Source organism: Aquila chrysaetos, chromosome Z, assembly GCF_900496995.4.
Source record: "Aquila chrysaetos chrysaetos chromosome Z, bAquChr1.4, whole genome shotgun sequence".
NCBI lineage: Eukaryota > Metazoa > Chordata > Aves > Accipitriformes > Accipitridae > Aquila > Aquila chrysaetos.
Window position 1 is genome coordinate 47683203 of NC_044030.1, and position 72089 is coordinate 47755291.

Sequence of the window (72089 nt, forward strand, 5' to 3'; positions counted from 1 at the left end):
AGCTTTTTTTTTCCTCCCTGTAGTCTAAAATAACAACAACAACAAAATTCCTAAAAAGACCTAGATTATTATTTAAGAATAAATGAAGGAGGAAGATTACATTTTTAGATTCATAGCAATATAGAAAGTAAAGGGGACTTCATGCAGTGCATAAGACACTCTCTTAAAGTAGGATGAATTATCAAGTATAAGCAGAATTATAACCAGTACTGGTAATAGCTAGGTTTTTCTTTTACTTCTCATAGAAGCATGTGTGCTTCTTAGCCGGTCTGTGTGTGCCATGACACACATGTGTTGAGCACTTCATTTCAGAATCTATCATATACAGAAATATTCACAGTATTGCTGTGCAGTTATGAGATGACAGGGCTGCTTGTATTTGCAGGTGTGTTTGTTGCTATGAAGTGGAAGAAGACAGGTAAGAAAAGGATGAAGAGACCTCGGGGTCCAACCCCTTGGCCGATTACTGGAAACTTGCTCCCAACTTGGAAAAGATTCTCATGTAATACTAACAAAATCAAGAGAGAAATATGGACACATGTTTCAAACAAAGCTGGGATCCATGACAGTGGTAGTTCTGTGTGGCATTGACACATTAAAGCAGGCTTTAGAAATACAAGGAGAAAGCTCTGTTGGCAGATCAGGTCTTTATAGCTTTTCTCTGACTGAAAGTGAGGGATGTATGACTTTCAATATGAAATATAGAGAAGGATGGAATGTTCACAAGGAGATTGCAAAAAATCCCCTGAGAAAGCTCTCATCGATAGCAGATAAAAACCTTACATGCTCTTGTCTGCTACAAGAACAGATACACTTTGAAGTTTCAGAGATTGTGAGAGCATTTAGGGACCTCTCAGACACAGCGGGTAGCTTTGATCTTGCTAGCTTCCTCACCAGATGTTTAGCAAGTGTCATCTGTAACCTGTGCTTTGGAAAAAAGTACAACCAAAATGACAGGGAGTTCCTCATAGTTCTTCAAGTCAGGGATAAGGTCATGCATATCTTCAGCTCCAGCAATGCTGCAGATCTTTTCATCATCTTCCTGACAATAAACTGAGATGTGTCTTCACTTGTGTTCAAAACAAGGAAAGGTTTCATGAACAAAATTATTCAGGAATGCTATATCTCCTATGATCAGGTGAAAAGGCATGTTCTTAATTCTTCAAGAACCCGTTGATTTCAAATAAAAAACTTTACAATTTGTCACGTTTTTTTTGTCCTTCAGCTTTATCAAAGAGTTGTAGGATTAGGGTACTGAAAAATTTATCGTCTCCTGTTTAGAGTGCGCTGTTTGTATGTCCTTCCTATGTTAAATTCTGAAGAATAAAGAAATAATTCAAGTATTGTTTTGTAGAACTGCATTTGAGATATTGCTGATACTCTGATTGTACTGCATGAAGGCCAAAAAAAATCAAAGTGGTGAAGCTATGTTGACAAATTAGCAGGTTGTTTCCACTGTCAATGACATATTTGGGGCAGGTATGCTTATATTTCAGAAAGGTATGGTTTTCTTTACTGTTTTGTCCGTTATTTGGGTCTTCAATTTCTTCCCCTGTTCTTCCTGCTTTCATTATTAGAAAGCATGAGAAAGCACAGTGGGAACACTTTAATGTTTTAGCATGTTCCAGTGTCCTTAAATAGTGAATAAATATTAAACTGTAAAAAGGACAAGAAGTTGTGATAATATATCCTAGTCAGAACTATTTTTTTACAGTTAGCACTGATGACAATTAGTTCTTTTAAATACTTCTTTACGTTTAAAAATAAGTCAAAATTAATTTTAAGCATCTAGGTAGAAAAGGCAGACAAAACAGCAAATGGATTCAGGGAATACCAACCTTGTGACTATGGAGAGATCGCAAAACAGAAAAAGGTTTCAGGTCAAGAGAAGCTGTCCTTCTAAGGACATTGGTATTTTTATTGTCAACATTTAAAAGTCTGCTTAATCAGCAGCTTTCTTTTCCAAAACTCAAATATATTCTAATTTTATCTTTTTGTTAAGTCTGTGTACTTACTGAAGTATCTCCAAAGCTACAAGTAGTTAGCTTTTCAACACATGGAATTCATCTTTTCTCTTGTTAAGAAAGCAATATTCACCTTAAGCACATTCAGAGGAATATACAATATCAAATATGAAATTTTCCCTTCTTTGTCTACTAGTTTGTGCAACATGCAGTATAATAGCCACACTGGCAATAATTAACATGTTTTATCTCCAAGTTGGAAGAAGCGTGTAGTTCTAAATATTTGGGTCTGATTATACAGCTCAGAAAAGATGTTTAGATTTGGGCTAAACAGAGCTTTCACCTATTAACCCTGCTGACACAAAACAAGGTGACAGTAACATAGATTCTGTTCCTGGATTCTGTAGACATAAAGTAGTACTTACCAATTTAAAAAAGCTCAATTTTTCATTATTACTGTGCAAGGAGGGAAAACAAAAGGCACACTGTGAAATTGGGGATATCTGGAACCACAGAGCTGGATGGTCCTGAGCTAAAAGAAATACCACCAGAGAAAAAAAGAATATGTTTCATAAAAAATGGATCTGGATTCTTTTTTTTTTTAACTACTCCACATTAGTTTATCTCATTTCAGATCTCAGCAGGTACAAATTTTATGAAAGTATGCATTAGGATCCAAACCCAATTCTTTCTTGAAGTTCAAAGTCTATAGGGTCAGTATTAGGTCTAGACCCATTTATATTACACACAGAACATAGGTAAAAAAGCCCTGGATAGTATGCCTGAAGGCGCTAACCTAATTAGAGTCCTACTAATGACATATGCTTGCAGCTGCCACTCACAGCTATGAGAATTTCAGCTGAATTTTAGAACAGAACACATGCAATCTGAAAATTACATATAACTGGAAAGCTTTTAAAAGGCTGACAGAAGGGTTGATTGGGTCCCTGCATCCCTATTATCCTGTTAGATCTCGTAACTCCTGAGTTTACTATCCAATAACTGTCACATTCAATCAAAATTAAATGCATTCTAGGAGACATTAATTCACTATTTGGTTGACATGGGGAAAGGGAAATTTTCAAGCACCACTTAGGAGGTCTGGATCCTTCTTGCATTGATATCAATGGCATAAATCCCATCTACACTAGTAAGAGTGCAATTGCTTATGCTAATGATTGTTTCTGTGAGATTTTCTCTTAATTTGCAGCTCAAGAAAGTTCAGGTAGGACAGAGAGGAGTGTGAATTTCCATTAAGTTAACCATTAAAGATTTAACCTTGCACTGTTCTGCATCTGATTTTTACCTATCTCCATTCAAAAAAGAATTATCTTCAATGGAAATTGTGAATTTAAAGACTTATAATCTGTTGTGTGTTTCAACTTTTGAAAGATATGATAAAGTAGAAGGCAATTAAATTACGGCCATCCACACAAAATGCCTGGCAAAATTTGCCATGAAAATGGACTGCCGTGTTACTGCGTTTTATTATTAGCAACTGCTCTTTTAAAGATTGTGTGCAGTTTGACTCTTTAGTAAGTTAGTAATATTATGTGTCATGGTATTGATAGCTTAGGATGTAAAGAAATGGTAAATAAAAATGTCGAGCCCATTTTAGTGCTAGTTGATGGAAACTGCAGAAGTCTATTGTAATAGCAGTATAATTCATTACCGAACTTCTGATGTAAGTTTTGTTTTAAGCTTTTCTTGACTTTTCAATATATTTCTCATTACTAATTAATGAAATTATGATTACAAAATGTAAAGAATGCATTACAGTCCCTTTTAGTATTATACAGAAAGATAAATTTGAATAATTTAATAAATTTATTTACTATAGTCTTACCATCATAGTTTTTAAAATATAAGCTGCCAGTTTTTCTTATAATATCAAGGTCTATTTTTAAACAAAAGAACTCATGCAATCGCAATCCTCTAAGATCAAGTACAATTCTACATCACAAGTAATATTAAAAATATAATCTTAATTAATTTATATTATCATAGATAAAACAATTACTTTCAGTTGGTCTCTCTGTACTATAAAAGATGTTTAAAAAATAAACTTCCCTCTTAACATATATCCTATTGCACTGTTTCTATGTACTCCGGTACATTATTTATTATAGCCATTAAAATAACATTTCAAAGCAAAAAAAAAAGTTGAAACTACTGTTTAAGAATTAATTCCATAACTTGTTTTCAATAGAGATAGTTTGCTGTCTTTCACTGAAAGATGATTTTTAATGCCATTTTAATTAATCATGAAAATCATAAATATGCTTATATCTGGTATGTCATATAAAGTGCTTATATAAGAGTTCTGTCTTTCTGCATCATGATGAATTCAGTGAAATTATTTACACGTAAAACATACAAAGATGTTTTGCATGCAAGTTATTTCTTAATTTTTCTTTTGACTTTTTTTAAATGCCACCAACTGCGCAACTATGTTGTTAATCATTAGAATTGCAAGTGTAATTTTAATGCAGGTGCAAAATAGGAATCCATATCAAAGCCTCAGTGTACGTGGTACTTTTCAGGTATGTAGAACACTGTATCCCCTATCAAGACCATGCTTTCAATCTAAAAATCTGTTTACAGGTTAAATATCAAAGTTACTTATTTTAGTTATACCAACAAATTCAAATTTGGAGTAGTAAAGTTAGCACATAAAGTCATTTAAAAGGAGAAATTTCTCCTCTTCCTCTTCCTCTTCCTCTTCCTCTTCCTCTTCCTCCATACTTGCATTGCACAGCTAATATAAATGTCTATAAAATTTTAAATATTTTTATTTTTCTCTATATGTGTTGGTCCTTGTTTACACTCATGAAACTGATTTCTGTCTCATTAGGCCAAAGGGAGACACTATGGCAATTAAATCTTTTTTACAGAATAATTGTAATGACACATCTAAGGTAAAATATAATGCTTAATTTTACAGGTTTTGGTACAACTACAACTGGATTGTCCTGGTGTTTAATCTAATTTTCTTTACCAAAACCAGAAAACTATACAGCAGGAAATTAGTAAATGGTCTGAAAATTTGTCTCTATAAACACATAGATGAGATATGATCTGTTTAATTTGACAGCTTCGCTTGGATCTAAGATTTAATTATGCAGCAAAACAGTCCTTCCGAAACATAGCCTTGTTTGTCTTATAGTCAATGGAAAAAAGTTGGCAGTTTTAAAAGACTCCAGAGGATCTCACCTACAGTTACAAAAATCTGATTCCCTTTTTTTGTATTTTTTCTGTAGATTTAAAAAGAATAGTCAACATGAGTTGAAGGATATCGGTTGACTTTTGGCATAATTCTGTGTAAAATTCTGGTGGTCCCATTCGTTTAACATGTATGGTATTCTAGAAAGTTGATTTTGAAGCTGTTATACTTAGAAAAAGAACTGGGTGTTGTAGATCAAACTTAGATTCATGTAAAAGTAACAGATGTATGTATACAGATGCATTATTTGATATCTTCCAAACAGAAGCTTATGATAATTTATTTTAAATATCCATGCTACTTTGCATGGAAATTGTATTTGCAGTATACTGTCATAGGAGCTATCTCATGAAACTTTTTTGCCAAAAAGTAGATTATAAATATGAAAAATAAATAAATAAATAAATAAATAAATTCATTATAAATATAGATTATAAATGAGTTGACCAGAGTTAGACTCTGATCCAGTATTCCAGCTGGACCAGAATAAAGAATCCAGTCCATTCCCACACCCATCTGCAATTTCCTTCTCCTCTGGCCACAGACAAATTAGAATTGTAAAGTGGAACATATATTTAGTCTTATTTCCATGTAGTTTAAATGAAACTGTACATTTTAAAATTGGACACTCTGTGCCAAAGGTAGAAACCATTATAGTACAGACTTTGTATGCAAAGAAATATTCAGATTTTTGTGGTGCTTTATCAACTCTGAGTTTTAGACAGGGAAAGATTACATTTCTTGAGGCAGCTTCTGTGCTACAATTCTGCACTAGTTGTGCCAGAAGTTTTCTAGCTGCAGCGCATATGTTGTATGAACACATTTATGTCTCTTTCATCAGCTTTATTCTTTACTTCTGCACATCCAGATGAAAACATCAAGCAGAGGTTGCTACCCAGATTTGAAGACAGGTCTTAAACGGAAACTCTCATTTATTAAGTGCTTGGGCATTCTTCACATGTGACTTTCATGGTTCTTTATTCGCAAGTGATTAGCCAAAGTTTTTCAAATCTTAATATAAAGAAAATGGGGATTCTTGAAGATATAACACATTCAGATTTAATAAGGGCCTGGTTTTAGAAGCTGAAAACTTAGGCTGTCCTACATTCCTGGTTATGAGTTAATTTCAGTAGTGTAGAAATCTGTCTCATTACTCATTTTTTTTTGTGCCTGTATCCTACATATTTCCTATAGTTGCAACTATGCTTTATAAAGTAGATTTTTATATTATTTAAGAAGGCACAATAATAATAGTCTATATTCCAAATGAGCTTAAGGAAAAGAAAATAATTCTTGAGTTTTCATTTTGACTCTTTGTAAGCAAACTACACTGTACAATTTGACATACCATTTACTTTAGAATACTGAATATGCTTTAGCATGAAGAGGAAGAGAAGAAATTTAAAAAAAAAAAAAAAGAGTTCTATTGAAAATTATTTTTATTTATTTTGAAATTAAACTTCTATAATTTAAGAAATGGAATGAATCCAACTAAATTTCCATTGGAAATCTCATTTGTCAATAACAACACTTTGCCTACCAAGGACACGTATGAATGGTAGATCGAGGTGAACACGAATGCCTCATTCTGTTGTTTCTGTTTTTTCTCAGTGCTACCAAAGACACTATACTAGATGGCTATTTTATTCCCAGAGATACCTGTGTTTTCATCAATGAGTCAACAATGGATGAAAGTTGGATTTTACTAGATGTTGTATTTAGTCATTACAGGCTTTGGGTATTACCAGTATTGAATATTCAGAACCTCTGCTCTTCCATTTTAGTGGTATTGTTCATTTTAATCAAAAGTGAATAAATAATAGCTCTATTACTGTAGGCTATTACTATATTCTATGAATATAATTTGCAGCTAATCTAAACCAAAATCATAGTGATGTACCCTTAAAAATTATCAGACTGGCAAATCATATCCAGTTGGCACTTCTGCTCAAAATCTCAGTATGATATGCCACAGTTATCTTTGCCTACCTGTCTGTGCTGGGTTATATGGAAGTTTTCCTATGTTAAAAGAATGAAACTAGAAAAATTTCACTTTCTGCTTCTTAGAAAAATATTTCTATTAACATAAAAGCAAGTGCCTCATCACCTAGATTCACCCATCATTCACAGCTCCCATTTTAGTTGTTAAGCCTGAATTTTCTTAGAAACCACATTGAAGGAAAAAATTATTCAGGCATTAATTTTAGGCTTCACTATGGTATACATATGTTCTAAAGGTGTAAATACTTTCTAGAGAGTAGACCATTTTTTTTTCCTGACCTCGCAGACTGATATCAGATCCTATCATAGGATTAGAAAACACCCAGCCTTACTATGTTTATTTGTAGAACATTATGGACAAACACAGGTCTATTCAACCCTGGAAGATTTGTCCATGACAACTGTCCAATAAACAATGACCTAACTGCAAAAGTAATGAACTTTGGACTTGGCAAAAGAAGATGCTTGGGATATAGCTTCTCTCATATTGAAATCTTCACCTTAACAATGTTGCTACATTGACTGAATATCAACAGTGGACAAGGCCAGAATTTAGCTTTCTCCTCAGATTTTGGACTAGCAATGAAACCTAGTCAGTTTAAATTTCAGTCTCACTGAGAACATAAATTTCAGTATATTTTGGCCCAATTTTTTACACAGACACATGTATCTTTGCAAATCTCTGACTCTGTGAGAAACAAGGGGCTTTTAACCTTTATATCAAATGACCTTTTTTTTGCTGAGCAAAACTGTTTTAGTTGTACTTCTAGTTTGGTTTTATAATTTAAGGACAATTTCATAAAAATAACATCACAGAGAATGCTGTATTTTGTCCTGACATTTTTCCGGTTTACTTTTACACAGTGCATAGGAGCTCACTTTCTGCAGCATAAATTGTAGTTCATAAACAGGAAAGTAAAAATAATCTGAATTCTAAACTTAGTTTTTACATGATCACACAAAAGGTTGTCAAGCTTTCATTTTAGAACTGGCTTATGGCATGTCCATGGCCATTGGTAAAATAAGATCATGTAAACAGAAGAAAAATGGGGAACAAAATACATATCCTGCGTATGATGCTATGGATGTGGTCAATAGTTATGCATTAGTATATCAGTATGTAAGTACCAAAGGATACAGTGAAAAAAGAGCTTCATTTGATGAAGCTTTGTATCTAGGAGAGGCAATCAATGATACTTAAAAGGACAGAGAGATACTACAGGTCAACAATAATGCAACTGTCACAGCAAGAGGCCCCTAATTTCTCTGGCATTGCCGGCACATTACAGCACCAAGGTATGCTATCTCTTGAAGTACCCAAGCAAGTAGTTTCACAAAGAATGCTCTGTTTGTCACATGGGGGACTTGTTTGCCTTGCAGACCATGCCTTTAATGTCCTCACATGCTTATGGGACCAGAGAATGGGTTTAATTGCCGACTGCCTCTAGACAACTTCAAATTACCGGGTTAAGTTTTGTGTGTTTCAATGAATTGAAGATGATTCTTGTCCCAAAGCTGTAGATGTGGCTTTTGCCAATGGATACTGAAATGGAGGAACAAAGGAATAAGATGGCTGGTGGAAATGAAATGGAGTCAACAGCAGGAATTTGGTGAGTAAGGAGAAGGCAAAGCGCTGAGACACTGAAATAATGAGATTGAGACAGAAGAGGTAGAGGTGGGAGCAGAGTGCTCCAATGGGCTCCGTTTGCACTTATTGCACAGGTGAAGGCTGGGAGGATGCAACTCTGGTATTGCCCTTGAACATACCAAAAAGATTACCACAAGCACAAGCATATAGTAATCTCCTGGGAAGCAGTAATGCTGCCTGCACTGAAGCCACAGAGATCTCTGAGTCTGCCTCCTTGACTAGACACTGTGTTTGCTTAAGGATTGAGGTCATACTACAGTCTAAGCCCATGGCCACACTGTCTACACCTCTGTCACACTTTGCCACCAGTGGAGTGGGAGCTGGCACAGGCAAACTTGAGCTCTGCCCCAAATGCAGTAGGGATGCAACCAGCTGCTCTGTTAGTTAAGCCTGAGGCCAGGGACCCTGTAGAAATATCTGGAGTTTGCATCATCAGGACTATCATGGCTTGTAGGCACAAAGTCAGGCAAAAATTCCCACTTACTTCAGGATTATATTTGTAATAAAGAAAATATAATGCATGAAGCATTTGAACAAAATAATCTGTCTGATAATGATTTTCAGTTATGCTCCTGCATCTACAGCTACCATTAAAAGTGTAGTTAAAGAAATAGTAGTGCAGGTATATAGTGTTATATGACACTACTGAGAAACATAGCTTGTGAAATGATTCTCTTTACTATGACTTGGATTTGATGGAAGGCAATAGATTTGGCTGTGCTGAGTGAAACAAGGGGCTCTGGTTTCTCATTTAATAGCAATTTGGGGTTTCAATATTTATTTCATATAACAACTGAGTAACAATGTAATAATTTATCTCTTTTTCTACCTTAAAAATATGTATTTACTAATGTATTAGCTTAAAACATCTCACAAGGAGCAGGAAAGGTCTATTACAGGAAAAAAATGTTTTCATGTGAGCAGATGTAAAGCAGACTAGGACTAGGCTATGTAGAGGATATATTGGTAAGAACAACTAGTACTGTTATCATTATTTCTTTTGATGTGGAATTTGTGTCGTATGACTATATGAAAGAAAATACATGTAAATAATTTTGAAATATTTGTCTTAACCTGATCAGTTAATTGTAAGAAAAAAAACCCTACCAAATTAACAAGTTCACTAAAAGAAAAGAAAAAAAAATTGAAAAATCAATTACCAGAATAGTATTGTTCATTACTGATAGAAGGATATAAATATATAAAATATATTAAAGGAAATATTTCTTAAAATTAACCAATGAAGTAAAAATCATCATTACTAGACACAAATTAAAAAAAAATTATTGACATTTGAAAAAAGAAAAGTGGAGAAATGAAAAAAGAGAAAAAAAAGGCAAAGTAAAATGAGGAAAAGGAGCAAAAAAAGTAGGTGCTGCAAAGCGGAGAAATATTTTCTGTCAGGCTCTGAGTATAAAATTCCCCCAGGGATGCCAGTTTCAGTAGCAGTTGAAACTTCTTTACTTTAACTCAAATTTACTTAAGTGCAGGAAAGATGAATGGTTTCCAGTTTCCTCTAAGGAGTTAAATTTTAGAATGAATACACTGAGAGCTTTCTTTGTCATTGACATTTCCATCCAGAGCTGATCTATGGCATTTCCAAGAGGTGGAATTTGGCATTTCCAAAGTTGCACTTTGCTGTGCAAACAGGGGAGACAGTGTCACTTGTCTGTTCACGACTTCATTTCTTCTGATTATTAATAGGTCAAAAGAGCAGTCCTGCCAATTCACACTCTTTGGAGAGGTGGGGGGGACAACACAGCACTTCTGCTCCACCACCACGTAGATATGCAGTCCTAGGTCCCCTGAGAGATTAAATCTAAAGCAGATTTCAAACCTATTTATTCCTGTTCACAATAAAATATTTTGCAGTCCATTGGAGAAGAGAAATTTAAAACCTGACTTCTATTTTAACAGGATGAAAAAAGTCTTATTTATTAAAAATAGGCAACTCCATAGGTCAATGTTAACTTTTTACAATGACCAAGAAATCAGTATATTCATTTTTGATCACCTAGCAAACAACATGAGGGACATGTGTCAAGCCTTAACTGAGGAACTGAAAAGCAAGGACCACTTTATTGTAAATTACTGGGGAAATGGAACTGAATAAAAATTGAGCCCAGGCAATTTGTTAAAAACATACATTTATGGTAATTAAAATATTTAAGTAGATAATGAGAAAACCAAGCTCATAACCAGACAAATTAGACTGTGTGGTAATTTTCTGTGCTTTTAAATAAGTCTTTAGCCAGCAACAACAAAAAGAAAAGTATGTCTCTGCAATTGGCTTTATCCGATTTCTGTTCATTAAAGTGGGACCAAACAAATAAACAAGTGGGGGGCAGCTATCAACAAAGTCCATGCTACCAGAGGTTATCACTGGATAGCTAATTGCCTGCATTTGATAGGAAAAGATCACTCTTACCAGCAGTCTTGAATTCCACTGGGAATGTAAGAGAAAATGTGCTCCAGAGCCCATCTGCAGTTTCCTCGGACAGTGATCAGCACTTCTGAGGGCACATTCATTCGACAGGGAGTGGGGAGCAGAGAGCTGTTCCTGTGCAGCCAGGCACACCTCCAGCCTTACTCTAGACTGTCAACATCAAGAGAATCACGGAATCACAGAACAGCCCAGGTTGGAAGGGACCTTGAAAGATCACGTGGTCCAAAATTTCATGAGAAAGGGAGCCTAGATGTGATTATCGAACACCCTGTCCTGTTGGATCTTGAAAACCTCCATGGGACTCCACCATGTCACTGGGGAGGTTGTTCCAGTGAATCATTGCTGTCATTGTAAAATATTCTTTCTTATGTCAAGAAGAAAGTTCTCCCGGTGCAACTTGTACGTGTTGCCCCTTGTCTTCTCCATGGCTCCTTGTGAAGAGAGAGCCTCCATCCTCTTTGTAGCTGCCCTTTAAGTACTGGAATACTGTGATGAGACCTGCCTGAGCCTTCTCTTCTCCAGGGAGAAAAGACCTAATTCCTTCAGTTTTTCCTCACAGGGCAGGTTCTCCAGCCCTTTGATCATCTTCATGGCCCTCCTTTGACTTTCTCCAGTCTTTCTTGAATAGTGGGGACAAGAACTGGACCCAGTACTCCAGGTGCAGCCTGACAAGTGCTGAGTAGAGTGGGGTGATCACGTCTCTGTCTCTGCTAGTAATGCCCCTGAGGATGCAGCCCAGGATTTGATTTGCCTTGCCTGCTGCAGTGGCACACTGCTGACTCACGTTCAGCTTGTTGTCCACCAGGACCCCCAGGTCCCTCTCAGCAAGGCTGCTCCCCAGCCACACAGATCATAGCCTGTGCTGGGCTCTTTGGTTATGTCATCCCAGGTGCAGGACTTACTTACTTACACTTTGTTAAACTTCATACAGTTCTTGCTAGCACACTCTTCCAGCCTGTACAGCTCTCTCTGAAAGACAGATATCCCTTCTGACTTGTTGACCTCACCACCCAGTTTCGTGACATCAGCAAACTTGGTCAGGGTGATTTCAGTCCCATCATCCAGATCATTTATGAAGATGTTGAACAGCATGGGGCTCAATATCAATCCTGGGGTACCCTGCTTGTGATAGGCTGCCAGCCTGAGTAAAAATGCCACTTCTTTTAAACAGAAGTCTCTTCAGAATTGTTCCTCTTGTTCAATGACTGCCTCAAAAAAAAATGGACTCAAGGTCATGAGTTAAAATTGCCCCAATTCTTCTTTTCCTTTGTCACTTGTATTACTCTGTCATATTCTGTATAGCTGACATATAGGGAATATGATTTGTGTGTGGAAAATATGGTCTTGTACAGAAAATGCTGAGGACCAAACCCTAAGGTTAACAGTTCCATCTTTTTCTGGTTTCATTTTTACATTAACAGTATTACTTACACATTGCCCCACTTTTCCTTTGCTCTTAGAGTGTATTAGAGGGTTTAGTTTAGCTGACTACTACTATTAGTTTGCTTTCTAATTCTCTAACATAGTTGTAGTCTTCAAATGATCAAAAAAAAAAAAAGTAAAATGTGACCTATTTTATTGCCAAATAAATTAGACATCAAGAGTAAACTTCCATTTAGAGGCCTTCTTCTCTAGGAAGAAGGAAGCTACTGTTACTTGTTTCAGATGATGTTTATGGCATTCATTTTTATTTCTGTGTCATGAACAAGGTGGCATTACCCCTGGACTGTCTAACTGTTGAAAAGGTGCAAGACTTTCACGTGAACTGCAAGCCAAAAGCTGGAGGAGAACATAAGGGGAAGCCAAGACTGAAAAGGAGGTCCCATGTCTTTTCTTGCACCAGGGTCAGGCCAAGTAGGGCCAGATCTGAGGGAAATCTGTTTCGGTAAAGAGCATCCAAGTGAAGGCATGTGTTTCCACTAATGATGGAGACCATTTCATTTGAGGTGATTTTCAGTTTAAACTGAAACTGGTAGAGTGAGATTCATTTCTCTGGGAGATGAACAATTTTTCCACCAGGCAAAGGCATGTTTTCTGTGGAACATGAGAAGGGACAAAAACTCTGTCAGAAATTTACCTTTAATGTTTTAAAAATCATAAATTAATGCCTTCACTGTCTGGAAACCTGTGTCTGAATTTTAGCAGGCAAAAATAATAGACTTTTTCAGATAGATGCAGTTTGACAGCAACTGATATTACTGCTCAAGTCAGAGATAACCTTTTTTTCCCCTTCTCCTTTTGCAAAAAATGTGAGCACAGTGAAAAAGAGACTTTATCTAGCATAAGATTAAAAAAACCAACCTTCTCCAAATTAAAACTTACCTCCCCCCTATATTCTGTCAATCCAGTTGACTTTGCATCATGCTGCCACTATCTTGCATTCTTACTGTGAAGACTTTCCTTTTTTATTATAATTATTATGATATGTTTTCCATCACACTATATGTGCAATAACATTAAAACACATAAGAAAAGATGAAACTCCAAAACTATAGACCTGAAACAAGCAATAGTTAGAGAGCTGTAAAACTATTACTGGATTAGAAGTAGAATCTTAATGGTTCCTTTAAAGCAAAATATTCTTTTATGTTGATTTTCATGAATGCTTTTTACATCTGTTTAAATTAGCATAGTAGAAATGAATTTGTCTGATGAGATTGAGATTTCCATGTTAGCTAGAAGTTAATTCAGTGGCAGATCTCACATGAGGGAGAAAGCACCTGAGACTGAGAAGGGTTAATGTGAGAGCTGCAGAAAAACATGAAAGAATTGAGAACTGCACATAGGAGCACTACTTTTATCTTATATATAACCTGCCTTATGCTGAAGAGAGTCACATCTGCAAAACACTTCTGTGTTGTAATGATACAGAGTATGTCAAATTTCTACTGGAGCAGTGATATCAAAAAAGATATGTAAAGTAATACCAGAACTTTATCACTGTCTAAGGTAATGAGAAAACCATTACCAAGGTGGACAAGCTAACTATCCTAGGAACTGGTGCATTTCAGGTCGGGTGTCCTGGAAAGCTAAGGAGCAGCCCCTGAACACAACCTAGATCAGAAATGCTGTCCCTCGCAGGTTAGAACAGGGCAGAAAGGTTCTGGTAAGATCCAAACTTAACATTTCATTTCTTTCAGCTTTTTTTCCTAGTAAGAAAGCTAAATTACAAATGCTATGCTATGGTAATGAAGCTCATGTGTTCTTTGTACATAACTAGTTAATAAATCATGTAACCAAAAAATGAATTTGTCTATTACCTGTATAAGTTAATTACAGACTTTAAATTTCATAACTAAGCTGATGTAAAATGCAAATGTGTTTGGGAACTGATGCTTTTCTGGTTCAGAACTTTTTTCTCCATACAACTAGTGTCATAATCCAAAATATCAATAATAAAAATGTTTTGCAAATTTTTCCTAATAGTCTTCCCTTCTGAAAAGACATAATTCTTTTTTTTTGGTCAAATTTTGTGTTATGAAGGCTTCATGCTTGTAACTGTCAGAGCTGTTTCTTCTGCCTTTCACACTGGTTTTAGATGGGGTCCAGATTTCTGAAGATCGGTAAAAACACTATATGTAAAAATGGAAGATGACTTGAGGTATTTGCCTCAGGAAACCAAATATTCCTTACCCACTATCTTGAGCAGAACATGAGGAACAAATTGAATAATTACTCATTTGGGCTATTTTCTGTGGAAATACTGTTCTGTATTCCAACAACACTGTTTTGATACTGACATATTATTCTGCTTACTCCTTGCAGACTCAGTACTCATCAGTTTTGCTCCCAGATCTCCTACCTATGTCCTCTCTTTTTGTTACACCTTTTCCTGCTTCCACACTGGCAAACAAGAGATGCACACATTGGAAATGCACAGGTTTTGCCTTTATGACTTTCAAACTAGAAGTTTTCAAAGGCGTGAAAACCCCAGCTGGGTCCATTTTATTCTATGAATATTCAAAACGTAATAAACTCATAACATCCATTTGTGTGTCTGCAAACCTGCCCAAATTAGAAAGGTTGGGTTCCTTCCTGAGCAAGGAAAGAACATTTTTTTCAGGAAATTTGCTAAAGTAAAGCTGGAAAAATTGTGTGGCTGTTTCTCATTTCAACAAGTAGTTTGTAACTTTGTATCATAAAATCTGCATGAAACAACATTTTAAACAAACATTCAGGCAGATTAAATTGCCTATGCTTTTACCTTTCAGTTGTGATGAAATGGCAGAACCATTTTGCCTCTGTTAGTGAAAAGCATTGCAGAAAATATTTGACAGACATGCTTAGTTCTGATTTGTAATATATATTTGTATATATATTTGTAATATTGTAATATGTAATTGTTACTCAGGATTCAATGGCTTTACTGTCTAGTTATGAAACACAAATGAGATCGATCTAGGGATCGGGTCATCAATCTCTGAGTTTTTTCTGAAGGGTATCATCATTGCTTTTGTAGAAATGTATGGGATTGATTCTTTCCTTACACAATTTACCATAAGTCAGGATATATCTTTAAGAAAATATTAATTACACTTGCAAGAATAATTTTAGCAGGAATGTCTAAGGTACTTCAGCCAATAGATTTCATATATCTGAGTTTAAAGTCAAGCCTACTACTTACGATACTTACAATATCATGCAAAAGACTTTTGGATGAAATTTTATCCCATTTTTTTGTTTCATTTTGAAATAATTGCAGAGACATTTCTAATGCTCTAAGTATAAGCAATACAAAAAAGAACTGGTAGAAAAGCTCCAGACTTATCAAATGATAATATAATAAGTACCAGTAATGACATCTTTTGAGCTGGTGTGTATTAATAAAGTCATTCTAAGTTTTTAATTGGTCTTCATGTGAAGTTTCAGAGTATTTTAGAATAAGGGGTTGAAAATTATCGCAGGCCTGCTTCTTTTTTCATATATGCCAGTGTTTTGTAATTCAACCTCATTGTCTTCCTGGAAGATATTAGACAACCCATATATTTACATTCTGAGAGTTTTATCTTACATTTTACTGCTAATTTTTTTAGTGGTTTTTTTTTTTTTCCTTTCTCCGGGATCATTTTTTTTTTTAGTACAGTAGCTGCAGTGAATCTTTACAGGACAGTCAAATAAAATTTCAATAAGAAATTCATATGATCATGTTTTACTAAAAAAAAAAAAATCACTATTTTATGAACTAGATTAAATATTTCCATTTGATTGTTTGCAGGTCAAAAGTTTAGATGTGCTAAATAAGAGTTATGTTATATAGTGTTCCCAAAGAGTACTTGAATGCTACAGCAAAGATTCTTCCCTGGTGAGAGAAAAGCATTTTTAAATGAAGTTTCTGGATAGTGTAATTTTTCTAAATAATTATTATTTGTGCTTTTGGTATACCAGCCTTTAATTTGATTATATTATTTTTTAATTTTTGTTTGTTTGTTTCCATGTACCACAGGGATGGTAAAATAAAATAATCAAGGATTTATAATACTGCTGTGATGTAGCATAAGCATCTTTTAGAAGGGCAAACCAGGAGAAAATTTGCACATGATAGAAACAGCCAGAATTACTTGGAAATGAAGTGGCCTTATTTTCATTTTTATCAGCTGAGGATAATATAAGTACCGTTTTTCCAGCTTTGGTATTTAAGTTGCAATTTTGATCTTGCTTAAACTAAAGTTCTTTCTTTGTGTGTGTGTAAAAATGCACTAAAAATGCATTAATCCCTTCCACACTAGGAAGTAGTTTGGAAGCTGGTAAGGGAGAAAGACTGGTTTTCTTTTCAGTTTAAAAACAAAAATGAAGTATATAATAAAAAGTAAAGTATGAGAACTACTGAAAAATACCCCAAACAATTAGCCACCTGTTCTCTAAGACATTAGGAACTAAAGATTACTGTACTTAGTAGAATTTTCATTTTTCAGTTCTTTCAATAGGATCTAGATATCTCAGCTGTCTCAGTCAGAGACATGTTTTTGCATTTTGAGCTTCAGAAATACAATTAAATATCTGTCCCAAGGGGATGAGAAACAAATTGACAAATTATCAATTCACTAATCTCAGTTAGTACTTCCTTTACTTGAACTATTCTTATCAAAATCAAATCAAAATGACATTATATTTTTATTCTAATTTTTGTCACTTATGGTATATTGGTTAATTTAATTAAGTTTAAAGTAGGTAACAGCTGCTATTTTAAATGCTGTTTTGTGAATAATTTTAATTAAATTTAATTCCCAGCCTTAATATTGACATTAACAGTTAGTAAAAATAAATTATCTAGTAAAGAAATTAATCCTTTTCTATCTGTTGCAGAATTAAAAGCATATATAAAAGCTAGCAATTTGAACAATTGCATATGAAGCTATGAAATTACTTCAGTAAATTTGCATAGACATGAGATTAGGTGAAGGAGCTAAATTGTAAGCTTTAGTGTCAGACATTCAGAAAGCTTGGAAAAAGACTAGTAAAAATTGTGTCAAACCTTCTTCACAGATACAATCTCTTCACGAGGACTTTGTTTACAAAACTAACCAATAAAGTTAATAAAGAAGTTACTTCTTTTTGGACAGTTTATTTTATATTACAGTACTATACATAAAATATTCAGTTGCTTTACACTAGACAGATTGATAGCTGCACCACAGCTCAAAAATCTCCTTTGACTTATAACAGAGCTCTGGCCTGTTACATGACTTCTGTTCTTTAAAGTTGATTTAAAATTGCCCTTAACTGTCTCATCACCAAATACATCAAAATTCTAACTGCAGCAGAAAATCAATTGGTGGCCCATGTGTACATTCTCCATATAGTTTGTATACAGTTTTTACAAATATTTAGGGTTTTTTTTTCCTCCCTGGGGTCAACTGGCACTGCTCCAGTCCTGTCTAATGCTTGGACTTATCATTAATGGTGCTGCATCCTGAAGTGGTATGTTTATCACTAAACACTCACAATCACCCTTTTCTTTTCCATTCTAGTTGTTTTTCTCTTGAGCATCATCATCATAATGCATCTGCATTTTAGTGACATCTATGTCCTTGTTTCTTTTCTCTTGCGTTCCCTTCCAACGGTCTTACTGCAGAAAAGTGGACTAACAGCTCAATTGAAACAGGCCATAAATACATTAATGGCACTTGGGAACAGACATTATGTTCTCAGCAGTACATATTTACAATACACTTATCAATTTGTTTGCATAAAAGCATGTTCATAGGTATATTTCTTCTGTAGAGAGTGCTTTTTCTGGGTAGGTAATTCAAACCTAGAAGAAGTACGTAATGAACAGACATGCAGTTAAAAAAAATTAAAGGTTGGGGATGTTACCTTCTGAATGCCAGGGTCAGTGCTAGAATAAAACGTGTTTTCCACTTAGCATATAGGCAGTAACATTAGGGACTTGACTAAGTTAACTAGTGCAAATAAACCACTCATAACCCCAGGTACCTATGCTTTGCAGCAGAAAAAAAACCCAACACTAAGAGTGCACATTTAGTATCTAAATTTGCAACGTGTGTTTTCTTCCAGGAACTAAGTATTATTGTCTTCAACAATCATTTGTTAGAAACAACAAGTGGTTGTCTTCAATAACAAGAACCGTAATCCTCACCTTCATTTTTTCTTTGATTGATGAGAAATATGATTTCAAAGTTTATATTTTTAGTCTTTTTTCATATTTATGATTTCTTCAATTTCATTTTTTATTGGGAAAAAAAAAGAGGGTGAAGAGTTAAAACACTTACTACGGTACAAGAGCCAGCACTTTAAAACAACCACTGAATAGTATTTTGAAGTGGGACAGAGTGAGGTTAATTTTGGAGGCTTGTGCTTCACAGAGGAAAACTATCCTTTGAAGCCACCTTTCTGCATATGTTGCTTGTAGAGACATGTTAAATACCCCATTTTAGACAGCAAAAGCTTAGTGATATGCATCCTATCTACTTGCAAGCAGATCTATACCTGTTTGACTGAAAGACTTCATTCAGTCACAGACTCTTTCAGGTTATCATAATGCTGATTTTTGGTTGGTGTGGTGTGGGGTTTTTTTGGTTTGTTTTTTTTTTTAGATTTCTTAAAAATATTTCTTAAAAGGGATACAATTTTCAAAACACTTAAATGCCTGCATAAGTTTTCTGATATTTCATGAACCATGGGCTTTTAATTCTTCTAATTCATTTTCCACTTCAGAGATAGCACAGAAAGTGCTTTTCTGCTTCAAGCTTTTTCTCCAGTGTCCCTCTCTAAAATGGAGACGTTGTTCCAGTGTTGGTATCTTTCTTACTGTTTCTTTGTTCTTTGGTAAACTTAAAAAATCCAAACCAAACCAAACAAAAAAAAATGCAACCAATTGTATAATTAATAATTACCAACATAAATACTCTACAGTTTGTGTTCATTACTTACCAATGAGGAATTTCTGTACATTAACTTGGCATGATGGTTGTTGTGTTAATGTCTAAAACTCAATTCAAACAGTTATTTCTATCAGTTATTTACTCTGATGTAAATGCAGATGAGACAGTATTTCATTTGTAACCTACTACTAAACAGGAAATCTGTGCATCCCAAATCATTAAATATATGAACACATTGAGGTGCTGGAGAGTGTCCAAAGCAGAGCAACGAAGCTGGTGAAGGGTCTAGAGCACAAGTCTTATGAGGATCAGCTGAAAGAACTGGGGTTGTGTAGCCTGAAGAAAGGGAGGCTGAGGGGAGACCTTATTGCTCTCTACAACTGCCTGAAAGGAGGTTGTAACAAGGTGGGTGTTGGTCTTTTCTCCCAGGTACCAAGTGATAGGACGAGACGAAATGGCCTCAAGTTGTGCCAGGGGAGGTTTAGATTGGTTGTTAGGAAACATTTCTTCACTGAAAGGGTTGTCAAGCATTGGAATAGGCTGCCCAGGGAAGTGGTGGAGTGACCATTCCTGGAGGTATTTAAAAGACACATAGATGTGGTGCTTAGGGATATGGTTTAGTGGTGGACTTGGCAGTGTTAAGCTTACAGTTGGACTCGATGATTTCAAGTGTCTTTCCTAATCTAAATACTTCTGTGATTCTAATGTACCTTTACTTGTATCAGGTATCAAGGGCCATCAAGATGTGTAAATAGCCTTGTATGTAAATAGTAAAATGGATATACAGATATAAAAATAAAACCTGGGTATCCTTTCATACACAGAAAGGTGTGACCATATAATTCACTAGTTAGCAAAGCTATGTTATCCTTTAATGTAAATGTGCTTAGGGGCTATAGGTGTATAACTGCAGATCTCTGTACGTAATTCCCATTGAGATTGCCTCTTTGGGAAAAGGTGCGCATACAGACATGACAGGATACAAACGAGAGCAAATCTCAAATCCCTTAAGAATATTTAGGAAAAGGAGGGCATTTTTTTAATACCTTCTTTCAAACCATGTGGGATGATTCATTGTAATACATTACCTTGATTTCTATTTTAAACTTCTGCATGAGCTCCTCTGGATGGTGGCTCTGTCTCCTCAAAGCATGTGGCAGGGCCTTCTGGAGAGTTCCATTAATTATATAGTTATGTATAATAAACATATCACCCAGCAAATCTTGTAAATTAGAAATAGTAATTTTCTCAAGCAGAAGTTCACAATCACCTTTCTTTCCCTACCTAAACCACCAAAACCATGTTTTGTGTTGCAGAATCATAGAGAAAGCAAGCCAAATATTTGAGAAAGGTTTTCTACTAGTCCTCTCAGAAGAACACAACGTGTGTCCTAGTTTCAGCTGGGATAGTTAACTGTCTTCCTAGTAGCTGGTACGGTGCTATGTTTTGAGTTCAGTATGGAAGAATGTTGATAACACTGATGTTTTCAGTTGTTGCTAGTAGTGTTTAGACTAATGTCAAGGATTTTTCAGCTTCTCATGCCCAGCCAGCGAGAAAGCTGGAGGGGCACAAGAAGTTGGCACAGGACACAGCCAGGGCACCTGACCCAAACTGGCCAACGGGGTATTCCATACCATGGGACGTCACATCTAGTATAGGAACTGGGGAGAGTGGGGGCGGGGGATCGCGGGGGGGGGGGATCGCTGCTCTGGGACTAGCTGGGTGTCGGTCGGGGGGTGGTGAGCAATTGCACTGCGCACAATTTGTACATTCCAATCCTTTTATTATTGCTGTTGTCATTTTATTAGTGTTATCATTACCATTATTAGTTTCTTCTTTTCTGTTTTATTAAACCATTCTCATCTCAACCCACAAGTTTTACTTCTTTTCCTGATTTTCTCCCCCATCCCACTGGGTGGGGGGCGGGGGGTGAGTGAGTGGCTGCGTGGTGCTTAGTTGCTGGCTGGGGTTAAACCACGACAATGTGTTAAATTCCTGCAATGGATATTTTGAAGTTTTCTTCAAAAGGGGTTACTTCCTGCTGAATTCTGCATTTGCTATTGCATTCAGTGCATGGCTGCCAAATCTGGGGTGATTCTGGGTGTGTCAACCTTGGACACCCACTGAGATATTTAGACTAACATACAAAAGACACCTGATTTTCAAAACAACAAGGATACTGAAGAAAAGATGAACAGTGGGATATAAATGTGGAAACCATATGTTTACAAGCCATGACGCAGTATTAAAATTCATATAGTAATTCATTAAAATGCACATAACTGAAGATGTGTCATGGGATACCTTATGGCATGGCAGCAGCATGCATCTAAATGCCTTTTAGTCCTGTACTGTGTTTTCTTATATTCAGAAATAAGTTGGCTGAGGATAATTAGGCTTCTCTGAATTAACAAAAGGATTTCTCACCTGTCAAGGCTACATAAAGACAATCCCTTTTAATCCAATTGGGGATTTCCCCTGTCTGGATACAATCAAATACAATTTTCTCTGTTTCAACGTATTCTAAATCAGACTTTGCTTTCCCAAGATTTCTGAAAAGCTTCATTGAGAGCTGTGTCCTGTCATTGTAAAAACAAAAACAAACAAACAAACAAAAGAGTTTGTAAGGAACTGGTTACTTAAACCACAAGAAAGATGCAATTACCCAGAATATGAGGAAGAAACATCCAGTAAAAATGTAGGAAGAAAAAGATGTTGATGTAGAACAGACTTGCCAAATAAGCTTATTTCAGCATATTTTATAATACACTGGATAAAACTTGCATAAGCCAGTTAAGTGGAAATGTTTTCCTGCTTTTTGTAGCTCGTGTTTCTATGTTCCCTGATTTCTTTCTTAATATATATTTAGACTCTACTTTGATTTTTTTTCCCCTTATAACTATGCATGGAAATTATAACAGCATTCTTTAAAATGCATTTTCTCTCTGTGAAAAGAGCTTATTATTTTTCTGTATTATTTCTATCTTTGCTTTATTAACTATCCAATATACCTTTTGTCATCCATAGGTTCATTTCCATAAAATACTTCATAGGACAGAATGTCAGCCTGAGCGTCATTAAAGGCTTCTTTCCAATCAGCCCTTTCATCCTTGTTCTTCCTGATAAGCTGGCTGATGTACTGTTGTATCCCAGGGACATCACAATACATGGTGTGAACCTACCATGGATCAAAAATTAGATCATATTTCCTGTAAATCTGGCACATCTATTTGTAATTCATGTAGTTCACATAACTGGAAGGATAGAAAAACATGTTTTTTCCATGATGCCATTCTCATGCTTCACTAATTTATCTTTTAAAATAATGCCAATTAAGGAGTGTGCAAGTTGGTCTAATCAGTTTTCTGTAGGCTGACTTTTAGTGTGTATTTATGGTTCTTTAATTCAATGTGTTATTCTGAAAATCTCACCTGTACCCTTTAAATCAATGTATACAAAAAACTTTTCCAATTTTTTAAAACAATAATAAATAAAACTGCACATTTTTCCTTATCAAACTTTTTTGAAAGCCCAGTAAATCATTCTTCATCTTTGCAGTAACTGAGTTCTTACCTTCTTGACAAGAGTTTTCAAGAATATTAGCACTGTGATTTGAGGTTTCATTGCCTTGTTATATCGTCTTTCACTTTGTAGGAGCTCAGTGACTTCTCTCTCTCGTTTCTGTAAAGATTCCTGTATCTTTTGCAGTACGGTGTGTGCTTGCCAAAGACATGCCTTTTCCATTGACCATTCAAGATTCTTTTCTTCATTAGGTACCTGGGGGGCAACAAAGATAACTCTTATACACTAAGCCAGGATCTAGATTTTCATTCCTTTCATATGAAATTGCCAGGATTTTAATGAGCAAGGTAGAGCAAAAATGGAGAAAAGCAAAAGAAATATTGAATAAGAAGGGCTGCTTGGTTCCAACATTCAGAATATAGTTTTTATAATTCAAAGAAGTAGATCTTTAAAGGATTTTGTAGCAAAGTTTATGCTATCTGATATTATAGTGAGAACAATAGCACACTATCAGTGATTCCAAGAGAATAAGAATTAATTTCATTACTGTGGTGTTTTAATGATCACAAATTTATCATTCTCAAGTGATGTATCTATTTGCACACAGTTTTTACTACCAGTTAGTCCCATGGTTTACTTCAGCCTTTGCTACAGTCAGCTTGATTTTTGTGCTCACTTGTTCTGCTTTTAATTCTAAAACCTCTGACACATCTGCTTTTTCTCCTTCTGTCTTTTCAGACTTTTGCTGAAGAATTTTTATCTGGAAATTCATGAGGTCATGCACTCTTTCCACATGTAGGCTGATGTTGTGAAGTTCCTGCAAAGCTGAATTGAAAACAACAGGAAAAACAGGTAAGAACAACTTAAGTTTTTCAAATCTGCATTTCCTAGAATATTGTGTAGGCAGGCCAAATTATGTCTTTTCAGAAATCAAGAATTTATAATGAACTAATAAATGTTAATAATCAAGAATTCAGTTTATTTGTTAAAACTCAAAGAATTTTAAAGCGGCCATGCTTTGTTTTGTTTTGAAGTTCCAAAGAGAAAGCTACAAGTGCTGAAATAAACCTACTCAAAACCAAAGCTGACTGTAATAAACCAGTTATGCTAAGGAGTTAGGAGTCATGACAAACATTATTTGTAGCTTCAACATTCCTTTATTATTCCATCTGCAACACAGTATTGCAATGGAAAAGGTTATATTGACGTCAGCTGATATGCACCTCAGTGTAAACAGAAAAACAAACAGGAAAGAAAATAGAGAGATCAAGAAACTCTGTGTCTGAAATACAAAACTCACTCAGTGTGTGCTGGGTGTAAAGATAATCTAGGTTTTTACACAAATTTTCTAGAAGCCACACCTGCAAGACAAGAAAAGAAGATAGCAGGAAATCAATGTTACCAGTTTTCATTATATTTACTTCAGGAGAATAATCAATAATAGTGAATTAATGTTGTTGCCACTTACAGGCTCAGCCTACAAAAACGTGCTGTTGTGCAGTAATTGGCTGTTACTAGAAAAGAAAATATAGAAATAAACCAGAGACTGCTCAGACTCTAGTGTTTTCACAAAGGCCTGTACCAAGATGTCCTATGCTTATATTTTCTTCAGCATTTGTCCACACACAGACTCCTGAAACAGTTGAAGAAAAAAAGCTTTTGGGAGCACAGTCCTAAGGCAGCCCTGAAGAAAAGGTTGTGTGCATCAAATCTCACCAGCATTATTTGGTCTAATAGAAGTTATTCCTTCTTTCTACAAGCCTTAGAACATTGTATCCTCATCACTTCTTACTCTTTATTATAATATTTTTGCCACATTTCCTTCATATATAACAATAGGTCAAAGGATTTGTAAAACCTATTCTATTTCACAGCTTACCAATCAGGAATAGGGTATTATTGTCGTAGACATTGCTGAAAGTGTTTGAAGAAAGAAAACCTTAATTTTAAATACTGCTGCTATACAAAATTTAATCGGAAGGTGGTGCTATGTCATTTGGAAAACAAAACAAAACAAAACAAAAAAACCCAAAACAAAACCCAAACCTTTCCTCAGACCTTCACTCAGAAATCCTACAGAAATCTGCAGTTTCATAAATGCAAAAGAGAATCTGGCACAAGGTTAGCTAAGATGTCCCTGAATACATGTTTTGGAGTAGTGCAATGAAAATTGGGTGTTATAAAGCAACATTGGAGAGTTGCAAAATTACAGAAAGACTTGCACATATTATGTGGAACAGAACACTATGCAGAAAATAACAATTAGCAGACCATGCTCACAGATGCTATCTATAAAAACCCAACAAATTTCTTTCTTTTTCCACCTCTGCAGCCATCTCAGATCTTTAGCAAACTGAAGTTGCATTATTACAGAGAAATTTGGAAAAACTGAGGAATTTTAAGCACATCCTTTTTTCCCGGGAATTATCAAGTGAGGTAGTTTTGCAGCTAGGTCAACTAGTTGCATCTCATTGTTATAGTAGCTTAGATGAGGTGACGTTTTTGTTGATTTTTAATGCTAATTGCCAAATAAAAAATAACCATTGTGCTCTACTATGATTTTAAAATTCTTCAAAAGACATGAAATGTGAAATGAGAGAGAAATTGCAGTCTAATAACTTTTAGTGGAAAAAGTAATATAGTATGACAAAAAATATATACATCATCTTCATTGGTGTTTAAAGGCCAAAAAACTACTTGGGTGCTCTGAAAAAAAGGCAGGCAGGTATACAGCAGTTCAATCTTAGCTGGTTTAGATGTACATATCTAAAGGCAGACAGTGTGGTTTCCATGTCCCTTAAACTCCTGGAAACACCACACACTGGAAATGGTAATGAGAACACTGTCTAACTCCAAAAAGAAAACCCAAACTAGCTTCATTTACCTTTTCTTCTTCCCATTTCTCTGTTTGTTGCTTCATTTGGTGAAGAAGATCTTCCCTCTCCTGGATCAGTTGTCTGTTTCTTTCCCGCAGACTCTGAAGGCAGTAGAACAAGGTGGAAAGGATTACAGTTTCTACACCAGTGCTTCATTTTTTCAAAGAGGCTTATAGTTTGGGTTTTTTTGTTCCACACAGGTTAAGAAGTCATAATGTTTGAACGAGGCTGCTAAGTCCTGGGGCTTTTGCACAAAAATAATAAAAATTGACTGATTTACAATGACCACATGTGATCAGAGGTGGTCTGATTCTAAAGACCCTCCCTGAAAGCTGTGAATGTGCTGAACCTTCTCCTTGGTAGCACAACAGAAGCAGGAAGAGGATAAACCTTGATATGTGTTTATCACCAGAAAAGCATTACACATCCTATATATTCTGTGAATATTTTACACTTTCTTTTCATAAAAACAAAGCTATTTCAAAGTGCATAAGCACAGACTGTATGGGAGAAGCCCACACTGAGTTTTCATCAGGGGCATGAAGGTAGGTCAAGCTATGAAAACTGTTTTGGAAACATATTGTGTAAGGCTTTATTCATCTCCAGAAGGAGACAGACATAGTTTTGTATTAATTTCACAGACTGTGCATCTTCATTTGACTGTCTGTCCCTAACTAGAAAATATTACTTACACAGTCTGTTCCTGCAACCTCTGAAGTACCTGCTATTCTTATCCCTATGTAAAAATTGTACACTTGGTTACCTTAACTGTAGCTTGCCAGTGTGTGTTGCTCTTATTTAACAGCTCTCGGTAAGCTTCTAAGTGGGATTTCAGACTCTTCATTTTCTCCCCATAATGTTTCTTTATAGTAGTTATAGTCTGTTCCTGTATTACAAAAGATTATTGAGAAAATGAATAGTGAGTGAAAACATGGAAGTCAAACATGAAAAAAAGAATAGTTTCCAGAACAGGTAACACTTGGTTCTCTTTCTTCAGTACTTTTTATTGTCTGCAAACATTTCTTATTGATCACAGGAGGTTTGTATTTTCACCTACTGCAGACTTTGAGCAAAACTTACTGCTAAAGTAATTTATCTTTTCTCTCTTTTCTTCAGAAGCAAATACCAAAGTCTTTCTGAGGACAGACCAGAATGAATTCACTCTAAGCATAGGCAAACAATTTTTAAAAAATCAAACTTTCTCAGAAAACAAAAGCTTGGAAGTGTAAGTAGCACAAAAAATAACTCTTAGCAACAGGAAACATCTAAATAAGGCAATAAAATTTTATGAGAAATACAACAAATCAGAAACTTTAAAAAGCACAGATATTTCTAGTGCTTCCAGGAATGACTATTATTTCAGAGATTTTAATTAATAACACATTACAGCAGCCAAAATGAAAGAGGTTCTGTGAAGAAAGATCATTATAGTCCCTGTGTTTGCATCTGTGCCCAGCAGGCAATTCTTTCTTACTATGCATTTGTGTTCTTCTGTTTCTCTCTTTCTCTTCCCCTAGTGATCTACAGAGTCAATTGAAAGTGTAAGATGTGACTGTGGAAGGGTTACATTCCTACTGAAGCGCAGAAATGGATTTACACAGGTATTGCAATGCTTGTCCAGATGTGATAACCTGAGAATAAGATGAGTCCTGTTCCCTACCAAAGGCTACCAAGCCTTTGTGACCACATACAGGGAACTCTCTCAAGTTTGCTTGACAGTCTGAAGAGTTTGTTCACTTTCCCTTGGAGGTTCCAGACAAATTTCTGAATCTCTTCTCTCTGTGCACCCAGAGTAAACTTTATTGTATGGAAAACATACATCTTCATCGGAACTAAGTGTCTGTCTTACTCTGGGTCAGAAAAGGAGCATGACGTGACAAATAAGCAGAAAGATGAAGCAGTAGCTGCAAGAAAAGGTTTCAGAACAGTGTAGCCAAAAATGAACTGGGTGATTTTGTATTTTGGGAGAATTACTGACTAACAGAGTGCAGAAATCCTTCAACTAAGGAAAGTGAGGCACTGTGTGGTTATGGTCACAGGACTGGCACCTCTGGATCCTCATTGTAACCTTGCAGGGGTTTACAGGTGGAGGGATTCTGCCATTCTGTAAACCATATTGACAAAATATTACAAGGCTAAAGCAAACCTAAGTGCAAAGTAGAGGAGAAAGTACCCACAGAAGAAGAAGCCATAAAACTTTCCGCTTTGGCAATGAGGGAAGGCAGTAGAACTTCGCACAGCCCTTTACAATAAGATCATTCTTGAGAGGCACAACCTACATAAATGCAAACGTTCTAACCATGCTGTCAGTTGTTAGAGGAAGGTGGCATTTAAGAGAAAAGTTTAGTAACAAATAAAGTTTAGAAAAATCTCTGCAACTGTGCCAGACAAAAAAGTAAAACCAGATTTCACCAAGTTGTAAGATCAAATACACTTAAAGATACATTGACTATATTTCTGGAGACTTAGAATGGGTACCTGAATGCAGAAGTAAATGTGAATGAAGTAGATTTTATCCCTCTGTGTCATTTTGACTAACGGTATGACACAACAGTGCTACCACTCCAGAATAATTACCTGGTTTTCTTTCCTTATATTGTCTAGTTGTCTGATTATCTTCATGTGTTTGTTTTTCATTTCCTGCATGTCTCTTACAATCTGTAGAGGATGAAGGAAATTATCAACTCAGAGCACTAGCAGCTCCAGTTACAATGAACCATTAAACAATTTTGAGGTACATTTCTCAAAAATTACAGATATAGTACAGTGAAGAGTTTAATCTTGAAAACAGATAAATAGCCAACAGGACTGCCGGACAAAGCTTTCAGGCTTCAACAACTAGAAAATATATTATGCTATTGAATAAAAATCTGTACATGACTTGAAATGGATTTTCTTTTCTGGTCCTAGTATTGCATCTCCACCCCTTCCTTTTTACTGTACTGATCTGAATTGGATATAGAAGACAGAGTCATTACAATTATTCTAAAGTTCTTGAAAAAGAAGAACAGCCCTGATAAGATCATTACTGAGAAAAAAGGTTTTGGTGTTTTGTTTTTTTTTTAAAAAAAAAAAGATAAGCAGCGGAGAAGATTACATTTTTGCATTTAAGAGTCAGATAACACAAACTGGTTACAGAATACACTCAATTTTCTTTTGTTTTCCATTAAAATAATTCGAAAACCTGCAAAATTGATACAACTTTAAGGTGTACTACAGGCATTATTCATGACTAATAAAAACAGATGTATACATAAAGAACTGGCAAAGTGATCTTTTTCCTGTTTGAAAATGAGTCATTTAAGCTTAAAATTGCATCAGGATCCTTAGTGACTCAGTTTTATTCATTTTGTTTCTAATCCAATTTGTAATAGTCACAGAAGGAAAATTCCACTATCTCCTATCCCAGCTTCTGCTGCCTGCTTTTCTTTTGGCTTACTTGTCTGGTAGGTGCAATGACAAATTACAAAACACTGATACTTGGGCATCTTAAATGAGGCTAACAGATACTGCTGGATGAATTATAGCAATAATGAACATGATCATATGTAAATTATAAAAATCTAGAGATTTTTCCGAGATTTCCTTGGTTTCATTTCTACATTTAAGCTTAATATGATGCAGATTCTGCTGACAGTGAGCACCTCAGATGAAATAAATCTGAAAAAGAAAAAATCTCAGATCTTTTTGTGTGGCTGATGCATTATTTTTAAATAGTTGTGATTGTTAGCATTGTTCTACAATGGCAGATTAAATCTTTGTAAGTATTTACAAGCAGTTAATTTGTGAGTGAAAAATTACCATCTGACACTGTCACAGTTCAAATTATATAAAAGCAGCAAAGCGGTATTGAAATATACTGTCCTATCTAGCCCCCATCAGAAACACTATTGTAGTAGAGGAATTTTAAAGAGACACAATTAAAAGGCTAAGACACAAGAAAAGCCTTTTCTAGGAGAAGACTGAAATGATCCAAATGGATTTATCCCTCTTATCACCCACAGAGTTCTGAGTCTTCTTAATTAGATTGCTTCAGGTATTTGAACTTGTTTCTTACAGCTAGCTCAGGGGTCTGTAGCCTATACCACAGAAGTCATCATAGAACTTTTTTGATGCACAATAAAAGAACAGGAGTTCAGGGGCATATTTAATGGAATAAATAAACCAATGAAACCAATAAACTAGGATATATATATGTCCTGGTTTCAGCTGGGGTAGAGTAAAGTTTCTTCCTAGTAGCTGGTGTGGTGTTGTGTTTTGGGTTCAGTATGAGAAGAATGTTGATAACACACTGATGTTTTCAGCTGTTGCTAAGTAGTGTTTAGACTAAATCAAGGATTTTTCAGCTTCTCATGCCCAGCCAGCAAGAAGGCTGGAGGAGCACAAGAAGTTGGCATAGGACAGAGCCAGGGCAGCTGACCCAAAGTGGCCAACGGGGTATTCCATACCATGTGATGTCACTCCCAGTATATAAACTGGGGGGAGTTGAGCACGGGGGGATCATTGCTGGGGAAGTAACTGGGCAGCAGTTGGCAAGTGGTGAGCAATTGCCTTGTGTATCACTTTTTTTTGTATATTCCAATCCTTTTATTATTATTGTAATTTTATTATCATTATTATTTTCTTCATTTCTGTTCTGTTAAACAGCCTCATCTCGACCCATGAGTTTTACTTTTTTACTTCTGATTCTCTCCCCCATCCCACTGGGTGGGGGACAGTGAGTGAGTGGCGTGTGGTGCTTAGTTACCGCCCGGGGTTAAACCACAACAATATACACACACAGATACTGCATAATATAAAATAAACTGGCTAAGCAGAAAATCCAAAATTATGCTAGTTACTGGTACCAGAAATTTTGCAATAGCAACAAAATCTCACACTGCAAGTCAAATGCCACTTCCAACAATCAAGAAACATGATGAGAAATACAAGGGATGGCAAGGGTTTTCTCCATATACAGTTACAAGGGAGTTTTTTATCTTTAGACACCTACCTGGAACGCATAAATTTAGACAATTTGATATCTGATCTTAACTTAAGATGGCATTTTCATTTTAATGTTTTTATTTTTATGGCAATATTCAAAATTTAAGTGCAGGCTTCTAAATGTGAAGAAGAAATCTACTAAGCAATAAGATTGTGTGAATTGAATTCATATGATGAAAACGATTATCGCAATTCATTTAGTATACTCTACAAAAAAAGACAGTTCAGCTGGCAATTTTTTGTATTGCAAATTATTTATTCAAGCTGGGGCTTTTTGGGGGTGTGTGTGGGGGTGTTAGTTGTTTGGTTTGGTTTTTTTTTTACCTTGATGATATATAATGTAGCTAGCTTGTATGGAATATATGGCACTCCTTCTTTGGTTGTACTTTCCTCCAGCTCAGTTGCTTTGTGATCAGAATCAGAACAAACTCCAGATGTGTTCAGATGACGTACTGTATAACAAAAATTACTTTATCAACTTGAAGTATAGAATTAAAATGCACAGCAACTCCAGATGTACATATTAATTTTTTAAAGTTTTTATTAGAGACATCACATTTAGTTTTAAAACATACCTTTTTTCTGATAACAAAGAAAATGGACCTTTGGGAGAAGAGTTTTAACAACTCTGACTTGTCAGCTTTGATCTGTGGACACCATCACACATAGTTGTGTGGTTTGACAATTACTTGTCCGTGATTACTCTGATGTTAATTACTTACATATATTTTTTTCATTAAATCTAAAAATGAAAACTTAGGTTAAAAAAAATCATGCAGAAATGTGCTGCCTCTTCAGAAAACTGGGTTTTACGACAGATAAGAAGAGGGCACGTTAAAGCCTCTTTCAAAACTACCTTTTACAAGTTGTTTGATAGACCCAATTTATATCAGAGTATGATATAAAATTTTAAAAGTTGTTTTTATTATCTTTTTTGTTGATTGCAAACTTATCATTACTTTTTTTTTTTTTTTAATCAGATGTCTCCGGCTTAACACATCATACTTAACTAACAGGTATGTCAAGTCAAAAGAGTCTGATCTGATTACTTAGAATGGTGACTTGTATAAATCTAAGCTACACAACTTCATTCAATCAGAGCTCACATAAATAAAAACAAAAAAAAGAAAACCCCAGCCCTCCTTATTTATGTAACGTATTCTGTGTTCCAGAAAACAAGAATAGTATTTACTATGTAAATATACCTTTTTCTAGAGCTCTGTTTTCACTCCATCCAATCAGGGAATTCAGAAATGACCACTTGTTTATATTCATTCCAATCTTGTGCAGCCACGAGTTTTTCTCTCCATCTGTTAACAAAATACAGGTGCTAAAATCAGGTGAAAATCATTGCATTTCTCTGAATTCTCTTGATTCACTAATTCATTGGATTTAAATGTAGTATGCATTAATTCTGTTGGGACCAAAGAGTTTTAAATGAGTAAAAGGGATACAAAAGAATGAGAGATTGGGAAGTCATTGAGAGAGGTACAAGCATAAGAAGGATGTAATACTTGTCTGAGAGTTGAATGGTTCCACCTGATCCTGAAAAGAGACATATATTGAATCCAAAGGCTGTACTTCAGACTTGTTTCTCATCTTCTGTCAAAATCTTTTAAAATGTAATTTTGAAAAAAATACAAAACAAACTGGATTTTGCCCAATATCTTTGAAAATAAGTGTGTGTGTGTGTAGGGGCAGGGGTGGATTGCATTGTTAGATGAGACCCATGTTTATTCATGAGCACTTTGGATCCATGCAACACTCCTGCTGAGAGAAAACCAAACCACAATACCCAATATGAGCAACTTCTTCAAGTGTTCTGGTGTGAAAGGGAGAAGAGTGTCTAAAAGAAGTCTTCTTACTCTTTGAATTGGTTGAAACAATTATCCTTTCGTCCACTGAGGAAATCCAAATGTATAGATACCTTTCCTAAGATCCTGAAGCAATATTCATTTACTTCCATGGTGCAGTGATTTTCTACAACACGTATCTGTCTCTTCGTATTGCTTTTATTGGACTTATTGTAGTAGAATGTACTGTTTTAAAATAGACTATCCAGCTACTAGATGGAATCACCAGATCCTATTCCCTTACAGCCATAAAAGTCTTGTTTTTCAAAAGCCAGTTTTGATGATTTATGAAATATGTAACTAAATAAATATGTGTTGAGAAGGGTACCCTTAGCTCAAGTTATTCTTTCTGAATTCATTATTTTCATGACTATACATTACATACACAAATATATATCAGCTTTTGTTTTGTGAATTATGTCAGTGAAGGATGCATGTTAAATCATATATAGAATAGCTACGTTTTAAAGGACTTGACCTCTCATATCTACATCCTTTTGGTTCATATTTGGCTTGCTTTCTACCACCTTGGAGACTATTTGAAGCCACAGTTATTCTTGAAAAAGCCTTCCATTTCACATAATCTTACTGTAGGCAAAATTAGCCACTAGAGCATCAGTGCTTGCAGGCCAAAAGCGTAGAGTCTATCCTTCTGTCTAGGATAAAGATTAATCTTAAACCCATAATGGAAAACAGGCATACAGATATTGTTTCCTACAGGAAAAAAATGCATTACTATACCATCTGCTGAAATGACTGCAAAGTTCCCCTTCAGTCTATAGCAGTCCATTGGGAAGAAAGATATTTGAAACTCCTACAAGTTAATTCATGAATGCTAAAAATCAGTTTATATGTCTTCTCTTTAGCTTAGCATCTCATAGAGCGTATGACTTCCCAAGCTACTGAATATACCTTTTCACAGAGTCTTGTGAGTTAACTCACGCAGAACACTGTGATATGGCAGGGATAAGACATCTGTAACAGTTCTTCCCCTTTCTTTTCAAAGCCATCAGCCAGACTAGCACTCAAAAGGCATTCAAACCACCACAGCATCTTGCACTTTAATCCCTTTAGAATGTAAGCTTCTTCAAACCAGCAGTGTCTCTCAGTTTGCAATTAGAATCAAAGCATATGTCACAGTCTAGGCAGCCACACTGCTGTTTCTGAATAACTGCAACTGTATTTTTTGACAGTTTTTAGTGTCTGGTAGGTTGGCCACCTTGTTTTAGAAGTTACAGATACAGAACACATAATAAATTTAGTCCTGTTCTGCTGGCTTTGGTTTTAATGGGTATAAAGGCAATGAGCATCTCTTGTACATGAGGAGCTTGAGGACCACTTCCATTATGCTGAATCATGACAGGAACTCTCCCACTTAGTCCATACTCACGTTCACCCATATTCAAGCTACACCAGAACTGATGATGCAATATGAACTATAATGCTTATGCAGTTCTGCTTCTGTGAGACTACAATATGGTAATGGGGTACCAATCTGTCCTTTTGTGGAAAACAATGAAGTACACTCTCATTCTGAACAGCTGAGGTGCAAAGTACTGCTTACCCTCCTCAGATGTGTCTTCAGTCATAACACTTTTAATCACACATGAAGGATGTTCTTGTATCTCCTCTGAATAATCAACAACGCTGCCTGGTAGAGGAATGGATGAGTGAATGGTGGTCTGTGGTTTAGTTTCAGGATCAATTCTTACTGCATCTTCAGGGACTTGAGAGTCTGAAGGGATAACTGTTTGTACCCATGCTTCTGGAAAAACAAGCAAAGTAATTGTTAATAAAATACTAGGAGGAGGTATTCAGTTGAGAGGTTTGAGAACACATAACATTACAGATTTGTAAGATCACACCCCAAAATGAATTTAAGATAAACATTTTTTTACAAACTGTCAGCCAATTTAGAAGTAAACCTGGATGACTTTCTTAGAAATTGATCAACAAAACCACATTTTTGGGTCTTTTCTTTCTGTCTCATTTGAAATCTAACATGATTTGGTGATTTAATTTTTGTTTGACTGTAAGATTTAGCTGAATTGGTAAACACATCAAGGTCCATGAAGTTTTCCAGAATTCACCATCTACCCTGAATAAAACATGCCAAGTCTCATGCAGCTTCCACCCAAAAGCACATCTCAAACACATTCCTCCATGTGTAACTCTTGGACAGCTTTAAGATCTGGATCTTTAAGATGAGTGCTCTCTTTTATGAATAATTTCCACTGTGTCCCCACAAAAGTTTTTCTTTTTGCTGAATTTCAAATAAACCAAAAAGATCTGTTATTGGAAAGTCTTCCTTTATTTTTTTTTTTTTTCCCTGCCAGCCTCATAACCTCCATAGAGAAAGACACAGCTTTTCCAGTTCTTCATGCTGTATGGAACAGCTAGACATAAACTCCCATATGAGGAAGAAAATAAATGCTTGATTCTGAATCTGAAATACAAAAGATAGGCTTTTCAGAAAACAATTAGAGCATGTGCACAGGAATTAAAATCTAGGTGGCTATAAGTTCAGCAACTGAACTCATGTCATTACAGAGTTTCCAGCTATCTAGCTATGGGTCTCACCATTGGTACTTGCTCACTGCCTGTCAACATTGCACTAAAAAGCCTAAAGCCTTTAAAAACTTGGCTTATGCACACTGAGAAGGCCTTAAAATTACACTTCCAGAAGTAACAGAGGTCATCAAGAATTATGATGTTGGCAAAGTAATTACTGAAAGTAATGTGGACTCGTTGAAGTTGTATATATCTAATGAAGCTGACAGAACATTTTCATATGGCAGATTGAGAAATACAGCTTGAGCAGGGACTGTGCTTTCTAAGGATAAAGAATCCTCACCTGACCTGCTACTCAGCTAGAACAGATAATAACACTCATGGCAAAGCTCAGTATTCTCTTCTTTTGTAATGCTCTATTTAAGGTATTACTGAGTTCCTTTCCCACAGAAAAAAAATCATAAGGTATTTAATTACCTTCTTTCTTGCCTGGGTGCTTTTCTTTTCAGAGTGGAATCTATTAAGTGTGACTACAGAACACTGAAATGCAGCACACCAGAGCACTTGTTAAAAATACCACTCACTACTGCATCTTGCAAAGTGCTTCTCAGATTGCCATTTTACCCTCATGCCTTGGTGTATCCTGTAATGACTGCAGCTCTCTATTTTATACAGAAGGTGTAGCTTAAACTCAGATTCACCTGTAGCCTGTACAGCAGGCTCCAATGCTTGTTTTATAGCTAGGCCACTCTCTGATGATATTTTATGCTTAAGAATTAAAAATGCATTTCAGATGCAGTTGTAGCTGAAAATGGCTGATCCCCTATCATATTACTTCTGTGCTGCTTCATGCCAACTCCAATAAAATTTACTGCTTTAACATCTAGAGGTATGCAGCACAAATTCTGAGGTCTGTCTTGTAGCTTTATCACATCCCATGTTTCACCAGTTAGCTACTTTTTTGCTATAGTGGCTTCTATTTTATGCCTTGCACCAGCATATACTGCTTTGTGACAGGGGGGTATTTTCTTTTTATAGAAGTGGCCAGTAGCAATCCTGAAAGATGGATAGAAAGATAGGTATTTTCATAATACTGCTTAAAACAGGCAAACAAGATGGAAGAAGACCACTTCTTTGGGGGTTTTTAACTCCAAAGTATCATAGTTTTTATCTTTTGTTTTCCAGTGCCAGAGACTTTTTTCCCTAAAAAATAAGAACATCAAAACATGCCAACATGGAAAAAAATGATTCTATTATATTATTATTAAAATATTATTATTATATTGCATTCTAAGGACACATTTTCATCATGCTGTAAAAGTATTTGCATATTAAAATCTGCATTTTTTAGTGATCAAAACAAAGTAAAACATAAAAAATGACATTGCACAGCATTCCTAATTTCCTCTGTCCTTGTAACTAATCCCTCCTGAAAACAGATGAGAGAAATGACAAAGCAGATGTGCCATGTGGTGTGTTGTTACATAAAGAAAATGTTTCAGAGGAACTCAGAGAAAAGGCAACTGGTCTGGCACTTGTTTTCTTTGCAGTCATGAAATGTTCCTTATGTTTTACATCCTTAGTAGTAACTTAGTTGAAAGGTATAAATGATGCTATTGTAGTTACAGTAATATTCTGCCAAAAGGAAAAGACAACTTATGACAAGCAAGTTGTGCCTGATTGCTCTTGTTGGAGTAAAGGAATAGTATTTTTAATACAGAATTACAAGCAACAGTACAGTTTTGCTACAGAATTTTAATTTCATATTGACTAATAATCAGGGCTTTTTTGCCAGAAGCAGCCATCCAGCAGTACTCAGCTATTGGAGAAATTATACAGATTTAAACCTCAAAACTGTGTGTCCTGCAGAACTTCCGAGATAATAGCAATCAGTCCAAATGAAACACAAAAGAAAAATTGTAGTCTTTTTATTGTACTAAAAGTACAAACTTGATAATGCATACATGCATATGAATCTTGCATATTTAAAATCTCTTTTTATAATAGGATCAAAATCTTCAAGATAACATTGACTAATATTCTGAAGAGGAGACCTTCATATGTTTTGCCTCTTCCAGCAACCACTTCCTTTTGTGAAACAGAAGAAGGGAAAGAGATGGGAAAAAAAATAGAAGATGGAAACCTTTTCTGACTGTATTGGGAATGTTTTCAATCCAATCGCTGACCTAAGGCAGTGTAACAAAAATTTAGTTATTTGCTCTGACTATATGTAGTTGCTTGCAGCTATGGTCCGAGGGAAAACAGAAGGGGCTATGTGAAGGGCATAACTTCTGTCCAGAATCTGTTAAGATTAATTATTTCATAAATTTAATTTTTTTCCCTGTACAATAAATATCAAAACTAAGGGCTTAGTATGAATTGGTCACAAAGTCCAGATACATTAATTACCTGATTTTATTTGTCCACATTAGCATAATCTCAAGATATACTATTATCTTTTGACAAAATTGCCACCATCAACTTAAATATTTCTGAACACGTCTTCATGTCATTTGTTTTACTTTTCAGGAAATTCTTTCTTTTCTAGTTAGGAAAAATTAGCCTATGGCAAAAATTCTCATTCTCTGCAGGTAAGATATTTCCATTGCCTATTGAATTGTGCAATTTATTTACACAGTTCAAGAAAACCAGAGGTGGACAGTAATCCAGTCTTTACATTTAACTCCAGGTTTATCTGTGAGTTTACTGAATGAAAAAGAGGTAGGATGAGACAACCAGTTCTGATATAATTACAGGCACATCAGAACAATCCCTTCAAAATGCTGCTATGATCAGGATCTCAACAGCAATGGACATTTCACAGGATCAGTTGTCGTGAAACGGGAACTTCATGCCCGGAAATGCTAGACCTTTATCACTGAAACAAGCTTTGATTTAAAAGCATACAGGCTTTGGAGTTAGACAGTGTATATAAAGCTAGGGAGGTCTGTGGTTTCCTCGAGGTAAGAGCAGCTGTAATTTGAGGCAACATGCACACAGGTAGTCCTCATGTAGTTACAATTTTTGTATATTTAATGATCACAAGCAGTACACAAAAAGCACTGGCAAGTCAAGAATCATGTGGCATGGTTGCCCTATAATACAAACTTCTGAGCAGCAGTCATGGGAACCTGCCTCAGGCCTATGCATGTCTTGCATTATTGCAACTACCTTCAGAAAATTTCATAAGAAGATCTATGCTGCATCATAGCAAGGAAATTGGCTCATGGGTAAGCAGCACAGCATAGAAAGTTTTAGCATGAGAAGCGATGCAGAAAGGGGTGCCGTGGAGCTGAGCTTTCCTATGCGTGTGCTAATCCGCTGAAGCACAACCTGATATTCAACTTCCTCATCTCCAGTGGAACGAGAACATAAGTGTTTGCCTCAACTTTTTGAGTAATGCACATTTTAGAGTAGATATCTCTTTGGTACCAATAACAATTTCTTGTCTAGGTCTGCTCTGAACTCTTGTTATGTGTTTAATGTCTCAGTATCCCCACACAAGATTGTGATTTTGATAAACTGACACTCTCCTTGTACATCTTCTGTTGAAAATTTTGTCAGAAGAGTCAGTTCTAATTTCACTTTTTTTTTCCCTGATTTCATTCTGGATCAGATACCAGAAGTAATCAGAATAACAAGAAACACTGTTCCAACAGCCTAATGTGATCATATATAAATGACAGAAAAAAAACCCACAAGTAAAGCAGTAGGGAAATATCTTTCTTTGGTCCCTAATTTTGGACCATTGGGAGGTTTAACTTAAATTTTCTAAAGAATAAAAAGTTTAGCAGTCAATACCCTGAGTAACTTCAATTCTCATCGACTTCATCAGGAGCTGAATTAATGTACTTGTCTCCTGGCATCTCATCTCTGAGATTCTTAGCTGACCTAATTGAATTCTGCAGAGTTTATGGGCAATTACTTTTTGAGTTCTGAAATTTGCTAACCACAAAGCAAAGACGCCTCTTATCTCCCTCTTCTCACCTTTGGAAGAGAAAAAGAAAAGTGATGCAAATATTGTTTCTTTACTGGTATGTAATTAAGTTTAGTTTCATGGAGTTACAAAATGGCAAAGCCCCACGGAAATTTCTCTGTTGTGGTTTTTGAAATAGTAGTATGTCTTTTTAACAGAGGTATGACATCTTCCTCTTGAAACTATTCTGAACCTTATAGATCAGTCAGTTTTCCACAGCTGGAGTCAATGAATTGTTAGGTCTCAAATTAACCTTGGGGGAAGGTGGAGCCATGTGTTTAACCAGGTATGTTATTTATAGTTTTAAGGCTACTGCAATGTTATTACTGACGTTCACATAGGTGGCAAGTATATTCATGTTCTGTCCGAAAACTACATAGGGACCTACCTAAGTTGGCTAGTTGCAGCAAGCTGAGTATTTAGTCACTGAAACAGATACTATTTCATACAGTGTCATAATTTGCTACTCAAGTGGCACGGTGACTGTTAACACACAATTGTCTAACTGTAATACACAAAGGTTCAGCTGGCACATGAAAACAAATGGGCCAGAGACTATTGTAGTATATTCTAAAGCCCTGGATGGAAAGACAAGTTATCCCATTAGTCTTCCAATCTCAAAGATACTTGGTCTATCACAATGCCTGTGTGTCAGCCAGTGTCATTCTAAGGTCACGTCTGAAACTAGCTATTGGTATGACACAGCTAGGATCTACTCTTCCAAGTGCTCTTTTCTCTTTCCCTCTCACCCACATATTGAAATATAAAAAGAGAATGGTTGACAATTTGCTTGGACCCCTGGACTTAAGCTAGGACAGAATAGATTAGCCTTACAAAAAATCTGGACTGGTATCACTAACGTTCCAAAAGTCAGATACGTGCCATTAGCTTAAGCACGCTACCTCCAGTCTAAGAGACAAGAGACCTCAAACCCACAGTCCCATTTTTATGGCCTATCACAAGTTTCCAGTCTGGTCTAAGATGCTGCTCCCAGCAACACATGTGTTATACCTGCAATTAGAGCAAACAGGCACTACAGTTTAGCTGCTGAAATGAATGATTCAGACCATCAGCCAAGTGCGACAGCTTGACATCTTTTTCTCAGGCTGTGCTTCAATGGGTTACATCTTATTGCTTAAAAAGTTTGATGGATAATTAATAAAACCCCACACCTCCATTATAGTGGTGCCATACGCCTTTTAATAGTTTTCTAACCATTTGGTGTGTGCAAATGTCTGCAAATAAAAAAGGCTAATGTTACCTGTTTTGCTTTGGCTTTTAGCAGCTGGAGAAACAGAATTCTTCTTCTTCCAGAACCAAGATTGTGATGACAGGGGGATACTTTCTTCAGAATAGGAATATTGATCTAAATAAAAGTGCAAAAAAACCCGCCAAAACAGGAACAGAAAAAAAACCCCATCAAATGACATATTCTGAAAAAGTAATTCTTATTCCAGTGGTTAATGGAGCTTTTTGTTAAAAAAATAAAACAAACAAAAAAAAATATATTCGGTTAATATCCATAGTACAGATAGCAATGCATTTAAGACAATTTAGGAAAGATCACCAAGCACTCCTAATTATCGTATGTTATAGTAAAAGGAGAAAGTCACACTCCCTAGTATTTAAAGTAGATTATTTAAAGAAAATCTCCACAGAGACAGATTAAAATCAGTCATTTTATTCTGATAGAACATGTTCATGCTCTGCATATGGTCAAGAAAAAATTAGTGTTGTAACCTCACATAGAGCTTTTATATCCTTGGGCCAGCTTTAATGTAATGTCTCAGTATTCAGTCCACAGTGTGGGATATTTTACACAGAGTATTGCTAGCTACAGCATTAATTAATTTAATGCCTTTCAGATGAAAAAAAATCACTATAGAAAATCTTAGGATATTGGGGATTAAGAGTTATCTTACAGATATATAGGGTTGCTCCTCCAGAGATTACCTTAACAGAAAATTCTAATGAATCTTGGCACTTTAATGCTAACTGCAATACCAACTTTGTATGCTAAGTGTCATACAAGATACAAGGAAACAGCTAAAACAGTCCTGTGCTCTCAAAATCAAAGTGAGCTTTCCTTGGCTTCCAGTTACACTTAAAGCCAATCCAGACCAGCTCTGATAATGGGGCTCTGAGTGTCTCTGCAAATCATCAGATATGTAATTTGTTCAAATTTCATGTTTTGCAAGCGTGTTACATGGCTAGGAACTGCTGGAACGCAAGGCACAGCTTATTCTACCAAGAAATGCTCCAGACATCAAAGAAAGGATGCTGTAAAGGAGTGGAGAAGTCAGCCAGGTTTGTATATCTTTCCTTGACTCTGCAAATGCAGTACTTAAATCAGTAATGCACACAGTTAAATATTCATGCATCTCACTCTACGAGTATGATAAACCCCACACAGATTAATTTCTTTATGCAATAAACAGACTTTTCAAGGCCATGGCAGAAAAAGAAGATGGAAAAGCAAGCATATCTTTGAATCTTTTTCTTGTTAATAGTATTTAACAGTCATTGTGTTATGACCCACTGCATGTCAAAGAATAAAACACTGCAATTTTCATTAAAATGGCAAAATAGTGGCGTGACTTTTAGCATTCACAGCAATTTCTCAAATGTCACCAGTGCAGGAATTTGTTGAAAAGTGTGATTTGTGTTGGGGCAAATTAACTTAGTGCTTGGTCTAGGCCTCACATGTGTTGTGAGTAATACCTCTAACTTTACCCACTCATTTTTAGGGCAGTAGCAGTATCTCACAAAAAAGGTTGTCTGCAATGACAGGAGAATATATATGATATGTAAAACAAATGTTCTTTTAATAACTTTACGTAGAGGGGCTATCTGACAGTAGGCTTCTTTATTGCTCCTTGGTACAGGACTGTTCTACCAATGCACAGACTCTCTGCTATTCAGTATTATCCATAACGCAAGTGCATACACTAGGCTTTCTTAACAAAGCATCAACGGGCTAATGAAGCCTGTCCTACCCTCTGTGCTCTGATGCAAGACAAGGAAGGGCAGTGGCAGAGAGGACTTTCAGGGGTTGGTGGGAGTGTCTTTAAAGTATGGTTTACAGAAGGGACATAATGAAAGAGAAGACAACTGCTTCTTTGACTTGGGCAGAGGTACAGAGTGTCTCCCCCTTTATTATGTGGAAAATGAAGTATGAAACTTGATGTGGATAAAGAATAACTGTTCTCCCAATGCCCTGAACAAACGGGCACTGATAATCAAGACCATGTTGTTTCTCTTTGTTGCTTACAAAAAAGTGGAAATTGTCATTTTTATTGCTGCTGCTGATCACTCATATAAGCAGCCAAGTAACAGAACGTAGTTGCAATATTCAGCGTAGCTGAGTGGTTGGAAATGGGCCTTTTGGGGCCTCTTCTCTTGTTTGTGGATGGAATAGTAGCTGCCTCTCGTATTTACCTGTGGTCTGGATGGTCTTAGTAGTCTGGTCCTTCTTTCTCATTGTGTGCTGCATCACATCAATAGCAGCTTGTTCTATGATATTTAAGCATGCATTTATAGCAATGATTGCTGTTATATGAATTCAGCCTTTGCATCGTTAATACAAAGATTCCTCCTCTGAGAAGGAAATCTTTTATAACTCCACCTCATCCCCTTAAAGCAACTTAACAATAAACTCTGACAGTATTTACAGGTAGAGGTTTGTTTACATTGGCACAAGCTACAACTCAGACTTTTTCCACATGAAAACGCATTATGCAGACTTTTTCTTCTTACTCATTCTGGTCAAACCACATTTTTTTCTCTAACATTCTCAGGTTACACAGCCTTAAGCAATAGCCTTGCCCAATGGCATTGCCTAACAGAGTGTCCTGGTTTCAGCTGGGATAGAGTTAATTGTCTTCCTAGTAGCTGGTACAGTGCTATGTTTTGAGTTCAGTATGAGAAGAATGTTGATAACACACTGGTGTTTTTAGTTGTTGCTAAGTAGTGTTTAGTCTAAAGTCAAGGATTTTTTCAGCTTCTCAAGCCCAGCCAGCGAGAAAGCTGGAGGGGCACAAGAAGTTGGCACAGGACACAGCCAGGGCAGCTGACCCAAACTCGCCAACAGGGTATTCCATACCATGGGACGTCACATCTAGTATAGGAACTGGGGGGAGTGGGCGTGGGGGATCGCTGCTCGGGGACTAGCTGGGTGTCGATCAGCGAGTGGTGAGCAATTGCACTGCGCATCATTTGTACATTCCAACCCTTTTATTATTGTTGTTGTCATTTTATTAGTGTTATCATTATCATTATTAGTTTCTTTTTTTCTGTTCTATTAAACCATTCTTATCTCAACCCACGAGTTTTTACTTCTTTTCCCAATTTTCTCCCCCATCCCACTGCGGGGGGCGGGGAGTGAGTGAGCGGCTGCGTGGTGCTTAGTTGTTGGCTGGGGTTAAACCACAACACAGAGTTGACAATCAACTGTGTTGTTTAACTTGTTTTTCTTAACTTCTGGTGTGAGAGAAGGTTACACAGTCAGTCAGTTGACTTCTCCTTTTAACACTAAAAATCCTTATTTATCCTAATATAGTACATTGGCATGAAGAAGAGCATATACAGAAGTTATCAACTAATACATTGCTGATTTGGAACAAGACTTTGATGTCAACAGTTAATATTACCACTTGTTATCACAAAGAGCAAGGGTTTTTCTTGCTGTATTTTGTCAATGTTATCACTATTTTCCACTTGAAAATCAAAGTAAAGGCACATATTTTGTCCTATAAGCTGCAGAGATACTGGAGCAAAGACAAGAATCTACATTTAACTTTCCTTGGAAAATTGTGTGCATTTGTATGTTTATTTATAAACGTAGCTATTCCATTCATATTGGTTAGACTTGATATTCCATGGTATTCCCAATCTTTGCTCATTCCTTAGTCAGCTGCCTGAGAATACAAACAGATCACAATGCCCCTCTAATGGAGTGCTAGTCATCTCTAAATCATCCATGTCAGTCTTCCTTTAATTTTAATCTTTAGTAATGCATTTAAATTTTAAGCATAATGCTTGAGAAGTATATTTGACATGTGAGAAAATATTACTTTTACTAATATGTGTGGGAAGAGTTCAAATATGTTCATTAATATTAGGTAAGAGCAGATTGTTCCCTTATGATTTATGGACAGGATCTGCAAGCTGCACAGAAAAAGCCAGAAATCTTCTTCATCTTTCCCTCACACAGCTTTTCAGCAGCCTGCTCCCTAAGGTGGGGCAAGGCAAACTCTCTTGCTTTTATTATAGGCTTTGCATAACTGTTCACTTATTCTTTAATTACACACCCTTGCAAAGCACTGACAGAATCTGGCCTTCTGTTGTCACTCATCTAAACCCCTAAATGCATATGCAATAAAAATATCAAACTAAAAATGACTGTAGATGCTGAATATTTTAATTTTTGAGGCCCAACCTTGGTTACCTGCTAGCCCCCAAATATGGCCACCTCAGGGTGTGTATTAAAAAAATTGAAGTTTGAACACTCACAACAGTATCTTGTAAGAGATACTCTACATAACAAAAATTATTTTAAGACTACAGGTGCAATTTAATGACAATATTAAGATGTCACAGTTAGGATACATGTTGTCTCTGTGGATCTAGCAGGAAACCCACAAAATTTGGCAGGCAATATTAAATTTTTATCCTTTTGTTGTGGCATTATGTTTTCTTCTTTGAGGCAGAATCCTCTGGTAAAATTATTCGCCTTGCAGATTATTTTTTTCAGCAATCAAGAGTTAAGATTTCAGGGAAGAAATAAGTAGAAGGGACAGGAGCAGAATTTGAGCAAAGGTCTAAGCTTTCAAAAAAATATTCCTAAATAAAATATGTTATAGAAAAGAAAGTAGGACTACTTACTTAACCCATTTTTTATCACTTATCTAATACCTTGTTAAATGTCCTTTTAGTTACCATGTTTTTTACTTTAAGTCCAACTGAAATTCCCTCCTCTTAAAGTTAAGTTCATTGCTTCTTGTCCTACAGCCAAATTGAATACTTTTGAAGACTTCTGAACTCATTCTTCTGAGAAAGAAGGTTTTTACATTATTAGACCACCAAACCCACTTCTCAGTCTTTCACCAGAAGCCACTTTCATTAGCCCTTTGATCATTCCTTTGTACAATCTTTCTTGTTCATTTTCTAACATTGTATTTCTTGAAATGACATGCCTAAAGGGAGACAGTACATAAACATGAGCACACATGGTCATTTGCCGTGGCTCAAATAATACTCAATGACTTGTTGAGCTCTGGAAACTCAATCCTGTTTTTCTAAAAATTCACAAAGTAGTTGTAAATCCCAGAGTCACTTTACTCAGAAGACTTTAATTTATCACACTTTTCTAAACATTTATGAAGATATGTACACAACTTTCCAACTAGTCACTAGCATTTGAAACATACGTTTCATACATATGTTTTCCTAGGTTAGCAAGACAGCTTTTGAAAAATAATTAGCTGTTTTCAAAACTATACTTATTCACTTGTGGATCTTTCTGCCATGTAAACAACTCAGCTTTTTTAGTATGTCCTTCATATCAGTGGATTCTTTTTGTCCTTGACTTTTGTTTACAGCTGAGAAGCTTAAAAATAGACGGTTATCCTCTTCACACTTCTCACTCAGCTTCTTAAATATAATAGTGGCCTGGCTGCACTCTTCCACTCTCAACAACCGTAATATATGTTGCCTTATTATATATTATAATATATAATATTATATATATATACACGTATATAATATATTATGCCGTAATATAACATACATGAATATTTTTGGTTTTTACTAAATAAACATTATGTCCTAAAAAATTACCTTCATCCATTGTAATCAGACTGTTTCTGAGGGCCCGTGTTTCCAGAGGTGAGAGTTAACTTCTGGTGTTTTCTGGCAGCCTCCCACCCTGTGTACATAAATATTTAATCTATAAAAATGCAAGAGTTTCACTAGGCAACAAGATACCTGCAGAAAGTAAAATGAGAGACACGGCTCAGGTTTCTTCCCACTGTTTCCTGTGGCTAGCACTGTCTGTTTTGCCAGGAGACCAAACCTTACTAGATGAAACTCAAAGCTGTAGAAGACTTAACTATAACTGAAAAAAATACACGCTGATGTTAAGTACCTAAAAGCACAAATACTCACAAGATTAGAAGGGTTTCATTAGAGCATTTTACAAATGTCCACAATTCCTTGTTTCAGCTGAAAGAATGTGAACTATGATGCTCTTGCTACATTTCCAGTAGTGGTGAAACTAGTTAAGGAGTGTTTTATGCAATTTCAGCCCTAATTTCACATAAACAGAGTTATCAAATGCTTCCAGATGAAACCGTTATTACATTAGAGGAAAGTTTGCCCTGCTTTGGAGGATTGCTTCATGGAAGTGTATTGCTGTCTCCCTTCTCTGCTAATTAAAGGTAAACCCCCCGCATTTATCATTGCCAAAACCATTGTGCTGAGACTGGTCTCAGCTAATGAGACAGGCAGGTTGTTTTGAACCGTAGGTCAAATATGCTGTTCTCTTAGAATAACTCCAGGCATACAACTTGTGACAAATTCCTAGATTAATATGAACAATACAGCACCAGGAACTGGGAGAACCAAATGCTACTCAGCAGTTTCAAAAGCAAATACAGAACAAACTGTTTGCAGACTGGTGTAATCCAGTTTAGGCAGGTGAGACCAGTTGCTCAGGATTGCTACTTCACTGCTATTGTTCTGCACCCCACCCTTATGTCAAAAAGGATTAAAAACAGGAGTTTAGCTTTAGATTGTAGTCCAAAAGGAAGGCTTTTGGTATCACTAACTCAACAAGCAGTCTCACTGCGGGTTTATAGAAGGCAGCTTCACTGGGAATCTTCTTCCAAATAACACACAACTAATTAATTTGTATAACTAGCTTCTCTAGTGTTCTATTTTGAATATGTTATAGCTTCGCTGGGATGTGAAGAATATAGCATGATATGGGACCTAGATAAAAGGCTTCTCTGAAAGAGTGCTTCCCTTATGTGAAAGGAACTTTTTTGTGATTTTTCTTTTTATGAAGACAAAAATATAAAGGCACAATTTTGTCTTTTCCACCCCTCTTTTGCCTCGTGCTACGGGGGGGGGGGGAAAGAAGAAAGAATGGAAAAGGAAAAAAAAAAGAGAAAAGCAACCATCTGAACAATTAATTGAGGGTGTTTGATTAAAAAAAATGCAATCTTATGAAAATAAAAACATTTTTGACAGATTATGTTTCTGAGTTTTTTTTACAGCAATAAAATAATGTATGACACAGAATTAGCACTAGAACTACTGCTAAAAAAAGGAAACTGGCAAAAGAGAAAAAGACTTGACTCCAAGTTATATTTAACTATGGTCCTTTGGGTTTCTACTTACATTTTTTAATATTCACTGTAATGTTTCTTGCTTTGCTTAATCTTTTAAAGGGTGTGTAGTAGCCCCAGTCATGAACTAGAACCTGTCTGTGCTAGCTATTAAACAAACACAGTAAAACAGATTGGCTGTGCCACAGTTATCTTAAGATTGCTTCTTTCAGTACTTTTGTTCTGGCTGGTGTTCTTGCTAATCTTATGTTAGGAAGAATCTTTACCTGGCAAACCTTATTTACTTTTTTACTTAAAACACCCTTCAAAAAATCCGTCTAGTAATCAATTACACTATATGTCTTTTTCTTAAATCACCATCATCTTGGGACTCACTATTCCATTCTTGCCTCTGGTATTTTGTTATCAATAACATTTCATGCATAATTATGAGAAAGTAAATTTCTAGGGCTAGGAATCTCATGTTCCTCTTTGTATATTCCCAGTCATTTTGATTCTCTTGAAAACCTTGTAGCAGCTCCAGGGATAAATAATTTATTGTAGTATAGAATTGGGCCACGTTTGAAATGTCACATCTGCACCTTTCCCCTTTGAGGAAACTCAGATGCAAATCAAGCTCTGAGTTATGTACCTTTAGGCAGTTCTGTAATGGGACAAATCACAACAAATACAAACATGCCTTGAAGTTTCATCTCTTTGAAATAGAAACAAGCTTAAACCCTTTAAAATTTCTCAAGAATAACAATGACTTGCACCATGTCTTTCATTGTCCTCCATGTGGTACTTCTTCCAAAGCAGCAACGGCATTGAAACAACCCAGTCTAGAATAAAACTGAAACACTAAACCGGGACTTTTCTGGGTTTTTAGCTGGAAACACAACAAGCAATTGCTGTTCAACACCTGAATACAGAAGTTTGTAGCAAATCTCCCAGATGCAAATTCTTTTGCTGAAAGTCAACACCAAGCTTATATTCAAATTGAGGAGAAAACACATAAAATGGAGGAGGCCAGAAAAAGTACATCTTCAGATGGCATACTGCAGTTTCAATTGTTCTCTATCTGTACCTTGCTTTTGTGAAGGCTTGAGGGAAAAGCACACAAAGAGCTTAATTTTGTCTAAGATGAAACTATTCTAATGTTCCATAATAGCAAATCAATTTTGCAGTCACTGACTAATTGTGAATTAGTTCTGTCTGTTCTGCAAAGAAATTTCACTCCTAGTTTTGGCAGGTAAACTACTCAGTGAAATAATAACACCCAAGCTGTCTTGGACAAGTTTTCTTAACCACAATAATCCCCCATTAATAATGGGAACTGTTAGGGTCAAGTATTACAAGAGAAAATGGAATGTCTAGTTTCCTCAATTTTTTCTTACTGTTCTTATCACACCCTGAATGTAGACAATGAGCAAAGCATAATTTATTATTATTATTCATTTATTATGTCATTCCTCTTTCTGTGTGGTAGTGGGAGCCAAGCCATGGCTATGCCACTCCAAACAAGTCTCAGCTGGACTGGAGTGATTCTGAAGCTTCAGAATATGATACTCGCTCCTCATTGTAGATAGGGAGTAAAATATGCTTTATTGTTTTAACCTGGATGTTTATTGTCAATAGATCCCCTCACTGGTATTCATTTCAACATACAGAAACAACCGAAGCAGCACAGTTTTCTAAGGACATATTTGGAAATGTTTAATACAATCATTTCCTTTAAAGAAAAAAGAGATCCCAGAAATGGCAGTAGATGTAAAGCTACTTTGGAGAATCAAATCACTTTCAGAATGTCAAATAAGCTTTAAAAGCCTAGATAGCTAAATTTAATCTACATATTGCAATACCACAAGTGGTTCATCTGCCCATTAACTTTTTGCTGGTTACTGTTGTCTGTTATTTCTTTGAAGTTACAACAATGTAATTTTGCAGCAGGGTTCATCCTCTTTTGAGACACACAGGACTGCTCATCCTGCCTCTTGGTCTTATTGGAAGACACCGCCCAGTTCCACTCCTCCTAGGATCAGTTGCGACATGCCACCAGCTCTCCTGTTTTTGGGGGTTTTTTTTCCTGTTTTCACAAGACTTTTCTCTGTTAAGGGCATTGAGTTTTCCACAGCAGTCATATGTTGTTCAATTGTTTAAAGTAAAGCTCTGTCATTTGTGTTTCCTTTTCTTGAATGCTCCTTCTGTTATTATATGCACCCTCTGATTAGCATTATAGACTGTATAGCACAGTAAAAAGCTTATGCTGTCCCACTTCTTTGTCTTGTCCCCTTAGTACTTTCCACTGCATGTGCACTGAGCTATACCTTCCCCAGTGATTTACTATTTTTGTCACAACTACATGATCGTACAGGTCTGTTTTGCTCTACTGCAATTTGGAGGAGGATTTGTGTAACCAGGGTTTCCAAAGTTTTTCCTAGAGGCTTCCTAGAAGGTCCAGATTTTCCTCATATAAATTACTTTGGCACACAATCATAGTAGAGTCAGGGCTTATGTCTGGAAGGCGGACTGACAAGTTGAAAAAGCTTGTGGAAGTGTTTCTCAATCTGCATCCCTAAGATGAATTCGTGGTTCCATTAAAATGAGTGAAAAAACTTGAGCTTATTTAAGCTGAATGGGACTGTTAGTTCCTAAAATGATGGCATCTTGATATGACTTCACACACAGCTATTCTGCCTGTTTCTAGTACAGCAAGGGCTATTGTTATTTGTTTATGTAGGGGATAGTTAAATAACATTTTGTGTCTTCTGGATAGCCAAGCCAAATCTCTGGAGCTACAGAAAGGTATTTACTCCAACAGGTGACTAGTAAGTATTAGAGCTAATTATAGAAGTAGGTGCATGTTCGATTAAAGCGTGGAGTTCCTGTTGCCGAGATCAATGCCAATTCAGTATTTCATGAGGCACTAATAAAATATTGGCTAATCCATGATGAAAGAGAGGTGAATGATAAATATTTTGTGCAGTGCAAACCAAATACAATTAATCCCAGTTAGAAAATTCCTCAAAAATATTTATGAACTATTTTGAATCAGTATTGACACAAATGCATGTTGTCCAATCTTTTCCCTATTTGCAAGCTTGCAAAAAGGTCCACAGCCGAAATGTGATCTGAATGGGAAATAACATATTAATGAAAATAAATCCTTTAACAGAGAAGCCGTAAGAGCTTTTATATAGTTTTGATTACATGTCTTATGAATATTTTTTTTTTTTTCTTTAAACATGAAACTAAAAAAGAAGTTGTGTGTCTAGATTTGAAGCTCTGTGCCACCCAGCCCATGGTATAGGATCATGGGGATACCCATCATCACAACCCGACTCTAGATGCCCCTATCTAGAATAATGCAGATTAGCTGCAAATGAACAGATAGTGTAGCTGTTTTCACTGAAATTGAAATCTAATCTGTTGTAATGTCAAAGGAAGAGATGGAAGTCTGAGGAAGCACTGTACTTGAGTATGCAGAAAAGATATTTTTCTGAATAATTTAACTGACACATCCTTCCTAAACCAGGATCTTTTACAGGAATTGGTAAATATGTTAGTGGAAGAAATATTGAGTTTACTCTGGAATGTCTTGTTGCAAGTATTACTGCTTTCAGTAGGACTACTGTAACTCATACAGCAGTGACATTACATGTTCTTAGACCTATATAATCTATATCACTGTCTCTATTACTTGAAATCTGAGTCAGCTGGTTACCGTTCAGGTCCTGGCTGTCTAAGGAAATGGAGTAACATGTTTCTCCTCACTTTTGTAGGATGTGGATAAAAGCTACTGAAGATAAATGAAGACACAAGGTGCAAAAGATGGGAGAGGCAGATTCCAGGTGGCTCTGGCTTGCTGTCAGCTGGGTCAAAGTGGATGACTGTCCTGGTGGGAAATAGCCAGATCTCTGTTTTATGATTTACTGTCTGACTTACTTAGTACACTCAGGAGCTCCTGCAGGATAATGATATTTCATAACAATGCAATTTGTTAGCATCATTGTCCACTTAATGTTTATCTCATGGGTAATCTGAAGGCCACTTGTAAAATGGGGTTCTTTGGCTGAGTGTGGGTAGAACGGTCCTCACCCAAATACCTCCAGACTTAAGTCTTCTTTCAGGCATCCCATGTAGAACAAACACAGAGCTACAGCAGGGGAGGCATCAGCCTCTGAAATAGACATAAGGGCTGCTGATGTTTCTCCCAACCTCCAACAAAATTCCTGACTCATTTTGCTGTCATCTTGTGTAGGTTGAATTGCTTCGGGAAACTCCATCTGCCCACTCAATCTGTTATCACCAGCCTCAAGAGAAATATTTGGCAAGGCCAAATCTGGCACTTTACCAAAAGCAACCATTTTTCTTTTCTATTTTTACTGAACATTTCCATTTCTCTCAGCAGCAACTGTATTCCATTCTATGTTGTCTATTGTATCAAAATAGTGATACCAGAAGTATCTGAGATGTGTCACATTGAGTATAAAAGTAAAGAAAAATGTTTCTTTTTGTTTCATTTATACTATGACAGTAGCTGCATGCTTTGCCATTTCTGAATAAACAATACCAGGTCAACAATAAAAAATACACAAACTGTTAGAACTCTAAGAAACAAATGATGGCGTTACAGTTAAAAACTTAACAATAAACAGTAAGTCTCCCTCCAATTAAACTGCATTTTTAAAGTGTGTTTTGTACAGTAAAGATCTCTAGCTCAGATGGTGACTCACTCCAGCTTCAGGAAGACGACGAGTCAACATCTCCCCGCCCATTAAGCAGGAGGAAAAACAAATGCAAACAGCTCCTACAATGAGTTGTAGCACAATGCCTTCATGTCAGATCACTGTGAAAGTAGAAACACAGGCCTGAAAGACAATACAATTAAAAAAAAAAAAAAAAAAAAGGTGAAAAACTAACGCAATGAAAATGGGATAATAGTCCAATTATTGAGAAAGCGTGTTAGAAAAAGGACTCAAAGTGGGAGAGTGTTTTACTAAACACTTGTAACACACTGATTCCTACCCTTATAGGCCTGCAGTGAAAGCTGATGTGCTATATCTTCTTTTCTGAGAAAACACCCAAAAACTTATAAAGATGGTCTAAGCCTGTGTAACCCAGCTTTCTAAGCTTTTCAGTATTTCAAAACACTCAGCTAGCTGCACTGGGGATATGCACAGATTTCCAGCCTTTCAGTATAAAAAGATTGTAATTAGCCATTCTCATTAATAGACAAGGGAAACAGTCCCAGAAAAAGTGTGTAAACAGAGGTTTTGGCCGACATCTGACATGGGTGAAATAAGACTGGTAGTGTCATACTGACATGGAGAAGGGCAGGAGGGCAGAAGTAATTTGAACTTCACACATCATAATTAAATAAACAAACCCAAATACAACCTGACAGCTTGCTCACAATATTGCTGTTGGCTGGTAGTCCCCTTCAGTTATTCAGCTTATTGAAAATATCTGAAATAGCTTTGTCGAATAACATGTGAAACGTGCAGGAAAAAAGGAAAGAACAACGGGCAGGGGAAAATTGCTGTCAGAGAGTCAAGGAAGCTGGGGGCACCCTGGGGGCCAGGACTGTGGGGGAAGGTTCCCATGGGGGTTGGCAATGCAGGGCCTGGCAGCCCCTCCTGTACCACCACCCCAGCCAGGAGCAGGAGGTCCAGGGCGGGGGCAGGGGGGCACTGGGGGCAGCTCCAGCCCCAGGCATCAGGATGGAGATGGGGATGGGACAGAATAGGACATTAGCCCACAGGTTGGGCCCAGCCCAGGTCCCGCAGGCAGTCCCAGCCCGGCTGCAAGGCAGCAGGGCAGGGGCTCAGGCAGGGACCAAGTGCGGGGGCTGCAGCTGAAGGCAGGTCCCAGGGCAGGGGAGGCCTGGCCACTGCCTCCCACAGCACTACTGGCAGCTCTCCCTCTGGCCCCGTGGGATGGGGACCCCCTCGGCTACGCTGATCCTGAGCTTACCCCCAACATCTGCAACTAAACCCTGTTGGTGGGGAGGCATTTAGGGCCCCAACAATTTCTACAGAGCTGTTTTAAACAGAGGAAGGCGTAAGCAATGCTGGATTGTGCATGCAATGGTGTGCTACATTTGAAGAATTTGCAAGTGTCCCCTCTAATGCTACCCAGCAGTCTGTTCCCCTCCATCCTCATTTTATTAATTGCTACACTTGAGTTTCAAGGGCACACTGCATTTCATGTGTGTTCATGAGAGGCAGATCAGCCATACTTCCTCATTCTGTGGGTACCAGTGTGTTGCAGCAGGTCCAGGTCAGCAGAAAGCAGGACAACAGCCAGCTGGGAGGCCAATCTGCTAGTTGCAAACACTTCTGGATCAGGAAGTAGTATTTCTTCACTGGGCATCAAGTATTGGGCCAATCCAAGACAGTGATACGCCCCATGGTGCTGTGCCAGACGTGCTCTGGAAAATGTGTTTGGCCAGCTTGGTGAGGAAGTGCTTGCAGAAAACTGCTTCTAGCAGGCTGGTGAACTCCCTCATCTTGTGCAAACCACTCTCACTTTGAACTTCAAAGTTTAACCTGAATGTTTCGACCTCTTTCTAATTATGTAGGTGCCAGTTATTGCCCTTCTATTAAGCCTGCCAGTTTCCAGGTATTTCTTTTCCACAAAAAAAAAAAAAAAAAAAAAAAAAAAAAAAAAAAAAAAAAAAAAAAAGGGTATTGATATTAACTTTTAGACATGTCTTATTCCTGGCACGTCTTATTTCTGCTACAGGCTCATGTGCAGAAGAAGCAGAGCTAATAGCCACCAGAGTTCAGTGAAGAGTGGAAGCCACATCGACTCTTCACTCTTTTTTATCTCAAAGTTTCACTGAGCAAAGATATATCTTAATATATTCACTTTGAAGTTGTATCAGACATGTCAAAATGTGAAGGGAGTAACTCAAGTTTAGTTTTTTAACATTTTAATCTCATGATCCCGAATTATTCATGGCAATTTACTGCAGTGAGGGATGTCGCCGTGGCAGGGGAGGAGAACTAACATGGCATGCTCATTTGTTGTCTTTTCCCTTCCGAAATCTGCTCCTTCTTTCTTCAGCACATAGTTTTGCAGTGAGGTTTTTTTTTGTGTGGTTCTGTGTTTTGGACAGCATCCAGATTTAGCTGCTGCAAAGAGCAGATGGTTGCTGGGAGTGTAGAAACACTCTGGTTGCTAGGTGGGGTCTCCCGCGCAGTGCTATAAAAGCATCCAGAGCTCTTTGCTCCCTTACTCCTGACTGCTGCTCTGAAAAGTAGTAGTTGTGAAGAAGAAGGTAGGTTTTTATAGTTCTTTTCTGCTTTCTGTAGACATGACAAACTTTTAAAAATTGTATGCTCAATCTGTCAAGTGACCTAGTGCAATTTTCTGTGGGTTGGATTTGCTGGCAAGGGAAAATGGGTGTGGGCAGGAGAAATTCTTTCAGTTTTGAAACATATCATGTACATGGAAAGGCATGGACAATTGCTGCTTTTATTTAATGCATGTAAGGAATTGGGAAAAAAAAAAAGCTTACAAGATTAAAAGCAACTTATTTGCAGTTGACAGTTTCCTATGCTTTCTCTTTGCCTTTGTAGTAGGCTGCTGTAGAAATCTGCAGTAAAACTGGCGTTCTGGAAAACTAATGTGTTTTGTATGGAAGCTTAAAAAAGGAAACAGCTGTTGTTACTTCACCAACAGTTTGCTGCTTTGGCACTGTGGAGGGGTCTTTGCTCATGAAAGTGATGAAAACGAGGCAAAGCAGTCTTTTAGAAATGTAAGAGCAAAACCCTGTTATTGTGACTAAGAACTTAGGCAAAGCCACGTAAGTAAGGGCTGTATCATCTGGGTTTTTTTCCACTAAAACTTGCCACTGAATTTTCCAAGGATGAGATTGTTTTTCTTTCATATTAGGTAGACTTTGCACTGTAAAATAAATTATTGTTTAGATCTACTGCCTGTTTTTCAGATAGGGTGTAATGACCTTAATTTACATCAAAAGCCTGGCGACTAGCATTGGACAGTAACCAAAGATGATATATCTCATACGGTTCATGATATGGTTAAATAAGCATGGAGAAATGGTGTCACTTGACACAGACTGTAGTGTAAAAGTCTTGTTTGTATCTTTAAACATTTTTGATAAATATTGAATATTTTCTCAAAACTTAAAAATTTGTGTATGTCCAGTTGAAGGGTGCTTCTCCTGGGGACTGGGAGCCAGGCAGAAAGCAACACTGCAGTAATTCTTGTGAAGCAATAGTTAGGGTTTTCAGTCTGGACCTCTGTTTGATTTTTCATTCCAGTTGCAATGTTGATCATTCCAAATGGGAATGATAAAATGCATAAAAATCGCAATATTTTTCAAACTGAGTAATTTTAAGTTCTTGATCCTCCTTCCTTTTAAATGGGATGTCTACTCATTCCAGTTTGGGAAGTGGGACACATGGCCTGGACAGTATTTTAGTAAACAGAGTAACTCTCAAATAGGTATTTGGTATAAAGTAACCAGAAGTGTCACACTTTTCTACAGTACCTTCTGTTTGCACCACTCTGTAGGTACATGTATTTTTTCCTCTCCCTGTTTATAGACTTTGTCCTGAGCTCAAAAGTAGAGGAAAATATATGGCAGAAGGCCATTACTTCTTCCAGTCCTTTTCATACTAAATTAAAATCATATTGTGACTGAATTTATCCCTCCTGGATCTAGGTATTGTTTACAAGAGCTGTCTGCATTTTAGACTGATGTGAGTCAAAGCATCGGGAGAGACGTCAACTATGTCGGGGGGCTGGCTGTCTTCTTAGATTCCAGTTTTCTTTTTTCTTATTAGCCATAGTTTCTTATAAAACAGGCAAACAGTTTTGTATGTGAGATGGTTTCTTAACTTTCTGAGACAATTCAAACAGACTAAGGTCTTTAGCCTCTCTAAAGTGCCATTGCCTACTTTAACTTCTATTAAAACTGTGTTGTTTACTATATGGAAATAGATAGATCTATATGCCAAAGTGTCTTTATTTCAAAAAGAAGGGAAAAAACCCCTTAGTTTTTAAGGCACAGAATTCCTTTACTGTATCTCTAATTTAAATTAGGATAGACATAAAGGTTTAGAGGCTGAATAAACCCAATTTAGTGTAGGCTAGCAGCCTTCTGCTCTAGTCATCCACAAGAGCGGCAAAACCTTTAATGCTGCATGTGAGGGGTGGGGATGGGGACAGACAGAAGAAATGGAGATGTTAGCACTCCTCCCTGCAGCCAGCTCTCCCTGGGAAGTGTTGCTCTATCAACCAAAATGCAGCTTTGGTCCTGCCTCTTCTCAGATCTGGTGCTGTGAGACTGAACTTGTTAAATGATTATACACTCCGTGAATCTATTAGTCGACAGACATATCTGTATATGTCACTGTTGGTGACTCAATACACCTAGTCTGGAGACTTTAAAATGTTTTTATTCTGCTGCATATGGCCTTTATATGTGCTGTTATAAAATACAGCAGAACTTCAGATACTATAGCACTTCATCTGGCCTCATATACTTCTGTCAATACAAGAATGGTACAGGAGTTAACTGTAACAGCTTGATAAAATGCTTGTTTTAATAGCAATGTAAGTATGCTTTTCTGATCCTCAATAAAAGACACATGCATAAAAGTTGGTCCTTAAAACTTACAAGCTATTCTGACCATTATTTACCCAGATGAGACCTACTCTAGGTAACATACAGATTCGGAGTCAGCTCCAGTTTTTCTAGCATCACAGGCAGAGCTGAATTTTGTGCCCTCAGGGCTGAAGGAAGGGCACAAAAGTAAGAGTTTTCTGGGGCAGAGGGTGTGTAGGTGGCTCCTGCCTTGGCGAGGGTAGAGAAGGGTGGAGCTGAGTTGGAGGAGGGCCGTGGAAAGTAGCTGTTGGCAGCTGGATGTGGAAGTATATTTTACAGTTTTGCTATGAGGGCAAGAATCAGCTGGGCTACAGCTACACTGCTGTGTCCTAGGTGTGTGTTGCTTTAAATGACTGCCCTTTTCCCTTCCTATGGGACACAGGGCCTAAGTAAGGTAAGTGTGTTTGCAGCATAAGCAACATCATTTTTTATGTGTATTGTAGTATGTGTATTGTGTATATGATCTACATTATATGATCTATACCCCAAGACCGCAAATAGCATCTTGTTACTTCACACTAGATTCAAGGACATTCCGGTTTACCCAGCAATATCATCTTCAGTTTATTGTTTATATGTGTACTTTAAAACCAAGCCTTCCCTAGAGTTTGCTATGGAAGTATGTTTTTGGGGAAAGAAAAAAATATCTATTTTGAGCAGACCAAGAAATACTTTATTTGATAAAACATCAATTTCTTCTCTCTGTTTCTATTAGCAAACAGATTATTTCTCACACCAAAGTTGTTATGAAGCAACCTATTCATTATTTTTGGGTGCTCAATGTCAAATCACATCACCACTGGTCTTTTTTTCCATTCTGCATGGTATCTTATGGAAAAACTGGACTGATTTTCGTTTTGATGGTAAAAAACCCAAATTACTTTTTTTTTTCCTTCTTAAATGAGTAATGGTCTATTCTTTTGCAGAAATTGTAGGAAATATGTAAGAAATAAGGAACAGTGTAGGTGAAACTCTCTGATTTTACTCATCTTCCTTTGGAAGGGGCTAGTTAAAGAAATTACATAAGAGTATATTTAACAAGGGAATAACTTTTGCCTTAACATAACACACAAGAGCTCCAACTTCAGTAAAAGATCAGACAAGAATACTCGTTTACCACTGAATTTAAACAGGATCAAATATTCAGTAAGCTAAATGGGCATAGCTAATACCTTAGCTAATGGGGAAAGACAGACTTTAATTTGTTTCTGGTAACTTCACTTTGTAAGTCAATACTAATGCTTAGGTACTGCCATAGCAAATAAGCAAATAGTCCAGCCAGCTTACTGTTCTATTTCTAATCTAAAACTTCTGCAAGTAGCTAAGGGAGTAGGGGTGAGCAAGCAGTTGTGGAGCATTGTGTAACCTGCCAAACGTAAATGTTATCTGCTTCCAATAGAACAGACCAATTACTGTTTGGGAAGCTAACGCCTGTGTATCATAGTTCAAGAGAAAGGATTTTGAGAGTGGGAAACCTTGAGTTGCACTGGTGCTGAAAATGATGAAAAATGGTTTGTAACTTGATGAAAAATGGTTTGTAACTTGATGCATCTCTTCCCAGAAACTCTGTCAACATGTCTATGGTATCAGAATTTCTGAAACAGGCATGGTTCATGGAAAATCAGGAGCAGGAATGTATTGTAAGTATTATCACCTTTTGAGAGCATCATGCTTATTTTCAAGTAATTTTAGAAGTGATTTACAGGCTTAGGGCACCAAACATCTTTCATATACTCAAAAGGAGGACAAACAATGGCAAAACTGCAGTGAATTAGAACTGGAACCCAATTTTATTGTGGCATATAATTTAATATAATCTAATAACCTAGTAAGTCTTCTATCAGATGAAAAATTACTGTTATTTGCACAAATCAGTCTAGTTATCAATTCCTAGGCAGAACTAGTTACTGTAATGAAATTGTAATTCCCAGTGGCTAATCACTGATTCACTCAAGTAGTCCTCTTTAAAGTAGTAATCTGATGCACAGGTGTGTGAATGTGTAAGAACATGTTCGGATGACGTACATGAGAAAAACAGGGACTTGTAAGCTGAAGTACAGGAAGCCATGAGTTGGAGCCCAGGAATGTAAAGGAGGAACTAAAGTCACTATTGTATGTCCTAGTTTTTATATCATATATCATGCTTATGGCGGAAAGAGTCATGGTTTGTAATAAACCAACTCAGATGATCAGTACTGATACTGATTAGAAGGGAGGCTTATGGTGGTGAGAAGTCAAGAGTTATTGCACTAGGATGACGTGGAGAGTCTTCGTGATAATGAAGTTGATTAAGATACTGAAATGACTGTCAGCAGAGGTAAAGCAGTACACTGTGATGTCCCAGGAGATCCTGAAAGAACTTTCATATTGAAAAAAATTGAATATAGGGGGCAAATTTCAGTAAATAAAGTTTTCTGCTCTAGATCTTTTTGGATTTTGTAATTTTGATTCCACAACATTTTCTGCATAAACCTTTGGCTCCACCATCCTATTCCGTTTGCCCTTCCAGGATTCTGAGTCATTCTGGTTGTGGTGGTTACAGACAGTTTTCTATTGCTAGTAGATAAGTTTGTCATGGAAACCACTATACAAAGACTAACCTGGTGTGCCTAGGAAACAGGCAGTGAACGAGTCCCATTCCTCTGTTCTCTTATCACCCAAGTCACAGTGATTTTTTCAAAAGTATGCAAGACACTGTTTTAAGTATGCAGTCCCTATGCTGTCTTACAACTCCTAGTGATACAATTGTGTAGGGAGTTGAATATTTAATTATCAGATGTTAGAAGCGTACAAAATTTAATACAGAATGCTGTATGTAAAACATGTATCCATAAGACCTTGCCATTTCTATTGTGATATTTAACTTTAGCAGCAAAGGATTTAAAAAAATTAAAATAGTGAGTTGTTGAAAAAGGAGAGAGAGTATAGGTGATTCTGAAAAAGTTTAGCTAAACTACTGGGGATTTTTTAATAAAAAATCTCCCCATATATCAAACCAATGGGAATTTTATATAAATATTGCATCCAAGAATCTTGGGGCTTTTCATAGCTTCTGTAAAAGAAGTAGGCTTTGGCTAGGTAGTGCTGTTGGGTTATAGGCCCTACCAGTAACTTGATTTGTCACATAGCTGACTTAGGGCAAGCCACACAACCTGTCATGTACTGGAATTCACCATCCCTAGTTATTCCCAGAGCCCTTTAGAGGCTGACTAGGAATGTGTCCATCTAGGAGTGGACTCACCAAAGGCAGCCAGTAGATAATGCCTGTGAAGAAGGTGTGGCTTATGTCTCAAGTTTCAAAGAAGTTGGGTAACAGTTCTCCACTTCCTTGTAGGATTGATTAGGCTTGAACTCTTCTCCAAGTTCTTGCATGCAAGAAGTGCTTGTAGTCTTAGAAATGGATCAGCTGAGAAGTCACTTAATGTGATGCAGATTCAATTTGCATAAGATAAGCAAAGAAATCAGTAGCACTTTACTGGCAGTGCCTGTAGGATATACTTGTGGTTTTAGAGCCTTTAAAATTTGGACATAATTGCTTAACGTGACAGTTAAAAAGTATTTTCCTGTGGAATCCAACTTACTCTGAGAAATAGGTCTTCAGGTACCTAAAGAAATATGTGAAGTACTTTCTGTTTAACATAAAAGGTGTAAAAGGAATAGATCCAACGCATATCCATTACTGAGTCTGTTTAGTTCTCTGTAGTTACAAAACTTTGTTTGTTCCTTGATAGTCCTATAATAGGCAATACCAAATACATGGTTTATTTAGTCATTTAAAACTGCTTCTTTGCAAAAATATTCTTTGGAATGAGCATTTTTTTTTTTTTTTCCTATGCAGAAAAGTTCAAAAGGTGGCCATGGAGTACAGTCATACCCTAACTTTGATCCATCAGCTGATGTTGTTGCTTTGGACAAAGCTATTACTGTAAAGGGTAAGAGTAGTAAATATTTAACCTGCTACATTAGGACTCTTCCTTATGAAATTTTGAGAATAGCATTGAATAAAATATCAGAGTGAGAAGCAATGGCAAGAAGGAGAGGTGCGTCTGTTTTTAAAAGCTTCGCAATACATTAAATTATGCCACTTGGTAAAGAATCTCATCTCTTTATATCCTGATGTTGTATTATGATTTCAGACCTTAATACTACATTAAAGTTCTTGAATATGTTGAAGGAAGGGTTGTAAAAATTTAATTTCTAGAGAATAAAAAAATATTATAACATATCATACTATTACTTTTTGATTTGATTTCCATAAAATCTCTGCAAGAGGCAGTGAATATGCTGATAATGTAGTGTATGCTTCTATTGCGCTTCTCTCTTTTAATGAAATCACATTTGGCACTTTGCCTGTACTTCGAAACCTTTTTCAATTTGACTTTCCGAAAATTAAATGAGTATGCCATCTAATTTTTTTTTTTTTTTTTTTTTTTTTAGTTATTTGGTAGTGTAAGTTCTTCACTCAGAACACTTTAAAACTTTCTATATGAAATTGCAGATACATAGGTTTCTGTGTTCTGTGGGAATATATTTATTTGGTTTCTTCACTACATCACTAATTGTAAGTCAGTAGATGATTACGTTTTTTCTGTTGGTTAAACTTCAGTGTGTCAAGAAATCAAAATAAGACATAAAGCAAATAATAAAAAAATAAAATTTATTATTTGGCTAAATGATGCACTAATATAGTGGAAATATTAGACATTTTGTTGTTTGGTGACTCATAGGTGTGGATGAAGCCACCATCATTGACATCTTGACTAAAAGAACAAATGCTCAGCGTCAGCAGATCAAAGCTGCCTATCAGCAGGCTAAAGGAAAGGTAAAGTATATTCAGGCCAAGCTTAAATTTACACCTAGAATATCAATGTTGCTCCTGGCTCAGATGGTACATACAGCTTTAGCTTCATAGAACAAAAAATTACAGTCTTCTGCCTTCTGTAGTTTGTGAAAACCATGACAGAGTGATAATACTCTGCAACTACATTGCCAGTTCTGAGCCTTTGAATAAGGTTGCCACTGTTTTGAAATAAAGGAAAGATTTTGAAGTTCTGACTTTCCAGCCTTTGAATGACCTAGAGATCCTTTAAATCGCTAAATCACAGGGAATGCAGAGATTTCACTACCACCTGGGACACAGTCAGCTGAGAGAAAGGGAGGGATGGAGAAGGGGACTTGGAGGCATGTCTCCAAATATTTAAGTCCAGATAGACTACTAAATAGGATAGGAAAGTTGTAGGACCATAACACTGTTCCACAAGTGTACTGACACTGGTATAGGGATGGATGTACAGGGGCAGTGTTATTCTACCTCTGAGTGGTAAAAATGCTAGTCCCTGCAACTGAGAAGCTTGGAAATTACTGCGTGATTCTGAAAAAGGTTTTAATTTCTCGCTCTTTTCTCTATAACAAAATTTCTCCATTTGAACCTGTAACTCTATATTGAAATTACAATTGCACAGTTGGCATACCAGTTACAGAGCATTTGGTCCCTGGAAAGTGATTCCTCTGAGTGTAACTTTCAAAGGTGAATTTAGAAAATAAGTCTAATATCTCATTTTAGCCTAGATTTCCTGTTTCCGTTCAGGAAACCTCACTTGTGGTTTTCACAGCTGTCTCCGCCCTCAGAGGTAGCTCCATCCTTGCAATGATATTTTTTAAAGACCTAAATTAAAATATAACGTCAAAGACACAGGGAGACTAATGCTGTTAGATTATTAGATACCCTTGTTCCTGGCACACTGTCAAAAGCTGAATAGAACTAACTATGGACATAGTGCTTGCTTCTGAAATAATCTTGTTGTCTTAGGTATCCTGACAAAGTAGGTTGACCTTCTCACTCTTGCAGCAACAACCTGGACACATACTTGGTGGAAAACAGGGCTGTAACTTTTAATGTAACAAAATAGAGTACTGAGCATTTCCAGATAGGAGACAGAATAAATCAAATTGGGGTTATTTCTGAACTTAAATTTAGTTCAAATTAGAATATAGCCCAAATCTTAACTTGAGGACTTGCAGTTTTGTGTAGGGCGATATTACACTATGTCCACAGAGTTTCCACTGTAAATTCAGTATCCTTTATGCACTAAATGGATGAATGAAGATATTACCCAGATAAGCAACTCAGTCATAATCATAACAGCAATATAGTATTACCTTCTCTTAAAAAAAAAGAAGCCTATTTTGAGTCTTCTTCTGATACTGTAAATGGGTCAGTATGGCTGAACTGCAATGTGTGAAAGCATTCCCAAATATTTAGTCAAAAACCCCGACACTTTGATTAACATAAAAGTGACAAATAAAAAATTTCAAGTAGGGCTTTGTAATTCTTTCTAGTAGTTAAATAATGGTGTAGACTAAGATTCATCAGACATCAGACTAATTTCTGGACTGTAGCAGAACAGCAGCTTTTTACCATTCACTGGCTTAGTGTATTTCTTATTCTTCCTGTCACAGAGCCTAGAAGAAGCCTTGAAAAAAGTTTTGAAAAGCCACCTGGAAGATGTTGTTGTAGCTCTGCTCAAAACTCCAGCTCAGTTTGATGCTGAAGAATTAAAGGCCTCTATGAAGGTAAGGCAAAAATTGAGAAAAACTTTCCTAAATAGCATAAATAATTTTCAGGGCCTGTAAATGACACTGGACTTGGATTTCAAAGCTTGCATATTGTCTTCCTTTTAACCCCATTTTTTAAAATAAATCTATACTGGTAATCCCAGTTCTGAGAACAAGACCCAGCAATCTCCACTGAATTTCAGGGTTGGAGGAGATTCTTTAGTGAGAATGAACTCTTTCTGCCTTCTGAAAACTGGTTGCTGGTGTAGTGGTAGAAAGCCATAGTGTTTATATACGTGTTTATGTAAGAGAAAACAAAAGGGAAAGGGGTATTTTTCTTCATAAATTTTACATTCCTATCTTTTATGTGCACTGCTTAGTCCGTTTAGCACTTCTTTTGGGTATCAATGATATTAAATGTGATAAAAAATTAATTCCACAAGAGCTGAAATAACAATATTGTATGGAAGCACAATGTTTTTCTTTTTTCTTTCTTGCTCCATGTGGGGCCTTCAAAGCCAAGTCCATGATTGTCATCTCTATTTCTGTTCCTCTAAATTTTAAATTTGCTGTATCAAATAACATTCCTAAAAACTCAATCACTTTTATCAGGGGCTTGGAACTGATGAAGATACCTTAATTGAGATTCTGGCCTCAAGAAACAACAGAGAGATCAGAGAAGCCAGCAGATACTACAAAGAAGGTAAGTCAGAGCAAGAAAGAAGTATTAATGGCATAACATACATACAATATAGCAGACACTTTACAGTCACAGCCCCACTTCTCAATATGAGAAGCTGAGATGACATTGGAGGAGGCCAAGTGAAGCTTCACATAAGATTAAAAGAGTTGCAGGGGAGGGAGGTCATACTGACTTTTCCTGACTTACATAGATCTCAATATAGAAGGAAAAGGCACATCATCACTGCCAGAACTGCAGATATCTCAGGGAATGGGTCATGCATTTAGATGCTTTCTAGAATGCAAGCAAAACCCAGCTGCTTTTCTTAGTTTGTAACTAAGCCTTGGCTGACTGGTTAAGATCTTACTAGGCTTGAAAAAAAAGCTTTTTGAGTTAGCAACACAGATAACATTAGCAGTGGGAGCAAACAGTGGACTAAAGGGGGGAAATCTTTGAAGAGGTAAGTAAAACGTAATGTGGCATCTCTCATATATGGAGAGTTTACTGCAGTCAATCAGTGTTGTCTAATTCAGTCATGTTTTCTGAGATTAGAGACTAACTTTTCCAAGAGATTTCCATTCAAATAGTCTCAGTTAGAAGCCCAAATTAATAGTTTTCTTTTTCAGAAAAGTTTTGTGATTGAGTTCAGTGCTGATAAGAACAACTAGAAATAAGATTGAAAGAAAAATGGCTCAGAAAAACTTTCAAGCTTTTTTTGTACTTCACAAGCAAGAGGCCAAGACAATGCCACCCAGAAGACCTTAGAGAAGGACTTTTTCAGCAGATTTTGGATTTAGCCTCCAATTTCACAGCACATCCTAGGGATTAGATGATGTGTTACAAATATACCCTTTCTCTTGAAGCTAAATGAGAGAAAGTAAGAAAACTGTATTTCTAGTGGGCATATCTAAGTGGGGAATTAAGAAAAGGCTGAAAAAAATCATATAATCATGGAATGGTTTGGGTTGGAAGGGACCTTTAAACATCATCTAGTCAACCTAGTTGGTAACTTTAAAACAAACTACAAATACTTTTTCTTTTGATTTCAGTGCTGAAGAGAGATCTGACACAAGACATTATCTCTGACACATCTGGAGACTTTCAGAAGGCTTTGGTTGCTCTAGCCAAGGTATGCTGTGCTTAAGCATTTTGAGTGACAATTCCTGTAATAAAAAATTAATGTTGTCAAGACTATTTTAGAGAAAGACATACAATAAATAAAGATTTACATAATATTTATTTCCTTGCATTATTTTTTACTTATTTATCTGTCCCAGTTTCAGCTGGTATAGAGCTAATTTTCTTTCTAGTAGCTGGTATAGTGCTATGTTTTGGGTTCAATATGAGAATAATGTTGATAACACGTGGATGTTTTCAGTTGTTGCTGAGTAGTGTTCATACTAAGTCAAGGATTTTTCAGCTTCTCATGCCCAGCCAGCAAGAAGGCTGGTGGGGCACAAGAAGTTGGGAGGGGGGACAGCCAGGACAGCTGACCCAAACTGGCTAAAGGGGTGTTCCATACCACAGATGTCATGCCTAGTATATAAACTGGGGGGAGTTGGCCTCGGGGGGGGGGAGGGTGGCTCGGGAACTAACTGAGCATTGGTCGGCGAGTGGTGAGCAATTGCATTGTGCATCACTTGTTTTGTATATTCCAATCCTTTTATTGTTACTGTCATTTTATTATTGTTGTTGTTATCATTATTAGTTTCTTCCTTTCTGTTCTACTGAACTGTTCTTATCTCAACTCAGGATTTTTACTTTTTTTTTTTTTTTTTTTTTTTTTTCCCCCAGTTCTCTCCCCCTTCCCAATGAGTGAGCAGCTGTGTTGTGTTTAGTTAGTGGCTGGGGTTAAACCATGACAATATCTTAGACCATATGAAAATGTTCTTAAACAAGCTATAATGAGATTTTATCTCAAATGCATTTTAAAAAACAGTGATGTTTATTATTGTTTATCAGCTATGCTTTTAAGATTTTTTTTTGTTGTGGTAACTGTCTGTAAGCACTTGAAAAAACAACAGACATAATGTCATGTCAATTGACTAGAAATAGAAAAAGAAGAAATACAGTTAGAGAAATAAACTCTTTGTCTTGCTGTTAAGATATGTTTCTAGTAGTTAGATAATGGGACAGGGAGCTAACAAGTAGACAAAGTGTTTTGTGAATTTATGTTCAAAAGCAGATGAATTTAAACACTGGAGCTGCCCAATAAAAAGACCTTTTTAAAATGCATAAATATTTGATTCTGTGATTGTTGAGTACAGGTATATAAAGCTTGTACATTTTATTATATGTCCCTGTGCATGGTTTTGCTTTTCAGTTTTTAGTTTCAAATCAACTTGAATGGAGTCTTTTGAATGGTCATCAGGGAGCAAATTGCAGCTTCTAAGCCTCTAACTTCACATTAAGTAACAATATGTCCTGTGGATTTTAGTGCAGGACTTCAAAAGTAAGTTCCTGATGGCCTTAGAAACATAAGCTCTGATTGATTACAAATACAACAGCTTTATTCAAAGAATGATTGACATAACTGTATCTATCTGCAATTGTGTATTAAGTTAGGTATGAGAATAGTAGGGCAGAACTCTAAAATGCTGAATTTTGGTGAACTGAATGACTGTGAAACTGAATGATTTTGAGAACCAATGAAATTTTATTTATTTATTTATTTACGTAGGCTGACCGATCTGAAGATTCTCATGTGAATGATGAGCTTGCCGACAATGATGCCAGGGTAAGATCATACCTGGCACTCTGCAGAGCTTCTTCATCTGATTTACTTGAGATTAACAAACTTTGGCTGCAAATGTTCTACCTGAATTTTGTGCACTGCAGACCTAACAGAGATTTGTATGTTATGTAGCAATCTTTTCTGAGGGGATACTATTTTACAAAGTTCACTTAAGCTTCCCTATCTGAAGGAAATCAAATCTTCACCCTAATATCTAGCTTCAGAAACATTTCTGCAAGACCTCTTCTAGTTCATGTAAAGCATGCAGAGTATTTGAAGTAGAGGTCAAGAATTGGAGAAATTAGACACAATCTTCCTTTTGTTTATAACACAGTTCTTGAATTGAGGGATAAGGGTGTACCCATGTATGTGCAGAACCAGCTACCATACCTTGACCAGTGTGAACCCTGCAGCATGTTAGCTATAGCTATTGCTTTACAGTGATGAACCTGTCAAGATTACTGGGTAAACCTCACAGTCATTTTCTGAATAATTCTAAAATAAACAACTGAACTTTCCCTTATTTCTTTCACCATTAGTGTGAATCTTGGTAAACTTTAGCTGTCTTTCCTGAGTCTTCACCTTTAAAATATTACATCACTTTTGCAATTTAAATGTAGATTGGCTTTAAATTTATTTTTTTAATAACCCAACCAAGAGAAGGCCATTGAGCAATACTGCTTTTATTCCTGCTTCAAAAGGAGTTTAGTTTTGTCATCAGCCCTAGATATGAAAGATCCGTGAATTAATACTCTGTTTAAGCTTAGAAGTTCAATACTATTTCTCTTGCTGCAGCAAGAGCGTTGTTAAATGTTCTTTGCTGCTGTGTGGAGGTCTTTAATTATTACTTCTAGAGAGGTTTGAGGAGGTGAGGAAGATGAAGGAGACTGATTTGGTTCTTACTTTCCATTAAAATCACTGCTGGAGAGACAAGGAGTACTTGCTGCGTAGGCTTCTCCTTCACATTTGTCCAGTTAGTATCAGAAACAATTTTGTTTGTCTGAAGAAAGCCTAGCAGTCCTAAACTCCCATGCAGACTGTAAACATATCATGATATATGAAAAATATCTTCATTGAAGTATGTAATATACCCAGGAGAGGTAGATGGTGATCATAAAATGTCTGAAAACATGTTTTCTAGCTGCATAGTGTTCTCTAGGTACTATTATGACATAAGTGAAGTATGAAGTATTACTTGATAGAGCTAGAATTAGTTTAAGGTTCTGTAGAGTTTTGTTACGGGTTGTGTCAAGGGCGAGAATTCATTACTGATAAGCAATGGACTACCTTTGGCTGGTAGCCTCAGAAGTACAGTATTTCTGTTTTATTATACTGATGTTAACTTTACTACCTTCTTTTCTTTATGACAGGTCTTGTATGAAGCGGGAGAGAAAAGGAAAGGAACAGATATTGATGTGTTTATTACTGTTCTTACTGCAAGAAGCTACCCACATCTCCGAAGGGGTATGTTGGATGAAACTTTGTGCTTTACTTGAACGGTATTTTGAGCATGGCCTGCTCATGAACTCAGAGAAGATACAGATTATCAAGGACTGACTCTGACTGCTACACAGTCTTTGTAATTGGACACATGCTTGCTGACTAAGGGTGTAGTTGGCAGCTTGGCTGTTCTTTCCATACTAGTAATGAGCAATATCATTTAGGTTGTTAACAAAACCATTACCATGAAGTCTCACATGGCTAGTGATCACAAGGACAAGGGATCAGTGTGGTAAGGGTTCTGAATGCTCCCAACATGGTCTTGCGTCTCAGCCAGTTTGCCCTGGGTACAGGGATAGCATCTAATATCACAGGTTCCAGTGGAGTCATTGGACTACCTCTATCCCTACCAATGGGAACATGAACTTGATCATCCTGACAAAGTCCCATTCCTTATGCTAACTCCACCAGTCCATCCAGTAACACTGCTTTTTACACTGTGGTGGCTGAAGAAAATGAGAAAGATGGCCTACAATCAGTCATCTGTGTGCACTGCTGCAGCAGTGAGGGCAGAATAAGGCAGAGGCAATGCCGGGAGAATACTGTACTTTCATCACTATTCACTGAGTTTTCTTCCCTTATTTAGTCTTTCAGAAATATACCAAATACAGCAAGCATGACATGAACAAGGTACTGGATTTGGAGCTGAAAGGTGATATTGAGAACTGCCTGACTGCCCTTGGTAAGTGGTTCTGGAGATTGTAACCTGCTGTATATACTGACCATATGAAAACCTACCTTCTACTTGTCATACTTGCTCTGATAGGAAACCATTCTAGGCTTACTTTGCTTCATTGAGAAACTTGCTAAATAATACTTTGGAAAATTTAGTCTGAACATAGTGATTTAATTGAGTTATTTAAAGCCAGCTAAAGTTGATGAATACATAGAAATACCTCTCCTGCTATGTAGAATGCTCTTTTAATTGCTTAATGTCAAGTGTCATCAACATAGGAAGACCTTTACAAGAAGTCAATACGCCAAAAAGAGCTGTCAAAACAGGCATAATTTGTATCAAAAATCCATGGTTTTAAACTTGTCTTCAAAAAACCAAAACCAAACCCACTCTTCTCTAAATTTTGTTTTTCAAAGATGTTTATAATATATGATTGTTAAAAATATAACAAATTTCCTTCTGCAGTTTTGTTCAAGAAAATATTCTTATAAGGTTCTTGATAAAGGTGTATATCGAGACTCTTAATGTTACTGTTCCTCATGAACAATACAGTGAGGCAGTGACTCAAATCACTCTTATTAGTGGACCAGGGATGGAATCAGGAGCCAGACACCCATCTTGTTCTCAGCTTTTGTATCACAGTCAAGTGTGCTTTGGATAAAAGAATGAGTCCCATCAGATCCCTCTTAATGCCAGAAGTGGAGGGCAAGAACTTAGTATAACTTGGTTTACAAAACATCAGATCATAACCTCCAGCTCTGCTGTAGAAGACACAAATGCTTTCACATTTTCTTTTTGGGAATGGCAACACCTATCTTAGTTTTGTGGCAATAAACTAGGAAGCAAAGGCTTGTCTTTACAGTAACTATTCTCCCTGACCAAATTGCTTTCTGAATAGACTGACGAAAGGAACTGCTACTTCTCCCGTATTTTGAAGACAGGTAACAAAAAAGTAGATAAATAGGTTATGCTGGTAGGAACACTGAGACTGCTTTTTAAGTGTTTTCTTTCCAGACTTCTGCCTTTTTTTACCTGTTACATATATAACAGACATGACCTGATCTCATTGTTTTGTTACAGTGAAGTGTGCCACAAGCAAGCCAGCCTTCTTTGCTGAAAAACTCCACTGGGCGATGAAGGTAACCTAAAGAAAGAACTTATCTTTGTAAACTTGGGTGCTTTGAAAGCTGAAAAATAACAAGCTAGCTAGAGCTTTTTAAGCCCTTTGTGTGATAAAAAGGGACTGCAGAAGGAAATTCAGTGTATTTCTATCACTCCTTCTGTTCCTTCCTTTGAAACTTCTGAGTGTCTTTTCATAGGAGGAGCTCTCTGTTTGCTATAGTGTGTTCAAGAAAGCATCTGTCCTTCCACACATACATCTTTTACTCTAGACAGTGACAGAAAGCTAAATGGAACTTTTCTTTTTATGAAACCACAAAAGTACTAGTGAAAAGTAAATAGAAAAGCAATTACAGATGTGGACAAGAACCTTGTAGAAGCCTAATCTTTGACAAGACATCCATGGTTCTGGAAGATTTCGAACCTGAGTTGAGTGAGGCAGCTGGAGATCCTGAAACAGTCTAGAATGCAGGTATTTTCATAACTCCTGTGACTTGGGTAGGAGCAGTATGTGAAAAATTGAGTGAAACATTATGAAAATACAGTTCATTGCAGTATTACAAATAATAAAATGTGGCAGTGAAGTCTAGGTTGTCTCTGGTGTCTAGCAAGCACAGTGAAGGACATCCCTCTTTTTAGGAAACAGCTAAAAGAAATGCATAAAAAAAAATCCAGGGGTGGAGTTAGTTGGTCAGAAGTGAATTGTGCTCATAGGGAACAGAAGGGGGATATGAGAGGATGCCCTTATGAGAGATCTTAAAGGAATAGGATGTGGGCACAAAGTCTGATGGATTAACACACAGAACCTTGATTTAAAATGTTTCAATGACATAAGTAGCCTCTTTTTTCTTTTTTTTGGGTCTTTTTTCCTTTCTTTTTTCTTTTTCCTTCTTTCTTTTTAATTTTTTTTTTTTTTCCCTTTTTCCTTTTCTTTTTTCTCTTTTCCTTTTTCTTTTAACAGGGCTTTGGGACACGGCACAAAGAGCTCATCAGAATCATGGTTTCACGACATGAAGTGGATATGAATGAGATCAAAGGCTATTACAAGAGGCTGTATGGCACTTCTCTCCGCCAAGCCATTATGGTAGGTTTTCTCTCAGGTGACATATGGAATGCAAAACAATGAAATTATTTTGGAAGTCCAGTAAGGGTTTGTTAACTTTTCTGTTCCTCAGTCACCATTCATCCTGAGTAACTCATTGTAGCTGAGTAACTCATGTTCCCAATGACCCACATGCTGGTAGAACTAATTCATTTTCTGGGGCAATGTTTTTGTCACAAAAGCTATAGCAATTTGTTAGTAGTGGTACATGTCTCAGCATATCATCTTACAGTAGAAGCCAAGAGCTGAATGGAGACTACAGTATCCCCAAGTTACTGTACTTGGGCAGATATAAGGTGCATTGGCAGGAGACTGGAGGTGATTGCACTGACAGCTCTATGGGAGATATATGATACAGCTGGCTACTGGTTTTTAACATTTGAGGTACTCATGCAAATAGCTT

General features: G+C 36.6%; 2 protein-coding genes across 2 annotated transcripts in view; one reads left to right on the forward strand and one right to left on the reverse strand.

Moving 5' to 3' along the window:
- Positions 1-11850: 11850 nt before the first annotated feature.
- LOC115337206 lies at positions 11851-46591 on the reverse strand. Its single transcript, XM_041121109.1, has 16 exons — positions 46513-46591; positions 46186-46332; positions 40610-40714; positions 34426-34626; positions 32214-32318; positions 31333-31460; positions 28600-28680; positions 26786-26908; positions 26031-26123; positions 24447-24507; positions 23823-23971; positions 23198-23401; positions 22636-22802; positions 22052-22203; positions 20713-20790; positions 11851-12487 (listed from the first exon to the last, which is right to left on the reverse strand). The coding sequence occupies exons 2-15, from the start codon at positions 46193-46195 to the stop codon at positions 20726-20728; spliced, it is 1644 nt and encodes a 547-aa protein (XP_040977043.1). The 5' UTR covers positions 46196-46332; positions 46513-46591; the 3' UTR covers positions 11851-12487; positions 20713-20725.
- Positions 46592-54826: 8235 nt separating this feature from the next.
- ANXA1 (annexin A1) overlaps positions 54827-72089 on the forward strand; it is an 18632-nt gene continuing 1369 nt past the window's right edge. Inside the window, exons 1-12 of the mRNA XM_030005518.2 lie at positions 54827-54960; positions 58880-58958; positions 61157-61250; positions 62046-62140; positions 63778-63891; positions 64486-64576; positions 65605-65684; positions 67236-67292; positions 68660-68753; positions 69376-69471; positions 70546-70604; positions 71546-71668. Of these exons, the coding sequence (XP_029861378.1) occupies positions 58893-58958; positions 61157-61250; positions 62046-62140; positions 63778-63891; positions 64486-64576; positions 65605-65684; positions 67236-67292; positions 68660-68753; positions 69376-69471; positions 70546-70604; positions 71546-71668 (969 nt within the window). The 5' untranslated portion in view covers positions 54827-54960; positions 58880-58892. The remainder of the gene's footprint in view (positions 54961-58879; positions 58959-61156; positions 61251-62045; positions 62141-63777; positions 63892-64485; positions 64577-65604; positions 65685-67235; positions 67293-68659; positions 68754-69375; positions 69472-70545; positions 70605-71545; positions 71669-72089) is intronic.

Excerpts from the sequence above, each read along its gene's own strand:
- LOC115337206 (XM_041121109.1), bottom strand. Across the intron at positions 23,972-24,446 it reads TTACACCCAGCACACACTGA|CTTTGCAGGAACTTCACAAC; the intron begins GTGAGTTTTGTA and ends TTTTCAATTCAG. Across the intron at positions 23,402-23,822 it reads TAGAATTAAAAGCAGAACAA|GTACCTAATGAAGAAAAGAA; the intron begins GTGAGCACAAAA and ends GTTGCCCCCCAG.